This window comes from Melanaphis sacchari, unplaced genomic scaffold (genome assembly GCF_002803265.2).
Source record: "Melanaphis sacchari strain LSU unplaced genomic scaffold, SCAv2.0 Contig160_pilon_pilon, whole genome shotgun sequence".
Lineage (NCBI taxonomy): Eukaryota > Metazoa > Arthropoda > Insecta > Hemiptera > Aphididae > Melanaphis > Melanaphis sacchari.
The window spans coordinates 1-70,197 of NW_020270728.1; the positions used below are offsets into that span (position 1 = coordinate 1).

The 70,197-nt window shown below is 29.7% G+C and overlaps 5 protein-coding genes and 1 pseudogene across 5 annotated transcripts; 1 reads left to right on the plus strand and 5 right to left on the minus strand.

Annotated features, from left to right (window-relative positions):
• Positions 1–13,457: 13,457 nt before the first annotated feature.
• LOC112592214 lies at positions 13,458–15,797 on the minus strand (annotated as a pseudogene).
• A 6,217-nt stretch (positions 15,798–22,014) lies between these two features.
• Positions 22,015–23,703, plus strand: LOC112592213. The gene is made up of 5 exons (XM_025336227.1): positions 22,015–22,216; positions 22,386–22,619; positions 22,687–22,788; positions 22,946–23,005; positions 23,597–23,703. Exons 1-5 carry the CDS (start codon positions 22,015–22,017, stop codon positions 23,701–23,703), a joined length of 705 nt encoding a protein of 234 aa, XP_025192012.1.
• Positions 23,704–29,842: 6,139 nt separating this feature from the next.
• Positions 29,843–32,485, minus strand: LOC112592215. The gene has a single exon (XM_025336228.1). It carries the CDS (start codon positions 32,483–32,485, stop codon positions 29,843–29,845), a length of 2,643 nt encoding a protein of 880 aa, XP_025192013.1.
• A 12,493-nt stretch (positions 32,486–44,978) lies between these two features.
• LOC112592217 (uncharacterized protein K02A2.6-like) lies at positions 44,979–46,019 on the minus strand. The gene is made up of 2 exons (XM_025336229.1): positions 45,344–46,019; positions 44,979–45,262 (listed from the first exon to the last, which is right to left on the minus strand). Exons 1-2 carry the CDS (start codon positions 46,017–46,019, stop codon positions 44,979–44,981), a joined length of 960 nt encoding a protein of 319 aa, XP_025192014.1.
• A 763-nt stretch (positions 46,020–46,782) lies between these two features.
• On the minus strand, positions 46,783–48,914 carry LOC112592218 (uncharacterized protein K02A2.6-like). Its single transcript, XM_025336230.1, has 2 exons — positions 48,842–48,914; positions 46,783–48,770 (listed from the first exon to the last, which is right to left on the minus strand). The coding sequence occupies exons 1-2, from the start codon at positions 48,912–48,914 to the stop codon at positions 46,783–46,785; spliced, it is 2,061 nt and encodes a 686-aa protein (XP_025192015.1).
• Positions 48,915–60,485: 11,571 nt separating this feature from the next.
• LOC112592219 (zinc finger MYM-type protein 6-like) lies at positions 60,486–61,121 on the minus strand. Its single transcript, XM_025336231.1, has one exon. The coding sequence runs from the start codon at positions 61,119–61,121 to the stop codon at positions 60,486–60,488; it is 636 nt and encodes a 211-aa protein (XP_025192016.1).
• Between the last annotated feature and the right edge of the window lie 9,076 nt (positions 61,122–70,197).

Here is a 70,197-nt window from a genome sequence, read left to right on the forward strand (position 1 = left end):
AAAAATTAAAATATTAGAACACGTGCCACCATTTTTTGTATCAAATATTGTACACATATTTCAAATTTGGTGTTTGTAATCTGTATAATTATATAATGTCTATAATACATGCATTTAATTTATTTCAGTTATTATAATAATATTCAAAAAAACTAAAATCCATGATCATTAATATTATACTTAACATATTTATTCATAATATACATATCAGTTTGTTGTTTTGTTAAACTCTGTTTAATTTTTATACCTATATTTACTACATATCAGATTATTTTTAGTCTTTATCCACAGCTAAAAATATTCCAATAAAATATTAACAATAATATACCTACAAATAGCCAAATGGGACTCTGATTTCTATACACTCGCGTGTATTTACTGGTAATATGTTTTGAATAAGCGTGATAAAAATAAAACGAATGTACGAAAATAATTTACCGCCAATTTGATTATTTTTGAGACATAAACACATACATTTAAGAACATAATTTGTGATATTATTGTGCAGTGACAGCAAATCCATGGCACGCTAAAAATGTTGTTCTAATAATTAATATAATTTATTCTATATAATAAAAATAAAAGTCAATGCTTTAGCTAAATTGAATACAAATAAAATTTTTAATATTGTACTTGAAATAACTATGGTTTAATCACTTTTAGGCCTGTTTTAAAATATTTAATTTAAGATTATTTTAATTATAATAGAAATAAATATATAATTAATGTATTTTTGCTTATCAGTTTTTTTAAAACGTCTGATATTTACTGCCAAACATTTTCTTTAACGAGTATGTTTTTACAAAATTTGATTTCCATATCAAACAAACAAGAATGATTGCTCACAAGTTCAGCCAGTTTTGAATCCTCTTCAGGTTTAAACGTCACATTTAATTTTGGTGTCATTTTCCTTCAAGGATGATTTTTCAAAAATTGAAATTTGAATTACTGAATAGTCATCAGACACGTGCGCGATCGCGTATGGAAACCTCTCGGAGCGGTCGCACGCTGTAGCGACTGTCACAGGAATCGGTTCCATTTACTAACAAGTAAACTAGCGCGACGCGGCTGAAATTTGAATCGCACCGCGCCGCGGCGCGTCTACAGTCCCGTGCATAGGAATTGCACCTTAAGCACAACTGCTCCATATAGAGCATAGTCTAGTGCTATATATGGCCCGGTCTAGTCCGGCCCTAACATACAAGAACTATTGAATCGTCGGTATGGTTTGGTTCAATAATTTTTAGGAATAATTCAGTCTACTTCTCAGATAAAAAGCATTATTATCAGTCCGGTTCGGTTTCAAAAAAGAAAAAGAAAATAATGAACATTATTTCAGTCTGGTCTAGTTTCAAACACGGTACTTAAAATCTAAAGTGAATATTATTTTTATGTAATACAAATAAAACGAAAAACCTAAAATAAAAACTTAAAATACAAATAAAATTTATTTATGAATAAATATGTGGGTATATAATATTTATTTATAAATTGATTGTACTGATTACAAAATGTCAGTTTTCCATAAATATTATTGGCTACCACTCGTCATAGACGATCAAAAGTAACGAATAGAGAATCATTATTAATCACATATAACCACTCGTTTTTAAGTTTTGATTTATAAAATACTATTGCAATGTTGCCATTTCGATGTGTCGTATCTCACATGTATGTGGTACCTCTCTCGACTCCTGCATCAGGAGTATTACACATATAGGTCTCATATTCCTTGAATGTAATGGGTGTGTTTCGGGACATCCCGAAAATTCGTGTATAGACTGACAAATGGTAGAATTAAAATTATCGTAAGTCGAATAGAGCTTCTTAGATATTGTACTAGCCTAAAAATCACGCTTAGGTCTAATATACATACATTTCTTTTTTGTTCTCTGTTATAGAAAACGAAAGAGGAATTAATTTATACAAATTTAATTCATGTTCATATAAAAATGGAACATTTAAAATTAAAAAAAGTCATAATTGTTATATTATAGCGTCAAATCTGCTAGCTTAACTAAATCGTAAACATTAATCTATAATACCTCAAGTGGCATATTCGTCCCCCTAGATAAAATCAATTTAATATTTTTAAATTTCTCTAACAGATCTTTCGTATTTATTAGATTCGGGTGTATTTGTTCCGACCTATTATGTTAGAAGTACAGTAAGAAACGTTATATGCAGGAGTAATGGAACTAAGAAACACAAAAAACAACAAGTAAAACAATTTTTTTTAAGAGAAGAAGTGTCACGGTATACTGGTAATCTCTTTACCCCTGAAATCAATTTATAAAATCCATGTGTTATAAATGTTTACCAAATAACTAAATTTTTTTATATTTTTTTACCTAGTTACTACTAAATGTTTTTAATAATAATAAATATAACATAATTCAATAAATAAAAATTGAACGATTTTCAAAATATGAAAAAACTAAAAAAAACAACATTTTTGAGAAACTTGTCAACCAACCTCCTCGTGGTGTTTCTTGTGTAATGCTAATAGGCTGAATATTTTACTAAATATTGAATGAAATATATGATGACCTGGGAATCAACTGATACGTACCTCTTAATGACCCGAGAATCAACTAATACATGAGAAAGGTCTCGGGAGTCAACTCACCTATTGCGGGAAAACCTCTTCCATTATGTAGCGTAATATTATATAGGTAGCCCCCTCGCAAGGTAACCATCCTGCCACCAATACTCACCCACCATAAACTACCAACCAGAGTTATATCTATATTTGCAATGAATGTATACACTCGTGTGTGTGTGTGCGCGTGTGTATAATGTAAATAAATTAAGCCAATTTTTCCAAAGTACGTCATCATTTATAACAAAGCATTCCATGTTTTAATGTTTATCAGCGGTGGAGTGAAGTGCAAGTGGTTCATGGGACTCGATGTCCCAAGATTCCGCTTATATGTCATATAATATATAATGTATAATATATGCGATTTACGATATCCTACCCTCCTTACAGAACCGTTCACTTTTTCCAAATCACTTATCCGTACATTGTTTATTTATGAATTCCTTGGACTCATGCATTTACACAAAGACAGGTATAGTACATATGTATAATAATCATAATGTATTACACACACACACTCATCATGTAGACACACTTGTACTGTACACGAATACAAATTCTGTAATACGTTTGTATGATACATACTTCTAATCTAAAAGTGAATCGTCAATGTTCTTATTGTTTAGTATATCAGTGAAATAATAATTAATGGTAAAAATATAATAACGTAAGTATACACAGTTGCAACTTGCAGTATTGTAATGAGTGTGCTCGAATAATACATTGATATAATAATAATCGTATATTTGATAATAATGGTTGCATACGTATGTGTACATTGTACGCACCACGGTTAAAGAATAAAGATATACAGTTAAGCTATCGCCCGCCAACCAAGCGGTCCGGAAGTGTTACGGTTGACTGATACACATTTCTACCACTAGCATGGGGTGCTAGTAGTACGTAGGGTTACTTTATTTTGTTTTCCCATTGAACTATATATATTATATAATTATAATAATAGTTCAATGGTTTTACCGGATAAATAGCAATATGCAAATAAAATATAATCAATAACAATTATAATTAGAGCTACGTGCTTTATAATAAATTGCAATATGCAATTATTATTTTTTATTCTTAATAATTATAATGTAGGTTAATTATAATATCATAATATATTGTATATGTGTCTGTGTTATGTGTACCTATACAAATATTTTAACAAAATATTATAATTAATTTATGTATATTAATTAATATTTTATAAATTCTAATAAGAAGGTAAATGAACTTTTACTGCAATCTTGGGTAGTCTTTTAGGAACCTTAAAATATTCTAAATATTATTTGAAATGTAAATATACTAATAGTAGAAATAGTACCTATACCAAATTGTGTGTAAAGTCTATAACATTTTCTTGCATGGCTGGGCTTGATAAGTTACAACTTTACTCTTTATAGTGATGTATATAATTACCTACCCTTACCTTTTTTTCAAAATACAAAATTAACTGGACAGTGAACCAACTTATGAGTTCTTAAACATTAGGTACGTACTATGTACATTATATTTTGTTGTTAACAAGTAATTTGTCTTATACATTTAGATTGATTAGTTTTTTGTAAAATGTATTTTATGTATGCAATTTATACTTTATATTTCTATAGAAGCGATGTCTAGTTTTAATAAACATTTTACTATTGAGTAGGTACTAGGTAGTATTTATAATTAATGATTTTAGTATAAGAAATAAAACTAATAATAAAAGCTTTAAACCTACAATTTTGTGGTCATAAAATTATTGCTTTGATCCATTTATTCTGCATCTCTTCATTTTTTGGGAACGAAAAATTTGACACTTTTTTATCGTTGGATTTATACCCAGTTTGACACCCAACCACACAACACGTACGAGGCATTATTTAACTGTTACACTCGTTACATACTAAAATTTTACAGTATAAAACTTCGAGGCATTAAATAAAAAAATTGAACATAAATTATTATACCTATTATATACTTATTACAGATACCTGTATAAATCTAAATATTATAAATACAATAATAGCCCTACCTACTACTAGCGCTTTATAGATGTGGTTAAAATATGTACTAATGAACCGTAATACTTTCGGACCGCGAACGGGCGTAAAATTGAGTGCGGCGTTATCTAACCTGTATATCTTTAATCTTTAATACGCACTACGAAAATTCTGATAATTAATATTTTAAAATTCAATAAGAGTCCCGTAATAATATAATATATAGTATAAAAATGTTTTTTTTTCAAACATTTATCCTTTATTACTGTTTGGGCACTGCCTAATTATATAATATTAATATAATTTAAGGTAACTCCAATAATAAAATAATACAGGTAATTGTAATTGAGTGGACTGTATAATTAAATAATCAAAAAATCACACAAGTAATAGAATAATAAATTAGTATCAGCCTGTCTAACAATATAATTATAACAAATAAGTAATAATGAAAAAAAAAATATAAAATTCAAAAACAATATGATGACTTAAAGGTCCAGTAAATATAAAAAGTGTAATATTAGTAACAATATAATATAAAAATGAATAGGTAATAAAGTGTGGCAATAAGTATAATAATAATAAATGTATACCTTAAATGCTCTTTTAACACATATAATAATAATAAATAACATTTTATGCCTCAGACGGCCATTATAACAAAACCATGTGGTTCACCACGTATCTTAGGTATGAGTATGTTGCTATTTAGTGCCCAGATCGGCCAGATCTGTATAATAAATTTAATAAGTTAAAAAAAAAAATAATAGGTTGATCTGGCACACTTAATAGCCACCGCTAAACATATAAAGAAGAATAAAAGTTTGGACCTGCAGCCAACAATGTAATACAAAATGGACAAAACCACACAACTGAGACAACGAGTATTTCACCAACGACGATAAAATATAAAAGAACTTCCTGCAAATATAATATTAATAATTAACAGCCCAGCAGAAAGCAACCGAACGATATATACCAAAAAACCAATCGACGTTCACCGAATAACAATCAACACGTGGAAAAATGAATACAAGATGGCTATAATGGCTGCAGACAAAACTAACAAAAACCGAAAAACGTTTTTGAACGCGCGCCGAAAAAAGAATGCATAAATTGGCAAGACCGAGCACCAACTAACAAATTTTAAATAAAATGTGAACGTAGGAACAAAACCCCAGTTCCACACACACAATCCGACAAATATAAGAAAACACTGTACAAATCTGGCAGCATTGACACGATGAGCGCAAACAGATTCATAATAATAACAACATCAATTTAATAATATTAATAATATAAACAATAACCAAACTGGTTATAAGTTATTACTATCCTGCTTGTGTGAGCGGGAACAATTACCGTTTTTTGATTCGTACTTACCACACAATATCCGTGAATTGAACGGATATCCGTTCAATCATTATTGTCTTTGCACATATACACATAAATCATTCACATTGCAAGGGCTTGTTTTTTTATAACAATATTAATACATCACATTAGCTACGAAGGCGGTTTAGAGGATAATTGTTATTATATAATTTATATAAATGCATAATACATAATATTATATATAATGAGTACTACCTACCGTCAAATGAGAAACAAACTCCATCTCCGTACAATGTTTTTTGGATCGTATAGTCGTATTTATAGTATATTATCATAATATCGTGTGCGCGTTTTAGACGTTATCTAAACTAGGCCTGAGCATTAAAAACAATTTTGGTAACCTTACATTTTACAACGCAGATAATCCAATCATCTAAGCATTGAACCCTTGATAAATGTTTTTTTTTATTATTATTATTCATACCAAAACATACTTTGTAATAGATATTAATTGATTTTAAATTTTTTACTTTGTACTTTAGAAAAGTTGTTTTTTATGTTTCAGTACGAATTAAAATCAATTTGGGATAATGACCGAGAACTTGCAATTATTTTAATACATCGGGTTATTAGCTTTTAATGTTTATAGTTTTGTACAGAAGTGTTTGGTCGTAGTCTATGTATTAACTCAATAACAACGTTATTCATAGTGGTGTTTTATTAAAGTTATTGTTTTTTTTTAAGTAATCATTTACTTCATGTTGTCGTTATTATTATACAATTATATTATATTTTAGAATTATTATATTATTTTATTATTTTATTTATGGTTATTTGAATTTGATATTAAAAATAGAAATATTATTATTAACACGGTCGGATATTATTTTAGTGCATTGATATGTGTAAAAAATGATTTTCATTAATGTGTGTGAGTGCTTGGACTTAAAAACACTATGAAGATTCACTTACAGTGATTCAAGGAAAAAAAAAATTAAGATTCACATAAAGTACAATACAACGCAATATTTGTTGATTTTTTTGTTCTTCCATTTTCTCCTTTTAAAAAATGCATGCCGCGTTTTGTTTCCATTCAGCTAAAATACGATATACTTGTAATAATTACGAATTATATTAATGTCTTATTCTCATCTTTGTGTTTTGGTACAGAAGACTAATAAAATATAACTAACAATGGAGCACTTCTTATTATTAAAATGTAATAAAATATCTATATAGTTACACTATAATTTTCGGAAAATTTTAAATTAAAATAAAAATTTTCATGACAACATATTTGAAATAAAAGAGCCATAGTTCAATATTGTATTTAGTAAAATTTAATTTTGAATGTATGTCAAACATATTAAAAATTTAAAAATATATCTTGCAAACAACGATAGTATTAAAATATTACAATGCCAATTATCAATAGTTATTAATTATGAAACACGAGTATATTAAAACACAGAATAAACAGAACGGAATCATTTTTATTTAACATGGGCTCTTATGGGAGATGATAAAATCGTGTCCAACATTTTGTAAAATAATTAAACGCGCTGCCACGTACAGGGAAATTACCATTTATCTTTATTCCGTGTAACACTGTTAATTCATTCAAATTTACATTCAAAGTTCAAACCAAATGTTTTTTAAGAAATTAAGTTTTTAGTTTCTACCATCTATTAAAGTATTTGGGTTATGTTCAACGTTGTGGGTAAACGAACAAAATAACACATACATAGCAAATTATTGCTGTGACGTTACATAATCTGTAAAAACTCCTCAAGTTTACATTTACTAGATTGTAGTAAGATTAGATTGTGAGTTGTGAAAATCCAAACTATTACTACAGTATAATTAAATTTATTTTGTTCATATATTTGTAATTATAAAAAACAATTTATATTTAACAATTATTACAAATAATAATACAAAATATAATAATCAATACAGTCTTAACAAAATCATCACATAATTTAATAGGAAAATTCAGACTTGATAGTTATAATGGAATATTAGTAATTGTATTTATATAAAAAGTTACAATATAATAATACAAAATATTTCAAAAGTTCTGTTTGTTTATATTTGTGCTTATAATTATTCAAATATTGAAACATGTTCAATAAAATAAATTTTTTAAATTATTGTATGATACTACTACTTCTTAAAACATGCTCTGCTTTAACCTCTACAACCCTTTTAATTTAATAGTATAATAAAATATTCATATTTTATTCATATAAATATGTTATAAATATTTATCGTATCATCGAACCTAATATTAATTTAAGTTATTTGAATAAGATGAAATATTATTAGGCCTAAATTACCTAAATTAGGTATAAATATTTTTATTGCAAAGGTTTCAAGTAGTACAAAAAAATAACAAATTATTAAAACAAATAACAAACAAGTTTTAAAAAGATCATTAGAAACAATAAGTGAAAAATTAAATCCAGAAGATCTAAGTATATAATAATATAACATATTTCAAAATTGCAAATTAACAGTGTACCTACTTACAAACCACATAAAACTTAAAAAAAGGGAAATATCTGTTTCCTGGCGCACTTTTAATTTCTTAAAATGACGAACCGTTTTTGGCCAAGCCTTAAGATACCGTTCTGTTTATTTTGTGATTAAAATACATTGATATTGAAGAAAATAGTGAATTTATACTAGTGCGTTTAATCAATAAATTTCATTAAAAAATAATTGACATAATTATTGGTAATTATTTCTGTCATTCTTGTTAAAGTATAAAAATCGTTTTAATGTATAAAACAAAGATTTTTACTGGTGTTTTCATAACTATACAAAAGTGATACAACTAAAATAATAGAAGGTTGGGAATTATGTCTCAAATAAAATGTTTTCTTTTAACTATAAGTATTTTCAAGTTCTGTTATTTATTTTTATTGTTATCATTTGAAACAATGAAGATTTAATAATGAAAGAAATATCCTACAAATAATATTTGACCACCCACTACGCAGAAATTTTACTGCAAGTACTCTAAATAGATTATCAATTGACAGTCGCTGTCCATATTTAAAATAAATAAATTATACATACCATAGAATTAATAAAAATGTCTGATTGTGAAGAAAATGTTTTAACAAATATATTACTCATTTTATCAATATTTCTTATATTAATCATAAATTATAGTATTACATTATTTTAATATAAAACGAAATTACTATGCTACAGTTTGGCTATTGAATCTAAATTCTAACCTTATCACTCATTTTCCATGTAGTCTACGTTTTGTCATTATTATTAATATTATTTTTTCTTTTTTTTAACAAGTTTCGACAACTGCCCATTAGCTGAAGTATAAAAATATACAATATGAATGGTATGATAATCGAATACGAAATAAAGTTTAAATTCAACATTTATTAGCAGAAAGCTAGAAATTGTTTTTATAGAAAGTATAGGTTATCCAATAATTAGACGAATTTTATTTTTTCTTATCTACAAGATAACGAAATTGTATCACACACACTAAAAAAATAGAGAAATAATACGATATTATGCAATCCATATTAAACATATTTAACATTTTTAGATATTATTTAGAAGTTGTTAGCATAATAACACAAATGCAATAAAATATGCTGTCAATTTTGTTTATCGTAATCCGTAAAAAGGTTTTAAAAATTATTTTAATAAATAAAAATGGGGTTTATTATACAAGATTATCAAACTATGGGTAGAAAATTATTAAAACACATTACAAAAAGTGTGAATTAATCTAACTTCCACTAAAAATAGTTTATTAAAAGTAATAATTGAAAATCGTTCTTGTGTTTTAAAAACATATATTCCATTATTTTCTGTCGATTTAAGCAAAATGAGATGAGTAAAGATAACCAATGTTTACTATAATATAAGTTTTATATAAATAAAAAAAATATATCACGTCATTGAAAAATCAATATATTCATCGTTCAGAATCTGAAATACTTTGTTTTATTTCAAGCTACAGAAAGAAAATAATAATTATATATTTTTTATTGTGATTCTTATTTTAATTTTAAATTGTATAATATATTATTTATTTATTTATTTATTTTTTTTTTTTATAGAGAATTAACATATTGTTAAATATCTCAGTTAGATAACGTTGTAATCTTTTTCAGTGTTTTATTTTTTTTAATTTTAAATATAGAAAAAGGATATTACAATATTTTAAAAAAGCTTATAATTTTGAAAATAATCAACGTGACGTAAGATAGCTTAAATAATGTAATCGTATTTAAACTTGATAATAGATAAATTTATTATAATCTAAAAATTCAAATTTAAAATTTAATTATCTTTTGTAAGAGAGTAGAAAAGGAATAAACAGCTATGTTGCGTAGGGTTGCCAGACGTCCCGTATAATACGGGAATGTCCCTTTTTTTAACCAAGTGTCCCGTTGTCCCAACAACTCTTGTCGGGACACTGAAATGTCCCGTTTTGTAAAAATGTACCTACAATATTAATTATATTGCGTAATAATTTCAGTTGATTGTATTACAATTTACAACTATTACTTGTTATTCGTAATCACCACTTGTCAGCCGTCCTACCGATACCGGTTTAGTTTCTATTCATAGATTGTTATAATTTTATATGTTTACCAGTTTATAAATATAGATTAATCAACAGAAAAAGATATTATTGTTATCTGGTCATTTATAATTTTTAGTCTATCGAGTATAGACCACGGTAATATACATTGGTCTATAATCGTTTTTATAACATAATAGGTATCAGCTTGTTAAAATATTTTAAACATTTTAAATTACGATAATTGATTGTGTTGTATTGTTGTTTTGACTTTCGTATCAAATAACAATAATTTATTGAAATAAGTTTGTAACGTGTGACAACTTTTAATTTTTAAAATGCCTAAAAGAAAGTGTACATTTAATGAAAAGTTACAAAGTGAGTACACGTTCTTAAAAAAAATGTCAAAAACCGGGACAAGAATACAAAATTGAATGTACTGTATGTGGAGCAGCATTCAGCATTGAACATGGTGGTAAGTCGGATATTACACAACATTTAAAATCCGAACGTCATAATATAGCTGCTAGAGCGTCTAAATCTCAAAAAGTGTCAAATTTTTTTTCTCCAAAAACACAATTTGCAGATAAAGAACAAAAATTAGCTGCAGATGAAGGAATTTTTGCTTATCATACTTGTAAACACAATCAAAGTCTCAATTCTATGGAATGTACTTCTCAGTTAGTTCGTAAATTATATGAGAAAAAATTCACTTGTGGTAGGACTAAAACAAAATGTATTATCACTAATGTATTTTTACCTTATGCTGTTAATATTTTGAAAAAAGATTTATTGAAGTACAATTTTGTATCAATTATGACTGATGCATCTAACCATAATTCTCAAAAAATAATACCTATTCTTGTTCGCTATTTTCTACCTGACAAAGGAGTTAAAAATAATATTTTGGAATTCAATGAGCTTCCGAGAGAAACTGCATCACTACTAACACAATATATATCATCAATACTCCATGAATGGGGAATCGAAAGTAAAGTTATTGCTTTTTCTGCAGATAATACTAATTGTAACTTTGGTGGTGTAGCTCGAAATGGAAAAAATAACGTATTTTACAAACTAAAAGAGATTTTAAATAAAGATTTAATCGGAGTTGGCTGTGCTGCACATATACTTAACAATGCAGTGCAAACAGCTGCAGACACATTACCAATTGATGTACAGGTTATTATTGGAAAAATTTTTCAACATTTTTTATATTTACACAGTTCGAGTCCATGCCCTTAAAGAATTTTGCGAATTTATAAATATTGAATACAAAACCGTGTTAGGACATTCTAAAACTCGCTGGTTGTCTTTATTTCCTGCTCTAACTCGACTCATAGATATGTTTGATGGTTTAAAATCATATTTTATTTCAATTGACAAATGTCCAATTTTAATAAAAGATTTTTTTAATAATCCATTGTCATATTTAATTCTAATTTTTTTACAAATTCAATGTGAGTTATTTTTTACATGTATAAAAAGTGTAGAGGCCAAAGACATTTCAATAATTGAAGTTAAATATTATGTTGAGTCTATCACTAAAAAAATTGAATCTCGTAAAAATGAAAATTTTTTTACTTCTAAAGAACAAGAAGTATTAAATTCATTAAGAGATGAAGCAGTATTATCTGAAAACACATATATCAAATACCGTAATACATTTTATGACACCTGCTTAGAATATATAAAAGAATGGTCGAATCCCACTCTAAGTAAATTTGATGGTATAACGTGGATTACGCTTAAAAACATTGATGATGATTTTAACTGGGTTAATATTCAAGCTACTATTGAATTAATAAAAAATATAATTCCAAATAAAAATTTAATTAATGAGGCTCACTTATTTGATGAATTTACTATGATTAAAGAATCTGTAAAACACAATGAACATATTCAATCTTTAAAAACCTTATCAGAAAAGTGGACATATATTTTTAAATCAATGAATAATAATAGTATAGATGGTTTTTTTCCAAATTTTAAAATAATAGTCGAGTTTATAATATGCATACCAGGTTCAAATGTAAATGTTGAACGAATTTTCTCAAATATGAATAACTTATGGACGGATGAAAAAAATAGAATGGAAATAAAAACAGTAAAAGCAATGTTGATAGTGAAGACATTTTTTAAGGAAACCTGTACAGAGTTCCATGACTTTTTAGGCTGGTGTCACACGAGCGTACAAAATGCGTTGGTACGCACGTACTTTTTGACGTGCGTCGTAGAATTACATTATCGCTTACAGGAGTGGTCATACGAGCAACGTGCGCTAAAAATAACGCGCGTTCGCGCGGACGTCAATTTCTTATCGACGTATTTTTTCTGGAACGCACGTCAAGAATTATCAACGCGCGTTTAGAATTATACGCATTCAAATATACGTTGACACACGTTTTCACAAAGTACGAACGTATTGAAGTAAATATTACCAACTGAAATTCCTTACTTTATATTCGTACTGAAATTATTCATATTATTTCGTAATTAAATTATTTTTTTTTAAATGTTAAGTATCGACAACGAATTGTTAATTAGTGAGGTCCAAAAATATGAAGTCTTGTGGAATACAGCTGATGAAGACTATAAAGATAAACTTAAAAAGAATGGGGCATGGATAAAAGTAGCGTCGTCTTTAATTAATTCATTCACAGATGAAAACGAAGCACAACAAAAAATGATATGTAAGTGTTTTTTATTATATATAATGTTATGATAATGTACATTTTAAGTAAACAAATATTTTCTATCAACTTTTTGGAATGATGCACAATTAAATTAAAAATTAAATGTTTATTTTTGTTTCTTATAAATTACACGGTACAAATTTTTTAAATATTTTTATTATTTATAAGATTTTATTTACTAATATTTAATTAATATGATAAGCTTTTACACTAAAATAATAAAAAAATAATAATAATAATAATAATAACTAAAACAATAATTAAAATTATTAGATTTTTTCAAACTGCCATGGCAATTTTCCTTCGTCACTCATAAAATAATGAGATAGAGTATCACGAATCAAATTTGTATTTCGATTTATTCCTGAATTATCTAAAACATCAAATTCTTCAAAGCCATTTATAGTTAGTGTATCATCAAAACTAAATCCGTCTCGATCGCGAACAAAGTTGTGTAATACACAACAACATTTTACGATATCGACAGCAAAATCTACTTTTACATTAATAGGCCTGTGGAATATACGCCATTTATTTGAAAGTATACCGAATGTACACTCCACATATCGTCTAGCACGTGTCAAGCGATAGTTAAAAATTTTTTTTCGAGTTGGCAAATGAGTACCGGAGTATGGCCGAAGCAAATGCGTGCTTAAACCAAAAGCTTCATCACCAATAAAAGCATAAGGTATAGGAATATTTATTCCAGGTACTTGTGACGATGTAGGAATATTTAAATTATTTCTCTCCAAATTCTTCCAAAGCACCGAATTTCTAAAAATAGTGGAATCAGAATCTTTCCCATATGACCCGACGTCAACATAAATGAATTTATAATTTGCATCAGCGACAGACATAAGCCCGATTGAAAAAAAGTGTTTATAGTTCATAAACAAAGAGCCACTTCTCTCCGGTTTTACAACACGGATGTGTTTACCGTCCACAGCGCCCAAGCAATTGGGAAAATTTGATCTGATTTTAAACTCCTCTGAAATTTTGAGCCACATATTTTCATCTGGTATAGGAATGCATACTTCTTTCAAATTTTTCCAAATACTTAGGCAAACTGTTCTTACAACTTGACTTGCAGTGGATCTTCCTATCCGAAAATTGAAATGCAGTTATGAAAACTGCAGCCGGAAGCTAGGTATCTGTTAAAATTAAAAAACTATAAAACTAAATATTACAAACGTAACTTTTATATAGAATTGTAAAATTTACACTTTTTTGTACACTAAAAAGATTTGATGAGAATCGTTTAATTAAAGCAATAATTTATCATTTCTTTAAAATTATTCATTTAAAATAAAAACAAATATTTGAAATTTTAAATACATTTTTTCCAGTATTAGATGTAATGGGTAGATGGCGTACAATTCGTGACAACTATGTGCGAAGTTTAAAAAAACAAACCAATAACTCAAGATCTGGTTCAGCTGCCAAAAAAAACAAAGTTGTATGTTTATGGGGAACAATTGTCTTTCCTGGGAAAAAACAGAGAGTTAAGAAACACTGATTCAAATTTCGAAGACCAGCCTCTATCTGAACCAACATCGCCTAATATCAATGAAAGTGAGCTTAATTCATCGGTTAATATTGAGGATGGAAGTTATCATCATCTGAATCATCAAATGGCCGAGAGTTCTTCCTCTTCTCTAAACGAAAAATCAACAAATAAGCGAAAGAAGCCTAATGTGGAGCAAGCTCTAGTTGACTTTATGGAGTCACATAATAATAAAGTGACAAAAAACCCCATGGAACAAGATGAAGACATGGCATTCTTTTATTCACTACTTCCAACAGTTAAATCGTTAACTGCAGACCAGAAATTTAGTTTTAGAATGCAAACAATGCAACTCCTTAATAACATTAAAAATAAAACTCATATTAATCGAACATTCAACAGTCATTCAAACATTCAATCACTATTGAACACTACACCTGCCGCCTCATTTCGACCACTTTCTCATACTCCTGAGTATGATTTTGTTCGTCCAACGTCTGTAACATCATCAGCTGCGTCATACTACTCAGAATTTTCTCGTGATGAAATTTCAAACGACAATTTCAATTTGCAAGAAAATTATAACCAAACAAACTTTTAAAAATTAAACTTAAAATTTATACATTTCATTTAAAAATAAAATACAATTTATAATAATTTAATGTAATAACTACAATGTATAATTAATATTATCTTCGTAATAAAAATATTTCTAAAAGTTTACTAACAGATATTTTAATAATACGGAAATTATAATATAAATGTAATAAATAAAATCTATTCTTCACCTATAAAGTAAGTATTATTACCTCAACGTTATGACAAGCATTTCTTCAGGTCCTATGGCTGACCTCATGTTAGTGTTCTGACGTTGTATGTCACATTCAATATACGATAATAATTCGTCAAATGAACTTATGGTCATGCGGAAATAATTGAAAAATTTTACAGGATCTTGCCGTAGTTTCTTGTAAAGTTGCACGTAATGTCCTGAAGTATGCCTTTCACTGTTGATTGGATGAACCCAATGTTTTCTATTTTTTGGTTTTGTTTTAAGGTATAAATACACTAACGAACCAAAAGTAAAAACATCATGTGTATCCATCGTTAGAAGTAAAAATTATTCTAATAACACTACTTTTTACCACAAGTATTATATGGTGAATGTACTATTTTAGTAGCAATTCCAATTATTTTATTTTTAACGGACGTCATACCAACGCTCGTGTGCCCACTCTAGTACGCGCGTTAAAAATTACGTCCGCCATAACGTGCGCATTTTGTACGCTCGTGTGACACCAGCCTTAATTGGAAATCAAAAAAAGAAATTCATTCTTCAAATAAATATAATAATATACTATGATTATTAACAACCAGTTAGTTTTTTTTTTAAGTTTAAATTAGGTAGTTTAAGTATAGTGTATTCATATTTTATAAAGTTGAATGTGATAATTTTTAAGATTTTGTTCCTATTGGCTAGGTAATGCCAAAAAAAAAAATAATCTTAAACAGGGTTGTTATTTTTTTATTTTATTAAAAAAGGTTAAAAATGTATTTTTATTTTTATTTTTATTTTATACTCTAATAAATACTTATGTCTACACTGTTGAAATATTGTTCAAATAAAATATGTTAACATTTTTAATATTATTTATTTTTATTTTTATTATCTATTATTATAGAAATATACGGAAAACTGATATCATTTTTAAATACGATTAATGATTAATTTGTTGAAAGAGTTAAGGGAGGTTTTATTGTGTTTGAAATAGACATTTTTTTAGTCCCGTATTTTGAGATTTGAAATCTGGCAACCCTAATGTTGCGTCCATTCATTAGGATTCTTATGGTCTTATGTATGAGTATGAGTAAATTTTATACATCAAAGCTTACTTGTATTTTTCTAATAAAATACATATGAAAGTGTCTGACGTCCGTTATTGGAAGGTAGTCCACGAACAGAGTTAATGGATTGTCCAACATATATATGTTACGGTAAATGATGTTATATCAGAAATTAACGTTATTCGCCGGTTATTAACGTTATTTACCTATGAATGTGGGAATTATCGTTATTTTCTAGTGAATAACGTTAATAACCGTATGATTTGGGAAATTTTGATCTGATTATAAAATAAAAGAGGTTATTGCGGAAGATTTAAAAAAATAACCAAAGAACCAATCATCAAAGAAGACAAAATCGGAAATTAAATCATAGAAATCGCAGAAAAAAATTCGGAACTTGGTACTTAAATATTTTTTAATTATTTAACGATAAATTTCCGAATTTTAAATATAACAAAAATAAAACTAAAATATAAATATTTGAAAATTATTTTAAATATTATTTTGATGATTGTCAAGAAAATATTTGTATTGCATGTAAAAATTCAAAAAAAAAATTTAGAAAAACAAGGAGAGGAAATGATGAAATTTTCTAAAGTAAAGTTTCCTCAGCTTGAAATAGGCTTAACTGTATGTGTATTTATACCAAACGTTGATAGAGCTCGTGGTTCTATGCATAATATACTATCAGTTGTCACTCAAGTTGAACATGATTTATACAAACTCTGTAAGTTAATTCTTAATGAAAAAATATACTATTAAAATTAAAATTTGTTTTATTATTTTATAAATACGGAATATAGTTTTCTAAAAATATTATTTCACATTCCAAAAATAGCTGTTTGCAAATAAAATCTATTAGACATGGACAATGTGATAAAATTAGCAGATGGTAGACAGTTGACACTGAGGGAAGTAGCTAGTAATAATTCGGTTGCGAGCCCTCGAAGGTACCAGCGTTGTCATTGCAAGACTAGCTGTAATAACAATAAGTAGGGCTGGGATTTTAATGTCCTAAAAAACTTCAAAAAATGCCCTTAAAAAAATGCAAAAATGACTAAAAAAACTAAAAAAGTGCATTTAAATTATATTGATTAATGTTAAAAATATGTTAAATTAGAAAAAAAAAATTTTAATTACACTACAGTATTTTTTTTTTTGTTTATTGTACGTTGTTACTTGTTTTTTTATGCTTCTGTTTTCTTATTCAATAATTATTCATTCTAAAATAATAATTTAAAAAAAAATTTTAATATTTTAACTTGTTTTTGCTAGTTGTTATTAATACTAACCTGAACAAAATCGCTATTGCACTGTATAATGATATGCTGTCTTATGTTTTCAAATAAAAATGATCGTCTTTGGTCGGATAATATACTTTTATAAGTGGAAAAACTTCTTTCGACTTCGACTGATGATACTGGAGCATATTTAAAGTGTGAAATATCGTCTGTCGTTATATCTTCTGGTATATTGTTTTCATCAGGTTTTTCACCATTTATAATTTTTGAAATATTTTGTAGTATTTTCAACCCTTTATTTTTATTTAAAACATTTTCCATTTTTTTATTTATTGCAGCACCAATTTCATTTGGTGCTTTATTTATTAAAACTCTTATATCTCCTAATATTCTTAAAGATTCTGATAAAGTCTGTCCACGAGTTTCTAATTTAGTAATTGATTCAGGCAATGTACCGAAATGCGCTTTTATATAAATTAAATTCCTGTGTAAGCTAGAACTTTTAATTACTGTTTGCACTTTTTTAATAGAAATAGCGTCTTCACTGTCAAGTGCATTGACAACTTCTTTGATAGATTCAAAATGTTCGCAGTAATAAATTGAAGCGTTTAACCACGTTCCCCAACGAGTTATAACTGGTTGCGGCGGTAAAGGTATACCTTTTGCTATTTCTCTAAATTTATCTACGCGGGAAGGTGCTTTCAAAAATATTTTTTTCCCATTTGAAACTAATTTATCTACTTTCGAAAAATTCTCTCTTATTTCTTCAGCGACTCGATGAAGTGCATGTGCAATACAAGTCACATGTATCATTTTTGAATAAAATGACTGGATTGACTTTCCAGCTTTCACCATGTAAGGTGCTGCATCACTTACAAATAGTAATACGTAGTCATATTGAATACCTCCTGGCCACAATAAAGATAGAGAATTATTGAACATTTTAGCAACAGTAGAATGGTTCGCTTTTTCTAATACCTCACAGTTTAAAAGAAATGTTTTTCCAGGACAACCGACTTCTAACGTACCTACGATGAAGTTTGCAACAAAACGTCCTTCTGCGTCTGTTGTTTCGTCCAAAGAAACCCAAATTTTTTTATCTCCTACATATTGAATTATTTTATTCATGGTATTATTGTAACATTTACTCACATAATTTTTTCTAATTGACGATCTATCAGGAATTGATTTATTGGTATACTTCACTTCTCTAAAAAACCTTTTCATATTGGATTTTCAAGTTTATTAAGTGATATATTGGCCGAAAGAAAGGCATTAGTCAACTCATAAGAAAACGGAGATAGCTGATTTTCATTTATAAATTGCATTGTGGATACCTGTTGGTCCGATTTAAGTTCTCGACGACGTAATCCTGAAACGTGTTTATCTCGGGAAATGTGTTGTACCGTAAAATGGGGCGAATAGGAACGGTTTTTGCAATAAAACCTTCAGTTTAAAAGATTTTTTTTTTTTGGAAGTATTTTTGAAAGGGATGAACAATGGGGCAGTTTTGAGATAAAAAATAATTACTCTATGTCCAAAAGTTATTTTTTAAAAAATGTTATAAAACGTGTTCCTATTTACCCATCGATGCACAGTGGGCCAGATATCATACTTTTGTGGCCAAAACTACATATTTTATAAAACAATTTAACTTTTAATTTTTTATATTAATTAATTACACAAATATGAATTTAAAGTGGTTTTTATATTTAATATACATTTTTATTCATTTTAACGATATTTTTACTACATATAGTTATTTTTCTGAAATAGATTATTTTGTAATAATTATTTTTAAATCTGATTTTTGAAAATATATAATTTATTAAAGAGTGAAACTTACATATTATTAACTAAACAAATGATAACTTTGTAAATTGTTTATAACTCATATAAAAAATAAAAATAAAAAAAATATTAAATACAGTAACAAACATATTTTGTATTAATTTCCGTCACTTGAACTATTTTCCACGAAATCGTTTGTTGGTTCAACTGCAGTCAGTAGTTGTAATACTTCTTTTGAAAATGATGACATTTTTTTGGGAGGTAATTTTCTGAGACTTGAAATAAGCGGATCAGATGACACTAATAGTCCATGTAACAGGTCCTCATTTGTTTCGATTCTAGAACATTTTCTAGCATTATTTTCACGAATAGTTTTAAGGTCTTTATTGCGTGCTTCTTGTGCTTCTTCGGACATTTGACCAATAGGAAGTAAAGCAGCAGAAATTACAGATGACCCGTGTAATAATATTTTGTGTACAGAAGCTGGCATATAGTACCAAGGATATTCCTTTACTAACAATTTAGCAGTTTCAATTGCGTATTCACTGAATGCTTTTACATTTATTTCATAACCACATGACATAGCTTTAAGAATTGTTGCACAACGTATAATAAGGGTTTCTTTTTTTTCCCGTTATTTCAGCTGCCCTTGAAGGTTCATCAAAAAATCGACGAGAAGTATTTCCATCATTGGATGTTCCTTCACCACCTGATCTAACATAATCTACTTTTAACCCCATAATGTTTTTAAATTTTTCTTGGATTATTTTTTTTCTTGATAAAACTTTGGATCTGTCTTCACCTCTTACTTGCCATTTTTTTATATCTAGACGATAAGAAACGTGTAAAAAATATTCAAAAAACCTAATCCACGCATGCAAAGTTGAAAGGCCAAAACGAAGTGTCGTTGGGTCTATCTCCTTATTCATAACTTTTTCGATTTTGTTCATTTCGATTGGTGTAGCATTACAAATATAACATCTTTGTGCTGAAGTGGTGGATGTAATCGCATTACAAACTTTCCCATCGATCATTGTAAGCTGCATATCATGTAAAATATCTATATTATAGTTATTTATCGATAATTTTGTTGGTTTTAATTCTTTAATTTGATTTTCGACATATTCTTTTTCATTTAAATTTACTTCTGTTGTTTCTTTTTTAAACTGAAAACGAATCGGTCGACAATACCTTGTAGAGGACGGCCGAGGATTTTTCCATATAATTTGTTTGTTTGAATAAGATGTATTTATAAATAATTGAATAGGTACTAATGATGTTAAGAGTATTTTTGAGTCATCAAAATCTTCGGTACATATTTGCTTATATTCACTATGACCTGTACTGCCATCGAAACCCCATTTCGTAATCAAAATCATAGAAGTAATATTTTCGACTGAAAAACTATCAACTACACTCCACTGACATTGTATTATACGAAAAACCGTGTGATCAAGAAGTTCTTGAAGATTGATTTCAGCTAGAGTCTCTGTAATTTTAAACGCTTCTTTTGGGGGATAGCACCGTGTTTTTGCTTCTCTTATTAAATTATAAGGTGGGTATATATCAGAATCGTTTTCTATGGTATTTGACCTAATAAGTTGATACTGATGTTTACTTAATTTAGCATTAACTAGTAAGGACAATGCTTTGTCTTCGTTCATGCGAGTGACATTAATTTTTTTATTTTTATTTTCCCAACATTTTCGGATTTTAGATGCCCTAGTAGGAGTAGTGCTAGTAGATTCTTTTAATAGTTTTGCAGCATCCTCTTCTCCCAATGATCGTAAAGTCATAGTCGCAGCATATGTCAATTCAGATTTAGAAATTTGTGTTCGAAATGTTTCCGTTTTTCTACGCTTTGATCTTTCACTGCACAATTCAAAAGGTATTTCTGGGCGACCCCCTTTAGATGTAGAAGGTAATTCATCAGTGGTTTTAGTGGAATTCTTGGATACTTCGTAAATTGTTTTTTTTAACCATTCAGAATTATTTTTATAAAAAATGACTTTGGTCCTATTACTTTTTTTCCATCGTTTAAAAATTTCGCTGCAAACACGATATATGGCTTGTTTAATAGAATCCAAGATTTCATCAGAATATTGGTCACATTTAAACACCTTATTTATGTTATTTTGCACATATTGAATTTTTGTACTACTGTCACCCTCAATTGTTTGCATAAATTCAAAAAGATCGCGACGAGTTTCCATAATTCAGTTATACCTACTAAACATCGAGTACAAGTTAAATTTGTGCTATACATGCTATTATATAATGTGTATACAACTACATACCTAATATGAAAATTAATTAAACTGTAAATACATTATATTATATCATATCCAAAAGGAATATTTTAAAAATTGTAAATATTTAATATATTATTTTAATTGTGTTCATTAATATATAATTATAGGTATTAATACGATACAATAATTAATTATGGAGTACAGTGTTGTTGAATTTACTGATGGCATCAATCTAGTTCCTACAATTTGGTTAGCTGCAGATCGCAAAAAATGTCATTGGCCTTTAATTGAAAACAAAATGATATATTCTAAAATGGTATCAAGTCAAGTTGTGCCTAGGTCTAATGATCCATCTTGGGGAATATATCCTATCAAAAAAGTTTTGTGCAGAACAAGTATAATTATTGCATTTATATAAATAATATAGAATAGGTATCTATATCAACTAAATTTCTTTATATTCTTAACAATTAGTTAGTGCACTTAGTATATTCTTAATTATAAGACTTCGTGTGCTGTATATTGTACACTAAACTTTTGCTTATAACTTAATTTATTACACAGACACATACCAAGAAGGAATGCATAAATTAAAAATAGCTGAAAAGTATTCAGAAGTAGAAAGTGCTAGTGATGCAGATCCTAAGGCTAAACGAGCTAAAAGGCAACTAAGAGCAAAAAAAAACTTATTTAATAAATTATCCGAATCTGATTCTGATAGTACTACAAGCGACCAAAAAGATGATGATATTGAAAATACAAATTTGTTAAAAACTCAATCAACTTCTGAAGACCAAAGTAATACAAATGGAAATTATCAATATATTAATTAAAAATATATAGTTTTTTGTGTTTTATTTTGTAGCTCAACATAATGTACATGAAGATATTATAATTTCTCAGTTTCCACTGTTTCCAGATCCAATCGTTGAAACAATTAATTTCACTCCTAAATCGATGACAAAAAGTATGTACAACACTAATAACTAATACTATTATACCTAATATACCACCAGCTAGCTATAACTGCAGAGTACTTTTTTAAATCTAAATTAAATATTGAATTTATGTAACTTAATTATTGTACAATTGTATCTAATTAGTACATTTGAAACTGTTAACAGAAGTTCAAAGTTCAAATATATGCCAAACTGAAATAAATAAACAAAAGTCATCTGAAAAAGGTAATTATTAAATAATATTGATCGATATAACTGCTTCATTTTTAACAAATTTATATGACTATTAGTTGGCTTGGTTAGAATATAAAACTAATAATTTGTAATTATATGTATATAATTATTGTACTAGCACTACTGGTATTATACTACCTTTCATATTTAATTAATGCAGGTTGACATTTATGCTCTTTTTTCTGTTTTAAGTCATGTCATTATTTAAATGAAATATTGGAATTTTTTATACATTATTTAGGTGAATGATCTCAAAAGATTAGGAGGAACTGATTATGAAGATATAATTAACAACGCACTATCATATGTAATTTCTAACCAGTTAGCTTGTCAGTACAGTTGGAAAGGAAAAGGATCAAAAAGTTCATTCAGCAATGAATTTAGACAATTTAATAAAGCCGTTTTAAGTTAGTTAACTGTACTCAAATAAATTATAAAATAAATATATGCATGCTTATTTGTACTTTTAGTTCATACAAGTAATAATATAATAATTATATATCTATAATATATATATTTATGTAAACATAAAAGTTTATATATAGTGTTATTTTTTCTTTAGTTACAATTTTTTGTTCTCAGTACTTGTTCGTTTTACTAAGGCTGATCTAACCAACAAAATGTATGGAGATATTGTTGCAAAGTGGTTGGTTCAAGCTCCACAGAGATTTAAAAGAGAAGAAGCATAAGAATACATTTATTAATATTAATTGTAATTAATCAATAAAACTATTATGTCATAATTATTTGATTATCAGGAAAAAAGAAAAGGCCAGAAGAATACTGCTAGATGAAGATGCTGTTGGTGACAGTGACAAAAATTGAAGAATTTCTGAATAATATTTAATTATTATTTATCTCATTATTTATACATATTTATTTGCAAGATTGCAATATTTTTTTTTTTTTTTTAATAATAATAAACATTAATATTTTTACCAATAATATCTATATTATTTATTTATATAGTAAATTATCCTGTTCACTTGTTGGATTCAATGTATACTGCAGTCAATATGTCATAAATCTAGTTAATATACATACTTTTATTTTAAATGCATTCTGTATGATAAATAATATGCAATTGAATAAATTACATGGGTTTTCAGCTACATTTTAACGTAATATTCAGAGTTAAGTAATATTAATTTTTACTAGTATTATGACATTTTTACTGCATTATATTTACAGATTGGCGACAAAAAAATTCATAATACATATAATATAGATATCAACTTCTATTATAATATTTTATGTTATAATTTTAAATTCCATTATAGTATGGTATATATTATATAAAACTGTTATATATCTGTACATAACTTTTTAATAATTTCATACCTATAATAGTTATGCATAGGTAATCAACAATAGCATTTTGTACTTACGGATCAACGTTTCAAAACATCAGAAAAAAAGATGCCTTTGCATCAAAATTCCAGCTCTAACAATAAGCATTGTGCCTACCTTGGGGCTGAAAAATTATGTTATATTAAATGTCATGGGAGTAAAACTTGTAAAAATAAATAAAAAATAATAATGCATTTATTCTATTTTTAAAAATATCTGGGTACTTACATAATTTTTCAAATTGTTGTATTTGAGATTCATGCGCTTATCTGATTTATAACATCAATTACCTGTGTATTTGGTCATTAACGTGATTATCCAGTTTATAACGATAATTACCTGTATATTTGGTAAATAACGTTAATAACCGGTGAATAACGTTAATTTCCATTTAACATCATTTACCGTAACATATACATTCTACGTTTATTGATTGATAAATAATAAAAGCGATTAACTCCAAAAAATTTCCGGGCACATTATTATTACATCGTCGTTTGTTAAAAATGTTTGCGTGCGTGACGTATATACGATTCTTGTACAACAATAATTGCATTACTTTTCACTCAAAAACTTTTTTTGTTTTTTACCCTTATTTGTTCAGTTTCTCGTTTTTTTTTTTTATTTATGATATTATTTCCACTTAAATAAATTATTTTCTTCCTATTCTCAGAAAATTTTTATTTGTTGTTAAAATTAATTTCGTATATCTATAAATATAAATGTGAAAATGAAAATCTTTGTCACACATGTTCTCTGAAACTATACGTCGGATTGTCTTGATTTTTTTGTTATGAAAGAGTAAATTACTAAGTAAGTTCAATCATGATTCTAAAAGTTAATTGAAAATTGAGTTATAATTTTTTTAAATAATCGGCAAATATGCTCAAAAAGATATTTTTGATCATCCGTGTTATCAATTATTGTTAGTTATAACTAATAAATACTAATTTTTAATAATATTATATTATTAAAAATTAGTATATTAGTGAATAATTGATGTAGTATACAATACAAAACATTTTTGTTATTTTTGATTCACACTAATGAAACTTTATGAGTATTGGTTTTTGGTTTAAAATGTAAAGAAATTACGGGAATTTGGGTCTTTCAACAAAAAAAAAAAAATGTTGCAGTTAAATGGTCTGAAAAAATCAATGCTTGGCGGAACAGCTATTAAGTTGATATGTCGAAAATATCATCTTACATCTATTCCTTCGCCAAATTAGAAAACGAAAAATATATTTAACTTCATATGTTACGCTAAATGTTAAAATGTTGACAACAAATTTAACTGGGATGCATTTTTTACGGAGAAAATGTACACGGAAACAGCTAGTTTATTATACGAGTAGACTTAAGCATAATATAAAACCATACAATCATAGAAGCGTGTATAATGTGCACCATGTTATTCTTTATATAAGATATTCGTATTTCGTATATCATGATTGTAATTCAATTTTATTATTATACAAATAATAATAATAATAATTATTGTATAATAATTTCTTATGCAATGGTTTTTTTTTATTTTCGTGTATACTAAAAACGCGTGTTTTTTAAAATATTGAACGTATCGCAGTATGGCAGTGTTGTTAAAAAAAAATTCAAATTTTATTCGAATCGTTTCATGTTAATTGTAGTCATTTAATAAGAATCAAAAATATGTATAAGTATAAGCTAGTATATAAATTATTCACAAATCTTTTATAGTTTTATACTATGTATGGGGTACATGGAAAAAACCTCTACGTGGTGTACCCCAGGCAACGTTTCTAACGGCTAATTTTTTCAAACCCAGGTGCATATGATCTCTACAAAACTAGATAAAAAACGGCCCTTATCAGGGCCAGCACTGACGATCGCCTCATGTAACATTGAGGGTATAAACTCAAATAAGGAAGAACTGCTTGCTGAATTATGTAAAGAAAATTCATGTGACGTGCTATGTGTGCAAGAAACACATAGGAATGAAGGTATGAATAATCCAAGAATCAATGGGATGAAGCTCGTTGCAATACGCCCACACAGGAAGTATGGAAGCGCTATATTTGTCCGCTCCTCAATTGATGTAACGACAAGCCAAATAACAGAGATAGATGACATTGAGATTCTCACTATAGAAGTTGGAAAATGCACTGTGACCTCTATTTACAAACCTCCTAACTCAACATTTGCATTCGACAAACCAGCTAACTTCGAAACTAAAAATATTCACATTATTATAGGAGATTTTAATAGCCACCATACCAACTGGGGGTACGACGAAACAGATAATAATGGCGATAAAGTTGAAGTTTTGGCAGAGTCCAACAGGTTAACACTATTCCATGACCCAAAACTACCACCATCATTCAACAGTGGTAGATGGAAAAAAGGTTATAACCCCGATATAATATTTGTAAGCGATATGATAGCTCCCCAATGTACAAAGGAAATCGGAAGACCGATACCACACACGCAACATCGACCCATATTGTGCAAAATTACAGCAGTGATTAAACCATGTGACACTCCATTTTTGAGGAGATATAACTTTCAAAAAGCAGACTGGGACACCTTTACTAAAGCCCTAGATGATGCGGTAACCACACTGGAACCAGTAAATGAGAACTATGAACCCTTTACAAAGTTAGTAAAAACCATCTCCAGAAAATATATACCAAGAGGCTGCCGAATAAAGCACATCCCAGGGTTAACACCTGATTTAGTAGAAACTCTAGAATAATACACCGATAAATATGAGGCCGACCCATTCGATGAGGATACGATAGAAAAGGGAGAAGAACTAATGAACTTATTAACTGAGGTGAAAAGGAAACGCTGGTGTGACCTACTAACAGAAGTAGATATGAAAAGGAGTAGTAAGAAAGCATGGAACCTCATTAAGCGCTTAGACAGTTATCCAAGAGAAAAACCAAAGGTTCCATTAATGACACTAAACCAAATTGCACACCATCTTCTAATGAACGGTAAAAATAAAATGACAAAACCCAGACCTTATAAACCGAGGATTATACGAACGGAAAACAATGAAACGCATGAACTTGGAAATCCGATCCTACTTACGGAACTTGACGATGCTATGGAGACACTAAAGAATGGGAAAGCGGCCGGGTTAGATAACATGTTCTCAGAACAGATAAAACACTTTGGAAAAACCACAAGACTATGGCTGCTAAGTCTTTTTAATAATATCAGGAGTACTTTAAAGATCCCGAAGATCTGGAGGAAGGCGAAAGTAATAGCTCTGCTGAAGCCAGGTAAGGAACCTGATATTCCATCTAGCTACCGGCCAGTCTCTCTATTATGTCACACATACAAACTACTCGAAAGAATTCTTCTAAACAGACTATGCCCTGCCATTGATGACCAACTCATAAAGGAACAAGCTGGTTTCCGTCCGGGGAAATCATGTACGGGGCAGGTATTAAACCTAACCCAATATATTGAAAATGGGTTCGAAGAGAAGAAAGTTACCGGGGTATCCTTTATCGATCTGTCGTCCGCGTACGACACGGTTAACCATGGCTTATTGCTTTCTAAAGTATACCAGATAACCAGAGACTACAAATTTACGCAAATCATTCAAACATTACTGAGTAACCGAAGATTTTTTGTAACACTAGCCGGGAAAAAACAGCAGATGGAGAAATATAAGAAATGGGCTACCACAGGGAAGCGTTTTGGCCCCCACGCTTTTTAATATCTATACCAATGACCAGCCCATATCTACGGATAACAACATAAAACACTATGTATATGCAGATGATTCGGCAATTGCTGTACAAGAAGATAGTTTTGAAGTAGTGGAAACAAAACTTTCTAAAACACTGGACCGTTTAGGAAACTACTATAGGGCAAATTATCTGAAGCCAAATCCTAGTAAAACCAATGTAAGTGCTTTCCACTTGAAAAACAAGCAGGCCAACAGAAAATTGATAGTGAAATGGGAAGATGTAGAACTAACTCACTGTAGCACACCCACATATTTAGGCGTGACATTGGATAGAACACTAACATACAAGACCCATTGCGAAAAAACGAGTAAGAAAATCAATACCCGGAACGGTCTTATACGGAAATTAACGGGATCAGCATGGGGCGCACAACCACATGCGTTACGGGTTTCAGCGATGGCACTATGCTACTCAGTAGGGGAGTATGCATGCCCGGTCTGGAGAAGCTCTACTCACGCGAAGAAAATAGATATCGCCTTAAATACAACACGTCGACTAATCACAGGATGCCTAAGAAATACACCAATGGACAAAGTTTATCTACTAGCAGGTATCTCACCACCATCAGTTCGACGTCTGATATCCTCTAAAATTGAACGCGGTAAACAAAAGAGAGACACGAGGCACCCCATGTACGGCCAAAATGACCCCACTTCTCGTCTGAAATCAAGAAAGTCCTTCCTAAAGATAACTGAAGAGCTAACGGAAACACCTTTACTAAGCAGGCTAAATGAGTGGAAAAAACTGATCACGGACACCAATGGTAAAAGATGGTTGGAACCAGCAGAAAGATTACCTCATGGTAACAACCTAGACTGGCCGGTATGGAAGACACTGAACAGACTGCGTGTTGGTGTAGGACGGACAAAAGAAAATATGAGAAAATGGGGATATGGAGAACAAGACATAACTTGTATATGTGGGCAAGATCAGACAACGTCACACCTACTTGTCTGCCCAAGAGGGCCAAGTCCATGTACACAAGAGGACCTTATGATAGGCAACAAGAAGGCGGTAAATACAGCCATATACTGGACCAAAGAAAATATATAATTAGCGCGCAATACTTGTTACCATTATATTAGTGTGTTATTATTATTCATATTTTACTTATTTGATATTATTTATTTAGTTTTGTTTCTTAAATTACAAGTTTGTTTTAAATTTAATTATATGATGCCTGACACGAGAAAAAAAATCATTTAGCGATTTTCTTATGTTGTAATTAAAAAATAACTGTAGATACTTTAATAATTTATACTATATCTTTGTATCAATTATACTTGATTCATTTTCAAAAATTTTCACTTTTGAGCTGTTTACGAACATTTTCAATTTTTCTATAGTTTGATAAATTAGTAATTATAAAATTTGTTGGCAAGCGCGAAAATTTAATTCAAGGCTCGCACATATTATTGTTACAATAAGGCTGAAAAATATTAAAAATCAACGCAAGTTTTTATAAGTTTTATGTTTGATTTTGAAAAATTGTCAAATTTAATTATTTTCTAGTTACAAATATATATTAATAATATACTATGACCTGACAGACTTCGTCCTGTCAAAAAGATTTGTAATGTGGCAGTTTTGTGCCTACGTATTTTAAAAATTCTCCTGAACAGAACGTCACCCTGTGATAGGGCGTTGTGAATAAAATATTAAATAAAACATATATAAGGATTTAAAGTAAGTAATCGCTTTATTGTTAATCATGTGAATCATAATATTATTATTATCATTGTAGTGCTTTGTGGTATACGATGTTTTGTTTGATTACCTGGCGCATAGATAACAAATCTGATGGTTTCCAACACGGAACAGAACATACAATTGACCATGTGGAGAAACATGGGTTTTCTAGATTAATACCACAAACACTTAATGATTGCCCCTGGGACTTGTTTATAGTCATAGCAAAAGCAAGACGCACTGGAAACTGTAGTCGTTTAAACTCAAATGGCACATTAGTCGGAATCATTGGGATGCGCGGTATGAGAACATCTTCTCCTTTATACTTTCCTTTGAGTATAGTTGCTTCTATCACATTGTTTAGTAATTTTTTTATCGCTAACCGTGTACCGTTGCAAAGACGCGGTTGGTTGATATTTCGCAACATTATAACCACCGATCCAACCTTTAATTGAAGATTGTGAGGTGGCAATTCTGGCAAATCCAGCGAGTTTAAAAATTCCGGTGGATAGTTGACTACATCATCTTGATTAGTAGCCGAATCAACTGATTTATATATCCTCAATTCGCCTGTAATTTGTTCTTGAATTTTGAAATTTAATTCATTTACATCTATGTTTTTTGCAGCCAGTATAGCTCGTTCGCTCAACCAATCATGGTTTCTGTAATTTTGAGAAACATCTGGAAACACCTTCTGAATAAGTTCATCTTTTGATCGAGTTAACTGACAAAAACTTTGAGGAAAGTTAATGCAGCCAGTCAACATGTCTATAGGAAATTTGCCATTACCAATGTCAATGAGTTGTTTAGAGAATATGTTTCCAGATTGGTCATTTTGCAACTCGACACGCATATTCTTGCTTAAATGAAGTACTTTGACATGTTTCCACAAACTGGAGGACTTTAGACATGCATTGAGTTCATCAGCTGGCGTTGATCGTGGAATCACCGGCAATGTTTGACGAAAATCTCCTGCTAATAAAATCATTGCACCACCAAATCGGTTATTATTGCTCCGTAGATCTTTTAAGGTTCTGTCTAAAGCCTCCAAAGATTTTTTATGTGCCATCGTGCATTCATCCCAAACAATCAATTTACATTGCTGCAAAACCTTTGCCATTGCAGAGTTCTTCGAAACGTTGCAGGTTGGAGTTTCATTGCTTTGTATATTTAATGGCAATTTAAGTGCTGAATGGGCTGTTCGACCACCTTCAAGCAAAGTTGCTGCGATTCCCGACGAAGCGAGTGCAAGTGCAATTTTATTTTGTGAGCGAATTGTTGGTAATATTAATGAAATCAAAAAAGTTTTTCCTGTACCACCAGGTGCATCTAAGAAGTAAATCCCTCCAGTTTCATCATTTGTTACTTTCATAAGAGTTTCAAATACATACTTCTGTTGTTCATTTAACAGTGGAAGATTTGTTTGAATTAATTCTTTCAAAGCGTTGAGATCATACAGTCTTTCTCGATGCAACTCTTGGTTAAAAGCGTCATGCATTGGACGATTGGGCGCGGTCAGGCCTAATTGAATTAATAGTTTGTTTGACATTATCAAGCACATGTCCTCAATTGAAATCAATGCTTCATTGTAAATTTCTTCACTGATTTGTATATTTGGATTTCCCATTCTATTCTGTATTTGATACAAAATATCATCACACATATAATCTTTGTACTTGATCCACAAATCAATTGGGTTTGATGGGAAGCATGTAGATATGATTATAGAAAACAATGTTCGTATTTGATGAGCGTGTGATGATATTACAGCATCATTGAGAATTTGATCCCAATGAGTGTCATTTTCAAGCAATTGCAAACGTTGACAGGCTTCTCTGTAGGATCCACACAATTCACCATCAACAGTTCGTAACTGTTGGAAAGATGTTGGGCCACGTACATTGACTAATAGCAGTCGTAAATAAAAACATTCATCATTGCTTGGATGTACTGAATAAATCCGGCCAATCGCATCGGTGGAATATACATCTGTATATCCTGGAACTGGTTTTCCTTGTTTCCGTCGTATAAATCTCCTTGAGGATTGATTCCAGGTATAATATTTTGGCATTTCAGAATATAGCAATGTTTGTGCGAAATCATCGTTTTGGCATGTCTCAAAAAAACTGGTTAATGTAGTAGATGGTGGCTGAGCAGCTCTTTGTACTGCGTTCTGTGCTGTAAAATACACTCTTTGTCCATTTTCTAAATGCACAGCTAAGTAAACAACAGAAGGGTGTCTCTCATGAATAGGAAAAGAAAATATTCGCCAAACTGCTTCATTACTACTGACATAGCGGCCCATTTGGTATTGGGTAACTTCATCATTGGAATTCTCTGCACCAATTCCAATCACAGCCATATCACTCCCTTTGGTTACATATTTGCAAATGTATTTAATAGATTTCACTGAATGGCAAGATTCAACGTTGATGTGTGATTTGAATGTCTTTGATAAAATGGGTGAATATGGAACAATCCAACGATTATCTATTTCAATATCTTGTTGATTTAATTTGACAATTGTTGATTTTCCATTGTCTGCTGTCGATCTGCGACGATACAATGGATAACCGTCATTACCAGTAATTGTTTCCGATATTAATGTCCGTGGATATCGTTTTGAACATTTACCATCCATCATACACGGTGAATTTTGATTAAGAGTTCCGCAGGGACCATGTATCATGTTTTTGATAACTACCTCATGCAATCCAGGATCTACTTGTACATTAGGGATTTCAGCTGATATCACTGCATCAACTTAATTTGGCCTTATCTTTTCAACCAACCAAATCAAAATGTGTGCATGTGGCAATCCTCGTTTCTGCCATTCCACAGAATACATCCAGCAGCGTGTCTCACCAAACACATTATGTTTTACGATGAAATCCATTAAAGATTTCAACTTTTGTCTAAAGACTCTGGCTGTAATATCATGACGATCAATGGGTGATTGCCCAGAGAATAACTCCTGCTTGATTTCTATCCATTGCGGATTGCATGTAAATGTGATGAACAAATCTGCTGTACCATAATGACGAACATACGACATGGCATCTTGAGCATATTCGTGCATATGCCGAGGGCTTCCGATGTATGTTGCTGGAAGAATAGTCATCCGACCGACATTCTGTGCATTTCCATCAGTATTAATCGCATCTCGAAGGTGAATATACTCTTCAGATCGGAGTTTGGTTTGATTCAACCTGATGAATGTTAATCTCTCCGTTTCAATTTTAACATACATGTCAACAACATATTTGTGATATAATCGCCGACATTTTAATATGTGATTATCTTCATTTTCCCGAATCATTAGGCGGTATGAATAATAGTTCATTGAACTGACTTTTTTGTTGGTTTCAGAACCTGTAAATAGATTTTGTTTTAATAACATTCAAATATAAAATTAAAATACATAATATAATGACTGAGATATTATCGCCATAGCTAAACTAATATTTTAGTTACCTGTAATGGGATTTATCATTTTTATTGAAAATCGTAGCCATCTTCACCTTGCCAAAATATAATGGGATATTGCAGTGCATCCTATGAGCGGTGTGTTTCCTTTATACGTTGTAATTGATCATTCCGATGATGTAAAACAATATCACGGGATTCCAAGTTTTCTCCAACTACAACGATAGCAACTTCATCAATAGTTGGTGCATTAAAACGTCTTGTATGTTGACCTGCAGGTGTTTTATCAGCTCTGATTACAATTTTGTGATTATCGGATGGCATCAGATCCAGTGCAGTTTTAAACAATATAATCAATTGATTGTGTTGATGAAATAAAGTTTGTAATTGTTCTACAATAGACCTCTTTACTAAATTGTTATGTGCACAACGCAGATCAATTTCTTGTGGTGAATTGCCCATAAAATAAATTTGCAGGAATTTGTTGTCGCTATCTGACACTGGTAACAGTGAACCTGCTCTGTGATATATTTGCCCTTGTATCTGTAAATAAAAAAAATGGTGTGGTATAAATTAATGGATTGTCAGTGATCAAACTTAAATAATATTTGATCTTAAAAAGTATATATTTAGTTTTAACTAATACATATCTATCAAATATAAAATATAATAAAAGTGTCACTGAAACTGAATCACCATATAATATGATGACTAAGTGATATATTTCGTAATGATTAAGAAATTGAAGATTAGTCACACATCTTAACTTTGGTGACAGAAAATTTTGTTCGCTAAAATAATTATGAGTAACTGCTATAATACATACCTTGAAAGTTGGCATAAAATTTTCCCGAATTACATTTGTTGCCCCAAATGAAGTCATTTGAAAGCAATTGTTATATTGTTGGATATGTGTCAAAAAGTGTATAGAATCTGTTCCTATTCCTGAAACCAATGAGTACAATGGTTCTGGTGGTGGATCCAATGGTATCAATTTCACTTTACCATTTGCGCAACACAATCCATTGGCTTCGTTTTTGTATTTTAATGCCTTACAGTGTGAGCAAACCGAGTTCATAGAACCAATAACAACACATTGGTAGTTACTGTAGTCAATTGACACATCGTAACTGAAAGCAGCTCGATTCAAACTTGCGCGATTATTAGTTGAATGTCGCGCTCGCGCTTCACGCGTTTGTGATATCCGAATTCTTTCACGTTCATTTCCGTCGTCACGTTCTTGTGCAGTACGATTAGATCGGTAATTAGCTTGGTTTGTAGCATTTCTGGTTCTTCTACCTAAATTGCTTCGTCTTATAGGAGGCATATCAAATATAAATTATTTTTTCACTAATCACGAACTAAACAAACACTAACTAACTAAACACTCTGCACAAAACACGATATACGAATTTGTTTCGTGTATCAGTTGACAAAAGCAAACCCAGTAGATTAGGTAACAGACAACTTTTTTTTTTTTAAATTTGATATGACTTGAAGTCAAATCCTTTTAAGCCGTACGAATTGTTTTATTTATTTAAAAATAATAAAACACTGTTGGTAACGCGATTTTTGTTTGACTGATGTAATGACGTGGAAACTGATGCATTTTATCTCGCGTGCCGAAACTAATACAAAAGAAACGCGAGGTTCGGAACGCGACATTAAACTGCCAATACGTATTGTGCGGCACGGCGGCCCGCGGGTTTCCAGCTACCTGCAACCTATCCTTTTTGTTCGTCGTCGTCGTCGTGTAGATAAGAATAAATCGAAACTATATTTATAACTTTATACACAAGTCCAAATTAATTCTACAAATAGAATTTGTATGTGTATTGGTTTATGTTATCGGTGTGCATTTTATCGTTCATTATAATAAAATAGGAGTATTGGTGTACGCGCGATGCATGAGATTATTTTTATCGATAAACTTACGTTGAGTAGTTAATAATTTTTGAGATACAGCGATCAGTGAGTCAGTGGTATTTGGATTATATGTATAGATAACTTATTATTGACTAACATTATCGGACTTTATTTATGCCTAAAACCGTGATATCCTCTTTCATTTAAAAAAAACTGTATGAGAATTGGATAAGAAGTTGCGAAGCCAATATATATATAGATAAATAAAAAAGGTATAATATAAGAAAATTGTATTTTTTTCATTCTCATTTTTTTTATATATAATAGTTGAATACCTCCTGGGTGAAGCCGGGTAAACCAGCTAGTTTAATATGAACTTTATACCATAGCAATAAAGCTCAAATTGACTACGTTTTAGTTACAAATCATTTGTATGGGAAAAAGAAAAGGGTTATTTTTAGGGTTTTTCCAGCAATAATTCTAATTTTTCTCGCCGTAAAAACCATCATTGAACTTCAACGAACATTTGAAAAAAAGATTTGGCCAAATTGGTCCAGGCGTTGTTGAGTTATGCGCTTACCAACACATTTTGCGATTCATTTTTATATTATAGATTAAATATGTTTTCTATTTAAACAGTATATTTTAATTAGGTGTTATTTGTATACTGAAGTTACATTATAATTTACCATCACAACGGGCAGATTGCTTAAAATTATTAATTTTATTTTGGAAGAATTCTGGTCCTTTATCTACACAAAATTGTAGGAATTTATTATGAACTTCACTTGGCCAGTAATATGGACAATATATGAAGATGAATTTACATTATAATCATTTGTATTCAATTCAACACTTTCAGGAGTAGTATCACATTTTTCAGACATTTGTAATTCTGCCTCATTTGCAACAGCTGAATCAATTTTATCATTATTAACTGAAAATTGTTTAAGCAATGAATAGTACACTTATATATATAATATATATATATATATATATATTAAATAGGTAAAAAAATGGACTAGAAAATCAACACTGTACTATATTATACATATATAATTAGTATAATTAATATTATATTATATGTTGCTTAAAAATTTAAATTATAACTTACTTGGTAATAAATCGCAATTATTATTATTAAAATATCCAGTAATCTTTGGCAATGCAGCAGTCAATTCATTTTTTTTTCTTTTAGTTTCCTTTTTTGATATTCACTCATGTATTTTTTTTTTCATTCATTGTAAAATAGGTAATACAAATTAAAAGAAATGAAATAAATAATTACTCGACGAGTACTATCGTTTGAAAGAACAGCTAATAAATACACAACAAAAATACAACAGTCAACCTAACCAATAATCACGATTTAAAATAATAACACAATAAGTATTATTAGTTATCAATTTATCATGCATTATTCTGTCAGAGATAGAGTAATCACTATAGGGGCATTTACCATACACGCTATAAATAAGGCTCAACAGTCTATAAATAGATTATATACAATAATAACTCGTATTCATAATAAATTAATAATAAAACTATTGATATTTCTTATCAAACTCAACTATCGAGAATAGAAATACACACTATAATATCTGTAATTTCTTTATTCTGTAGTAATAGTGAAATGCTGTACATACTACAAAAACATACTTAATTATTTAATTTTATAAGATATAATTTTTTTTAATAACTTAATTTTTTGTGACAATGATAATAAGAATTCTTAATTTTTTCCTTGGGTTCCCATAACGTTGTGGGCCCTGGGGACGCGCCCCCTCTGCCCCCCCCCCCCTTAGTCCGTGCCTGCACCCACTCGGACTCAGTACAATCATCGGAAGCAATTGACTGTAACACGCGCAATGCGAGGTACGGTGCACAATTAACGTCGTATGTGACCGTATTTAATTCATAATCGAGCAATTTATCATGTGGTGACGCTCTCCACAAAATATGTTGGAATTTACGATATTTTGGCAAAATCAGTACTTGCCGATACATTTTACAAATGTCGGTTGTGAAAACATATTTATGTACGCGGAACCGTGTTAGGATGTCTACGATATCTTGCTGCAGCTTAGGCCCGGGAAACAAACAGTCATTTAATGATGGCCCGCGACCACATTTTGCGGAAGCGTCGAAAACCATATATAGAATACATATCATTTTTGAACTCTGATATTTTTTAGATTATTTAAATAATATAATATAATATGTATTGGTAGCTACATTTTAAACACCCCCACTGCTACAGTTAAATGCATTATATTATATCGTCGTATATATTAAATAGTTTATTGTTGTATGTAATTTGAGATTCGATATTCAAATTATTAATTAATTATAGGAAACAGCATAGAAAAGAAATGGAGGAATCTTAGAGATGCATTCACTAGAAGCTTAAAAGAGGAAAAGCCCAAATCAGGAGATGGTGCAAAAAAAAATTATAAAAAACAATATTTATACCATGAACAAATGAGATTCCTGATAAACACAATTACTCCGAGAAAAACTTCAAGTTCTATTAATTTAGATAACACCGAAGTTAATGTGCAAGAAACTGAAATTCAACTTTCAGAAATTGAAACTGAACCAAGTTCTACGTCACAAAATATCCAATCAAATAAAACAAAACAAAATAAACAAAAAGAAACAAATCTTGAAAAGAAATTTATGCAATATTTAGATGCACAAACTCAAAAAGAAATTGAAAAACCAGATGAACATCAACATTTTTTTCATTCTTTGTTACCCATTATACGAAAATTTAATGACGACGAAACACTTATATTCAGAACAGAAGTACTTAGAATTGCACAAACAATAAAACAAAATCAAATTTCATCAGAAACACTCCAGCTACAACACACAGCGTCAGTACTTCCCACACATCATCCACAATATTTATACCAAGCAAGCCCTTCGTATAGAATGTACCCAAATAACAATCAATTTGTATCTTTACATAGTCTAAGTATTCAATATCAAACTGTATTACAACATATGAATTTTCAACACAACACATCTGCACAGGTGACCCCTAACTATCCAATCCGCTCAACTCATCAAAATTATGCATCTAGTCATCAACCAATTGTGTCCAATCAGAACGATAAATCAAAATATTTTAGTGCCATACAACCTATATCTACACAAAAACGAGTGTTGTTTCCCCTTCGTCATCAAACTACACAAACATCGAATCTCCTGAAGATTCGCAGCCTCGTTCACGTTCCGAGTCACAGTCTTCCTTTATAAACGAGTTTCTTATATAGCTATTAATTCTCAGCACTCGCGTATCGACTTAATTTAAGGAAAAGTTCATGAAATATTGAATTAAAAAAAGTTAAAATGTTGTTTTTGTTTACTTAAAAGTTGTGTTTTTCAGTTTAGTTATATACAGTTTTACAAAGATTAAAATTTTTTTATTTAACTTTATTTTTACTTGTTTTCATTTGTTAATAAAATGGTTAAATTTGTTGCTAAAAAAAGATTAAAAATATTATATTTACCTCAGAGTGACTGCTAATTTTTCAGCGGGAGTGATAGATTTTCGCATATTTGTGTCCATTTTTGTCAGTTTTTTTCCAACGAATGTTGTAAGTAGTTCATCATATGCAGAAACTGTCATACGGAAATAATTAAAAAAATTTCGTGGATCTCTCCTGAGACCGTGAAAATTTATTGTAAATGCGCCTTCTGATAGACAAGTACTTAATATGGGGTGAACCCAAAATTTTCGATTTTGCTGTTTATTTTCTTTTTTTTTTTTACTAGTAAATTATAACCCATATAGAGAGTTACAATGTTATCCATTGCAGTATTTAGAGATATATTAAATTATTAAAAAATTAAAAAAGACTGTATCACAACACTGTATGTGCAGATGTGTGTCTCGTGTAACTATAGAATTACAAATGTCAAAACTACATAGTATCGTCCGATAAATATCGGTCATATGTTTTGCCAACTATAGTATCGTACGATAATATTTCTGTACGATAAACAAATCGTACGATGAAATATCGCTCGTGTGTAGCGGCCCTAAGATAGTACATTAATGAGTGAAAAAAAGATAATATTCCTGGAACATTATCTTTTTTCCACTTAGCGTAAACTCAAGGCTAAATTTATAAACGTAGTTTCAATGGAATATTATTCATTATACGCTCATTAAACGAATTCGACATTTAACTATAAAATAGCTATCTCAGTTTTTTTTTCGTATTTTTGGAATATTATCCCTTTTTCTACTCAGCCGTTCAATTATTGTGTAAACTGTAAACACTTCGTCGTTGGTGATACGTTAATTTGCATATTTTACTATTATATTTTATAATCCATACTTTAAATACGGCTCGGATGTTTATATTTTGTATGGTCACCTCTCTTTAGGCAATTCTCCACATTTATTCCCAGTTCTTCTTTCGGTGATGTAGTCATCGAGGTCGACCACAGATTTGTAGGAGCCTCGTGACTAAACATTACTTATAAAAAACAAATTCTCTAAACAAACATATTCTAAATAAACGAAAGTGGTGTGTATTGAGTAATTATAGGCATTCAATACATATTTAATTTATTCTGTGATTAGATGCTTGAGTAAAGAACAGTTATTGTTTTCTATCACGGGTACTGTACCGGTGATAGTAAGCTTCTTTTTAGAAGGAGTAGCTGAAGTGCCATAAAAAACCAATAGCATTCCAAATATTATATATAAGCAGTACGCCGTGAATATCATTAAGGGGGGAGGGAAATGGCAACCATTGCCTCTGGCGCACCAAAATACTGTGTGGAAAATTTTTTCACTCGTAATTATTAAAACTTTTAAAGTTAAAAATATATTAATAACATTTGGTTGGTATGATAAAAAAAATTTAGTTTTATAATTTTATTAAAAAATATAAATGTATGTATAACATATTATTCTGTTTGAAATTTAAATAACAACCTAATCATTAAGTAATAATGTATCTATTTTTAGTGCTTTTCTTAACGTTCTAAAGTACCACCAAGAACAGCACGAGAAAACCAAATTAAGTTAACGATTAAAAAGTTTTGTTGTTCAAAGTTTTAACGGTAATACATTTTGTATTCAAGATTTTGACGGAAACAATTTTTATGTTCAAGATTTTAACATTCAAATTTTGGACGTTCAAGGTTTAGAATGTTCAAGATATTGATATGATATTATATTCAAGATTTTATTGTTCAATATATTGATGTTTAAGACTTTGACGTTCAACTGTTCAAAGGGCGTCCGGATACAATACAAAATATAATATTATAGTTAAGATAGCGCCCGATAATACTCTTTGATCGCTAACACTTAGTTAATGCTACATATTTAAATGTAGGTACGATAACGCTCTTCATCATAATCTGTATGGTACATTGGTATAGGTATAATAACGAATAGTGTTAGTTCTGTATCTATAACTAATGGTATTTTTGTGATAAAAACTAATTTATCGTTTGCAGTGTAATTGTGCGAACGAACGATTTGTGACAATACATAAACTAATTAGTAGGTCAAATGATCAGTTGTATTTGAGCTCATTGCAATATATCATTGAAGTCACTCGTGCGATTAAATTATTGCACAAGTATTGCACGATGAAAATTGCTCGTTAGCAACTAGCCTTACCATATTTTTATACCAAATACATTTACTTGTCGATATATAAATTAATTCTTTCTTATTATATTTAAAAATAAACGTAATAATTCACTGGCTACTTAAAAAGGGATACATGTATAAAAAATAACTTGTAATACATAAATCTAATAAATAATTTCTATTAAGTTGTCAAGGTCACAATACCAACTTTAATACAGTTAAAATTTCTAAGAATTAAATAATTGTCAAATGTATAGTTAAAATTTATTCAATTCAATATAATTTTCAAAGTAAATATTTTACAATATATAACTTAATCTATTTAAATACTTAATACTAAGCTTGGACATCAGAATGAGCATTTTGGTATTACTATACAAAATCATGTGGATGGTATGACCAATTTTAATTTTACATCAGAAATATTTTTAATCTAATACAGTATTTTTATACGCTCTTTTATAAAAGGTATTGAATGGATTAATGTTGTCTACGCACTTTCTTGTATAATTTTTACTAGTCGGTGTTTTGAGTAATCAATCATAATCTCCCCAACTGTTTTTAAACTGTTTAATTAATAGCATTCGGCGTACTCAGTAGCGCTCTTACATTCTCTGTTTTGCCGATTCCATAGTTTTATATTTAAGTTCGCACTATAGATAATTATTATCGCTTTAAGCTGACTTGGGTAAATTAGTTGATTGGTTGACTGCTTTAGGTCTTTCTCTAACCTAACCTATCCAAGTACAAAGCCTTTATGTTTACTAGAAGTCAATATCCATCAAATTTCTCTTACCATCGGGGTTTAAACATTATTCCACATGTATACAATTATGTCTCGGACCTTAGATTCAGATTAAGCCATTATCTCAACTCCAATATACATTTTGAATATTTCGCTGAAAAGCGCATAAAACTCTCAAATTCGTTATGAGATTAGTTAAAGATTATAATTGGTATGCTAATAAAAATTATATACTGTATTACTGTGCCCTATATTATAGTCCGTTCTATATTTGAGTATCATTGTTGTGTAGGATTCTCATACGGCTGATGATTCAAGACTTTTTGAGCGAGTCCGAAATATATTATTTTGTTTTGCCAGTTTCATACTTAATTCTTTAGCTGTTTCATAATTACACTAATATTGCAATTAAATACAGCCTTCCTACTTTGGCCGAACGTAGGTAGTTTGCAGATATTAGATTTATTAAGGGAATACCAAATGGTCAGGTTTTTCAAGCTTTTCTCGTTAATATTTTTAAGGTACCCCAAAGATTAATAATTCTATCCACTGTACATGTTTATATCCCACATTTCGCCACTAGTTACCATGAAAATGAATCGTTAAGAAGACTAATATAGAACGCCAATGTAAGCACTAATTTTCATTTTTAAATTTAATTTTGTATTCCTTAGATTAATTCACTTAAATTTTTATTCTGTGAGTAATGAATTTTATTTTTTAAATGTTAAGAGTACCTTAAATTATATACAAGATATTTTATTTATTGTATGTTAATAATTATACTCCGGCCCACTAGAGGAGTAAACCGCTTAGATCATGCAAACTGACAGCAGCAGCTGTACCGTGGCAACGTTATCTGCTCTACGTGACAATCATAGTCACGTCATCATAGTCGTAGACTACGGCGGCGGACTTGGGATTCGACGTCTCACGGCACAAAAAGGGCAAAATGGGGTTACGATTGAGTTTTATACAAAACTCGTTGGTCTCTGGTGAAGCCTTTTTTTTTTTACATTTAAAAAACAGGATGGTGGTGGGACCGACGTTAATCATTTCACCCCCCCCCCCCCATTCGCATCGTTTATTTGGCATAACAAATACAAAATTATTTAGTATTTACTGGGACAGTCCCCTGTTAAGTACCTCACATCATCTTTTACAGTTTTGAGAGGCTCTATCTCCTCTAAGTTTGCCTTCGACATACATTTATAGGTTCTTAATTAACGATTTGTCGTTATCTTTCTTCTTCCTCTTTGGTTTTCAGGACATATATGATAAAGTTTATATAAAATATAAAGTTGTATCGTAATAATTAAAATAAAGTAATCATGTTAAATCTAATGAGTTATTGCTAATAATAATTTCTAACGTCGTTATCACCGGTTTCACCAACTAGACTTTTCTAACTATGGTATTTTTAAGTCTTTTCTCCAATCTAGGGTATTTACTTTTCTTATTACGGTTTTATTTAAGTGCTTTCTCCGACCCAGGGTATTCACTTACAACGAGTTTCACTGGTTCTAGATAAAATAATAAAATTATAAGATATCCAAATACAATAAAGCGCCGTAAAATGTGTCATTTAAAATGGGCCAATGAGATTTGGTTATTTTATATTTAGTGCCGAGACCAAGTACACTTTGTAACGTTATTGTTAGAGGTGGGTCGAACTGTTCGAAGTTCGAAAAATCGAACCGAACGTTAGATGTTCGGTTCGAGTTTGAAAGTCGAACCCAGTTTTAAAAAACCGAACCGAACCGAACTCGATGTATACAATATTCTATATTATATACTATGTATTTCAATTTTAAATATTACAAAAATACAAATGTAAAATTAAAACCATGATATTGTCCGGGCATTGATTATTATACTATAATAAAAATAACATAATATAGATTTCTTGTGCTATTGAAATGTTGAATTATTTATAGACTTGGATATAATAATATTTTGGTTTTGTTGTTTTGTACTATTTATAATTTATATAATCGAAGTTCGTAACACGCTGAACAATATAAATATCTTTATCATTATTATTTATATTATATAATCATTATTCATTTGACATTTATATTTTTATAACATTGGTCCCGAGTCCTACATTCCTACTAATTACTCATTAATCGTTAATTTCTAATAATAGTTATCACTGTTATCAGTGTTATTGATATTTGATTAGTGGTTACTTATTTAATATTTATTAGTGACTTGAGTTTTGAGTACTTGACAGTGTACGAGTTGTACGGCATACAGTAAGTGCATACGAAATACGTTTAATGTTTATTAATTATTATTATTATTTATTAGGTCTTAAACTCTTAACTCTTAATTCTTAATAGTGTTAATTGAGTTAATTCTGTAATAGTTAATACTTAATATCAAAACTATAGAGTGTAGATAGAAACATTAACTAATCATTGTTTATTCAAGTAAGTTGTCAATAATAATTATTAATTATTAAATAATACATTTTTATTTTGTATTATTATATTTTTTTCATAAAATATAACTTATTTTTTATTTGTTTTGCCAAAATCATTATTACATACTTATTATTCACTTGTTATTTATTATACTTCTTGATATTGGTTATTAATTATTTATTTTTAATTTTTATGGATTAATTCTAAGTTTATATAATATAAGAACTGCTCCCCAGCACAAGCTTCGCTTTTAGGGGGTGCTGCAATTAATTATTGCATGTATTTATATTTTATATAATGTATCTCTTGTTGTTTTGCAAAATAATTATTATTATAATTTAGTGTTAGAAAAAAAAACAATAAAATATAATTTAATTAAAAATGTAAATATTTTTTTTCTAATACTTAATAATAATAAATATTACATAAGTATACAAAAAAGATTTTGGTTCGGTGGTTAATAGTTATTAGGTATTTAATTATATTATGATTTGTATTTTACTATTTGGTATGAATTATTATTATTATTAATTAATTACATTTTTATTTATATGGTTTTATCAATTAATAACTTTTTTTGTATTTGCTTATTTGAAGTTGTATTATAAGTATACAAATACACAATAATTAATCATTATAATACATGTATAAATAATAAATAGATATCTGGGGACTGGGATAATATTTTGAAAAAATTTTGTTTAATATTAAATTACTCTCACTCACAAGTCAAAATAGTTTTTTGAATTCAATTGTTAAGTATTATTATTATAAATAACAATATAAACATGTTTTATAAACCTTTATTGTTGACAGCATAAATCGTAGTGATCGTACATTGTAATTTTACATAATAATAATCGATGGACAGTCCCCACCGATCGTAATATGATACTGCTGATTATATATAAATATTAAATGTAATATAAATGCTGAATATGCAACACCTCTTTCCTTAAAAAAAATTATATAAAAAAAAAAAATATACATATATAATATTTTGACATTTTGTATGTTACTTAATACTTACTAGCTATGTTAGTATTTGTTTTTTTTTTTTATATATATATATCCAACTGATTTAATTACATTAGTCATAATCACTTGGAGAGTATCGCTGAGGCGGTTTTCTGGATCTAATTGGTCTGGGTGTTTTATTTATTATTGTAGGATTCGGATTTTGATTTACAACTCCTACTATTTCGGTATTTTCAGTACTTTCATTTATGTTTCTATCGGGTGTACGTGAAATAGAAATACTCGCTGGTGTCATTAATTTATCAATGAGTAATTGATCGTTATGTCTTTTCCAAATAGTTCCATCATCGAGTTTTACATCATGCGTATTGCAACTAATGGATTTAATAATTTTACCTTTTTGCCATTTATTGTTATTATTCTTATAATCTCTAGCTAAAACATAATCGCCTATATTAAATGATACTGTCCTATTACCACCATTGTTTATTTGTGATATTTGTCGTTCGATAACCACTTCACTTGTATTCGGCATTAATGCGTCAAATTGTAAACGTGTTGATCGACCTAACATTAGCTGAGCTGGCGTTTCTCGTGTTGTAGAGTGCGGTGTGTTACGATACATTAAAAGAAATTTATTTAATTGGGATTGTGCAGTCGAACATTTTTTAAAGAAATTTTTTATTGTTTTGACTGCTGATTCCGCACAACCGTTTGATTCTGGGTGAAATGGTGCGCCTGTTATGTGTCTTATGCCTAGATTTTTGCAAAATACTTGAAATTCAAACCCTGCGAAACATTTTGCGCCGTCTGATGTAATTGTTTTTGGAATGCCAAATCGTGCTATAGTTTCTGAACATTTTTGAATAACAATGTGCGCTGTCATAGAATTTACTTGAAATACTTCCAACCATTTTGTGGTTGCGTCAACAATGATAAAAAAATATTTATTTTGAAATGGTCCAAGAAAATCACAATGTACTCTAGTCCACGGTTTTTCTGGCCATTTCCACGGTGATATAATAGATTTTGGTGGATTTTGTCTAACATTAAGACAGTTGTCGCAATTTTGCGTGATATTTTCGATTTCTTTATCCATTCCTGGCCACCAAAAGTATGATCTCGCTAAACTTTTCATACTGGAAGAACCCATATGACATGAATGAAGTTCGCTAAGTATATTATTTCGAAATTTAGCTGGTATAATAACACGGTAACCCCACAATAGGCATCCCTGTTTCACTGAAATTTGAGTTTTTCGTAAATTATACGACTTAAGTTCTAAAATGTTAGAAAAATCACTATTCCATTCCCCTGTTTTGACTGCATTTAATACTTTGGCGAGAATCGTGTTTCAATTTTTATTTTAGACCAGTCTAATGTGAAAGGTGATTTTTCGTGAATAAAATTGAGACTAATACATTCTTCATTATGATTTTCGATTTTTGATTTTGAACTTTTCATTCGTGATAAGAAATCGGCTGTATTATCTTCGGATTTCACATATTTTATTTCGAAATCAAATGATGATAAAACATAGGCCCACCGTTGTAACCGATTAGCTGCGTAAATTGGGATACCTTTCTTATCACCAAAAATATGTATTAACGGTTTATGGTCGGTTTCTAATAGAAAATGTCTACCATATAAATAGTCATAAAATTTCGTAACCCCGTATATAATTGCCAAGGCTTCTTTTTCAATTTGTGGAAATTTACACTCAGAATTAGATAGAACCCTTGATGCGTAGGCTATAGGTTTTTCTGTACGATCTGGGTGTACATGTGAAGTGCTGCACCTAGTGCATAGGATGATGAGTCTACTACGAGTTTAACTGGAATATTATGATCATAATGTGCTAATACGGGTTTCGAGATTAAAATTTGTTTAACTTTGTTGAATGCTAGGTCACATTCTTATGTCCAATTCCATTCAGTGCCGTTACGTGAAAGCATGTACAATGGTTTTAAAATATTAGCAGCGTTTGGAATAAATTTTATATAGTACGTAACTAAACCTAAAAATGATTTTAGCAATGTTTTATTTTCTGGGACCATGGCGTTTTTAATAACATCTGTGTGTTTTGTTAGTGTGTGTAAACCATTTTCATCTAACCTGTGACCTAAATATTCAATTGACTTTTGTATAAATTTGCATTTATTCAACTTCACTCTTAAACCAACATTTGACAATACATTTAGTAATTTTTCTAAACGAGAGTTGTGTTCTGTGATAGTGGAACCTGCAACAATAATGTCATCTTGGAATATACCAATGCCCTCAAGACCCGCTGTGGAAGTTTCCATAGCTTTTTGGAACTCCCCTGCCGACGATTTTATTCCAAAAGGGTTACGGGTATAGTTAAATAAACCTTTATGTGTATTAATAGTGGTATATTTGCGATCAGATTCTTTAATAACCATTTGTTGATATGCGTCTTTTAAGTCTTTTTTCGAAAAATATCTTGAACCACTAATATTTGCATATAAATGTTCTATTTTTGGAAGAGGGTATTCAGTCCCTTCTAATACCGGATTTATTGTTATTTTAAAATCACCACAAATTCTAACCGTGCCATCTGGTTTCAATATTGGTACTATTGGAGTTGCCCATTCACTATAGTCGATAGGAACTAAAATATTGCTTTTAATTAAACGATCAATTTCGGTTTCAACTTTTTCTTTTAATGCTAAAGGGATAGACCTAGGTTTGCAAAATTTAGGTACCGCCCCAGCTTTGATATTTAATGAAATTTCGTATTTGTTAAAAGTATCTATTTCATCTTTAAAAACGTTGTTATATTTTTTTATAATATTATCTACACTTACGTAATTTTCCATATTGAACAAGGTAAAACATTTTATGTTTTTTATATCGTTTCGGCCTATTAATGGAGGACCACCATTGTCGATTACATAAAGACACATCGTAAATTTTTTGTTTTGATATACCGAGTCGACAAATATTTTTCCTATTGGTTTAATGTCGTTGCCGACGTAATCAGATAGCGAAATGTCATTATCTTTTAATTCGATATGACTAAACAGTTGACTATATAATCTTTTTGAAATTACGCTGTGTTGTGAGCCGGTATCAATTTCGAAGCTTACATTGTTTTTTTCTACAATTACATTTACTGTAAACGGTTTCACAGCTTTGTTTTGAGAGTTTTGATCAATTATAGAAAAAAAAGTATTTGAAAGATCATAATTAACTGTTTCGTCATCATCATCGTTATCATATAAAAATTTATTTTGTGTTTTGTTATTTTTCATTTCCTTCTTACCTTTTTTACATACAGTAGACAAATGACCCTTTTCACCGCAATTGTTGCATTTGTAATCCTTGTATCTGCAGTCTTTTTGAATATGATTGGAACGGCCACAAATCTCACATTTGATTTTTGATTCTTTGTGTGTGTTGAAACCCTGTTTGACTTGATTATGTCCATTATTTTTCTTTTGGTACTTCAAGTCTGCGTATTCTTCTTTTTTCCAGCCACTTTTGTCATTTATTACAGCTTCTTTGGCTGTCGCAATTTCAATTAGATTTGAATATGTAACTCCAACTTTTGAGGCATCTTCTTCTAACAGACGATCTTGAATTGGTCCTGAACCCATACCGACAACGAATATGTCTCGAATAACCGTTGATAGTTCTGACGAAAAACCACATTTTGAAGCAAGATTTTTGTCACGTGCACCCCATTGGCACACTGATTCATCCTGTCTTTGTTTAGCTTGATAAAATGTATACCTAGCCGCAAAGTACGATTTTATTGGTTTGAAATATTTGTTCAAACTTTTTATTAGAGTGTCATACTCAACATCGTTAGGCGTGCTAGGAACACATAGACTAAAAAGTACTTTGTGAATTTCTTCACTAACGGATGATAATAATATTGCTCTTTTTTGAATATTGCATTTGCCAAAAAAAAATTTGTCAATTTTGATTCAAAAATTGTAATATCCATACCTGTTTCAAAGGTTCCAGGTGACCCTATAATTTGATTGAAGTTCACTATGGATTCTGTCTTAGGAGTCGCCATTTTGTATTAGTATGAATACAACACTTGAAACTTTTAATACACTAGTGATTACGATTAAACTAATATTTTCCTCGTCGCCAATTTGTTAAGTATTATTATTATAAATAACAATATAAACATGTTTTATAAACCTTTATTGTTGACAGCATAAATCGTAGTGATCGTACATTGTAATTTTACATAATAATAATCGATGGATAGTCCCCACCGATCGTAATATGATACTGCTGATTATATATAAATATTAAATGTAATATAAATGCTGAATAAGCAACATCAATGATTTATAATTTTATATTGTTGCTTTCAAATTTAAATGTATCTCTAATTATAAATTATTAATTTATTATAATTTTTATCTTATTTCTCATATAATAATAATATTATTAACTGGTTTGGATGTTCCTAACCTTGCAGTTGTCTGGTAAATTTTCTTTCTGGGAATCTTTGTAGTTTGTATCTATTATTTATTGATTAGTAATTACTAATTACCAATTACCAATTACTTATATATTTGCTTTATGTATTAGAATGGCAAGTGGGTCAATGTTGAAATATTTTCAAACAAATAATTCTGAATTAAACAGTATTGTGGAAGATGAAGATAAACCAAGAGAAATATCTGAACAGCAAACTAAACAAACTATTGAAAAAAAAAGAAAAAAAATTGTAAATAAAAAAAAAAAATAACTGTAAATTTTTTAAATTTACAGTTGTTTTAAGAAAATATCTGAAGATCAATCCAAATGTAATTTTTGTAACAAAAATTTAAAAACACCAAACTCAACTACAACTACAATGACAAGGCATTTAAAAACTCAAAATCCTAAAAAATTTCAAGATTATCAGAATGAAATTACATACTAATGAAATAAATAACAAAAAAAGAAAGAATAAAGATACATCTCAACAACAAGATATCATGAAATCAATGTCAAAATCTGAAAAATTTTCAGCTAATAATAAAAAAGCAAAGTTGATTACAGAAAGAATTGTGGAAATGATTGCTTTGGATTACCAACCTATTTAAATTGTAGAAGATTATGGATTTAAAACGGTGATAGCTGCTGCTGAGGATAGATATGTTTTACCAAGTCGTAAGTTACTATCTCAAAAACTAATACCAGAGTTGTATGCGAACAAAAAAAATTGTTAATGACTGAAATTAAAATGGATTTAAAAAATATAAAATCAATTTCTTTTACATTTGATCTTTGGTCAAATCAAGCACAGCAGTCTTACATTTCTCTAACTTGCCATTACCTAACGAACACATTTAAACTCAAAAATAAAACTGTTGGTTGTTCCTACTTTCCATGAGAGCATACAGGTAATGCCATATATAATAAAATTAAAACTATGATTGCAGAATGGAATATTTTTTACTATTGAAAATAGTAACTCCAATATATCCATTTTTTTTGTTACTGATAATGCTTGAAATATATCCAGTACCCTTAGTCACAGTGGAAGTAACTTTGAACACATTTCATGTACAGCACATACTCTTCAGTTGGCAATTGATGATGCTGTAAAAGCAATTAACATGACTGACCTGTTGAAACTATGTAAAGCAATTGTAACGTATTACAATCATAGCAATATCGCATCTGAACGATTAGCAGAAACACAAAAAAGGTTAAATTTAGCACCACATAAACTTATTCAAATGGTCAACACTCGATGGAATAGTATATATTTGATGCTACAAAGAATGTTAGAGCAGAAAGATGCCATTTTAATTGACTTACCTAAAATTAAAAAAAGACAGTTATTGTTTGCTAGAGATTGGAATATGATCGAAAGTTATGTTATTCTTCTCAAGTCGGTATTTGAAGCAACGAAAGAACTCAGTCGAGAAGATACACCTACATTATCTATGGTACTACCAATCATTTATACAATTGAGGCTAAATTAAATTTATTTTTGACAAGTATGACATAAAATCCTGGAACATGCTTCGCAGAAAATTTATTAAGATCCATGTGTAAACGATTTGATGTATATAAAGAAAATAAAATCTATATTATAGCTATGTTGGTAGATCCAAGATTTAAAGGAATTATGTTAAATGAGTATGAGCTATTACAAGCAAAGTCATACGTTACATCAGAAGCAGAAAAATATAGATACAATGATGAGATATTTTCACAACCAAGCACTTCAGATGAACTTTAAAATTCAAACTATTCACTTTGGGACATACTTCATGAGCGTTCAGTATCAAAAGAATCTACTACAGCAACTTCAATAAATGAAGTAACAATTGAAGTATGATATTTAAATTTCCATTAATAATAGTATAATTATTAATTATAATAAAATACATTAAAAAATATTAATAAATATTAAATAATTATAATTGTTTATTAATTGTTGTTAGTTCTTACTCTAATATTTTTACTATTTTTTTAATTTGTTAGATAGAAAATTACTTAAAGCTAAAGAACATTGATCCAACAGCAGATCCATTAAAGTGGTGGAAAGAAAATTATCATACATTTCCTCACTTGCTACCAGTGATTTTCAAATTTTTGGGTTTACCAGGTACATCGGTTTGTAGTGAAAGACTGTTTTCTGGAAGTGGATTAACAGTATCCTCAAGAAGAACACGACTGTCTCCATTTTTAGTGAATATCTTGTATTTTTACACAATAATTTATAATATTGTTTAATAATTATTAATTTTATAATTAATATCTTATTATTTATTATTAATTAAACACTGTGAAATAAAAATGTATGTTTGGTATTATATTATACTACTATATACTATATAGAATAAATAAGTAGTAAGCTACAGCCTAAAAGGCTGACACCAGAAAACATGAATAATTTAGTTTTGAACATTAAACTATAAATAACTATTATAATTTATAAAGTATCAATAAAAATCAAGTATTTACTTATAATATATTACAATTGTCATATTGATATTTTATAATAAGGGTTAATAATTATAATACTAAGGTTCGGTTCGATATACGATTAAAAAGTTCGGTTCGATACACAATTAAAAAGTTCGGTTCGAGACCATATTTTTGAGTTCGACCCACCTCTAGTTATTGTACATACGACATTAGGTAACATCATTATCAGCCATCATTCTTTATGTGCTCAATTTTTTTTGTTTGGCTCAAAAATAAGTTAAGTACCTTATTCTCGTCACGATAAAAGGTTCGCTCATGGAAGTGCATGTTCTCTAGTGTAACGTGATCATTTAAAATTTTAGTTCAATAGCTCCGCGACAATAAATTAACATTTGTGCAATACAAAATGTCGTTATTATCTTATGATAAATTTTAAATAAATAATGCAATACATTTGTATTATTCAAAAATAAATATATGATATATTGAATATATATTTAATAAAAGTTGTTTTTTAAATTAAATCATATTAGCTATTAATTAGTGGACCAATCAGAACATGGAAAATGTTTATATACAGCCCACGAGCGAAAACATTTGTGGAATTAATGCTCGATGTTAGTATGGACATGATTATTTATATCATCATTGCTTTTATCGTTGTTGTATTAGACGTCTTAAGTATAATGGATGGAAAAAACTTCTCTTTTCTTTAGTTGAACAAACAACCAAGTATTCAATTATAACAAATTACATGCTAATTTTTAATCCATAAAATAACATTTCTTTTACTTTTTAATAGATTGAAAAATAATAAAAAATTTCTTTCAATTAGTAATTATTATATATGTGTAACAAAAATGAATATAAATATCACGAAGAAAATAACTCGTTGGTTTTCAGAAGTCAGAAGCAGACAGCATTGTATATAGCATTGATAACTTACCGAAAGAGTAAACATTAATATTTTATTTTTGTTTTAACGGTCTTTATTTATTTATTTATTTTTATTTCTAAAATTTGTTTTGCAGCATATCAGCATTAAAAAATAAAATAAATAAATTATATAATATATATATTTAATATATAATAATAAATTTATAAAAAAAGGTATAAATATAATAATTTATAATTTTAATCATACAAAAACTTTTATAATTATATTAAATAAGAAAGGACATTTGAACTCTAAATTTTTGCAATTTTGGAACGAATATTTAACGGAACAATTATTTATAGAAATAAAAATAATGTAAAATTACAATTAAACAAGATAAATTAAAATCCTTGATAACAAGCACAAGTATATGATTCAAATATACTGGAACAAAATGGACCAAAATCAATTTTAATGAAATTGATTTGAACAGACTTGCTATAGTTCTATTTACTATCTACTAAGGGAGTAATAAGTAATACACAAGCTGTTCACCGTTTCACCGCAAGACTATTTGTCGCGGATAGAATCACCTCACGAAATATCAATAATACCAATATTATTTTATATCATTTATCATTGAATATTGATATACAATAATTATTCTTAGGTAATAACTTTTTTTCAAACTTCATCACTTGCAATTTTACATGCGTTCCTTTGAATGACACGCTATAAGTTGTGAAACATTAATTTTGATGTATTTCTCATTTTAAATTAAAAATATTTTATCCCCCCTCCCCCACTGTTAGAAATTGCAAATTTAATCTTTGTTTGTGTATAAATGTACAGCTAATTCATTGGCGTGCGCATGGGGTAAGAAGTTATGCGCTTGTATACTGTAACCCGGTAGCATATTAACATACTATACATTGCTACACGACCGTTGTTCTCTGATTGGCCGATTAAAATTTGCCGCGGTTTTATTCTATGATATGTTAAAATTTATAAATTTCCTATTATGATTTTAAATAATAAGTGTTATACGTAAATGGGTTATTGTTTTTACGGATTTTAATTATACAAATTAGGTACTATTATAATTAGCAAAATGAATTTGTATTTGCCTAAGTTGTTCATTAACAAAGTAATTACTGAACTAGAATATTATGAATGTGTTATTCAATCAAATATTAAAACTAAAGAAGATTGTAATTTGTGGATTTCTAAATTTGGGAAATTAAATAATATTAAATGGAATGCTAGATCTTCTCGACCATGAGAGAAAAAAATTAATTATTCGTAAGTATAATATTATTATCTTAAATAATAATAGAATATATTACATTTATGTAAAATGTGGTTAATACTCACAAATATTAATAAAATATGTAACTGGGACATTAAGTATAATAATATTGTATAATTCACATAAGTCAGCATTTTATTATTATTCTATGATAAGTTAAAATCTCCTATAAAATTACTATACCCTATTATACATATCTTCCTTTGTACACATTTTCTAGACTTTTATAATTTTATTTAGGTAAAAGTATTTTGACAAAACAAAATATTAAGGATACAATAAGTCAATAAATGTAAGTGTTTATAATAAATAAATATATATATATTTATATTTTGTTTACTTTTATATACCTCATTTTGGAATACATGACTAGTTTATGCCAACTAACCAATTTTTTACCTTGTTAAGTTAATATAAGGAAATAAAAGTTAAGTTTCATGTCAAACATTTTAACTTGAAGAAATTGCAAGTTTAATAGAAAATAAGTTACTTAATTTAGTTAAAAATTAGTTACATTTAAGTATTTTAAACCTAACATAGATCTTAAAATATTTTTGTATTTGTATTTATTAAGTAATATTGATTAGCTGTACATTATATATTATTGTAACAAACTATTATTTTACCTACAACGTATGTCTCATCTACACTCGATGGTAAAAACAATATTTTGAATCAATGTTTAAAGAACATGATTTATGGGGTTTATTAAAAAAAATGTAACTTAACATGCTTAAAAAATGAAGTAATTGAATATTGAAAAGTAACTATGTCTTGAAAAATAACTTAACTCATGATTTGGTTTATGGACAACTTTAGGTACATAGCAGGTACTTTAGCAGTATGTAAAAATGATTGCCATTGTCCTTCTGTTGTTATTTTCTTCAAACGAGAATCTAAAATATTCAACCCTGCAGTGGATGAGCCAAATGTTGAGTCTTTAGATTTGATTAAATCTATAATGCAACCTATTGTTTTATTTTTTGTCTCTGGAGGGAAACTTTTTGAAATCGCATCAAAACAAATGTAAACAGCACACTGATGTTTACAAAATTTACCAGAAACGCATGAACAACAACCTCCTAAAATATTTACATCATAAATACATGATGAATCTTTTTCACTCTGTACACAATACTCATATTCTGATTTAGATTCTATGTGAGCTTTTTGTATTGTACTTGCTTTTTTTATTAATGAATCTAAAAAAATTCTAGCATTTCTATTTTAAGCGTGTCTATAATGAAATAAATTCCTTAAAATCTTTTTCCAGTTCACTAAATATTGTACAAACAATATTTAAATTAAGTTTATCTCCTTGTACTAATTTTAAATAATGTGCAAGTGGTTTTAATAATTTATAAAAGGTTTCAATTCTTTCCCAAAATACATCCATTAAAATACAATTTTTAGTTTGTTGAGTTACAGTTAGTTCAACTCGTTCATCGATACACATGGCCTTTAAACAAGACTTATTGTCGATTAAACTCTGCATAGATCTTACAATTGAACCCCAACGTATAGCTCCAGGCAATTTTAAGCTAGGCAGATTCCCAGACAATAAACTTTGTTTTTCTTTTAAAACTGATAACAGAATATGTTTGTTTTTTATTTCTTTAATTACATGTTTCAATTCTACAACTTCTTTTAGTGACTCTAATTCAGTAGTAATATCCTGAACTAACAAATTAAGTCCATGAGCTACACAACCATAACAAATGATATGTGGATAATAACTTTGAATTAGATTCCATGCTGCTTTCATATTACTAGCATTATCCGTTAGTACTGATGTAAACTTCATTTCACCAAATTCTTTTAACACATTTATTATAATATCCTTCATATAAACTCCTTAATGTTTATTTGATTTTGTATCAATAGATTTTAAAAATATTGGTTCGGGTGTTGTAATTATAAAGTTTATTATACTATCACTTTTAACATTTGTCCACCCATCACAAGTCAGTCCCAAATTATATGACTTATTAATTTCTTCTTTTAAGTTAAGAAGCAGTTTATCATAGTGTGTATTAAGTAATTTGTTGGATAATTTATGACGACTTGGCAAAAGAAACCCTGGCTGAATACTTTTGTAATGGTCTATTATACTGCGATTCTCAGTGATATTTAATGGAAGACAATTTCCAAAGACAATCATAGCGAATGACAGCTCAAATTTTTCTTGATCTTCTTTGGTAACAATATCAATAAAATTAAGCAAAGATGAATTACGTTTAAATGTTTTATTAGCTGAACAATTATTTTTTAAATCAGACAATGTTTGTGATGCAGAAATATGTTGTGGTTGTGACTGTAATGATACCAAGTTGTCCGTGTCAGTACACTTAGAATTGTCTTGGACTTTGAATAGTTGGGAATGTTAGGATGCATCAAAACATTCAAAACCATTACTTGGATCATCAATCTCTTCATCTGGATTGTGTAGAATTGTACAAATATTGTTATTTTGCCTAGTGAAAAAAAAAAATCAGAAATATTTATATTCCTCCTTTTTTCAGGATTTATTAATTTAAATGCATAAAAATACTGAAACATTTAAATTTTTTTAAGTGCCATATTATGTAGGTAGTAGATACCATTAATTTAATATTTAAATTAATTTATTACATTTATAAGTTGCCATATTATAGGTAGGTAGGTACCTATTAGAGTAGGTATTTAACAAGTTTTTTACATCACTTAAATCTTTAAAGTAAAATCAATTTTATTGTAAATAGCACTTACTTTTTTGTTTGTTTTTAGTGTCAAAATAAACTTGTCGAATTTCTTTTGGACACTTCCAACATTTTTTAATAATGTGATCCGACATTCTTGTTGCATTTTTTGAGGTAGACCAATTGCAAAATGTAAACTGATATTTACTGTTTTTTTCATTAAAATATTTAAAAATATCGGTTTGTCTCGAATTCGTGATGATTACAGAATAACAAAGGCAGTAAATCATAAAAAAAAAAATTAAATATTTAAATATTACAAGTCAGTAAACAAACTATAAAAAATTATTATTATTTATAACTAAATACTAGATAATAGATTTATCGTACTATCATAGTTGTAGAACTACCAAATAACAATTAACAGCAGATACCAGTGGTACCATAATATCTACTACAATTACAATCATAGATATTAAAACTATTGTTCTATTACCTATCTATTGGTTTATTCTGTATGCGAACGATTATGAAATTAAATTTTTGATATTGAAAAGTTTCAATACTTTTCAATTCAATAGCCTTGAAACTTTTCAAATTTCATGAAAAGTTTCACTTGAAAATTTCAGAAACTTTACAGTCTCACATCTCTGCTTGTATGCCAATGTTCATTTAGATATCTTGTCCATTTTGGAAATTTATTTTTTAATACTTTCATTAAAAAATCAGCATATAAAATAGATTGAAAACTATTTATAAGCATTGGTTGCTTATCTTTCGGTATGCTATTCTTTGAGTCCCAGATCCAACGCCAAACATAGAAAATGCATAGTAAATTGATACTATTTGGCCAGTTGTTTTTTATTGCGTTTATTTCAGCGGCAGCATTATCAGTTATAAATATTTTTGGCCAACCAACACCACCAAAAATGTATGCCACATTCTTTTAGTAACTGAAATCCAGTGTTATATGCCGAATATGTCTGACCTATTAATATATTAAATAAGGATCTATGTTAAATGAAATAATTTTTAGATAGATAAAATTATTTTTTATATACTTTTTGTAATAATTATTACTAATGGAACTGCACCTGCTGTACACGGAGTAATCATAAATATAATAGAATAATTGTCTGCATCACAGGCATATGTACTGTTTACAAATATAATGTTACTAGATGACTTTAATGAATGAGCTCGTTGCATAAGTGGGGTAACAATAACTAATGCAAATAGATCTTCCTTAAATTTAATTATTACATTTCTCGCTTTGTAAAATCAATTTTTTGCATTAGTTTCTAGAAAAAAATAGATACTAACATCACAACTTATTATATCTTTAGATGTTTAATTAAGTAGAAACTGTATAAATTTAAAAAAAAAAAATTAAATTACTTAAAATAAAGATTAAATTTTATATTTAATTTAATAAGATACTGTAAAACCAAATTTTTTGATACAGAATCAAAGTAAAATATTTTATATATTCACAACACTCAGATATACTCTGAAGATAGAGCATGGATAAATCTAAAATCGTTACCTATAAGTTATAAGTTATAACTAATAATAAATTGTCTATGAAATCTTCAACTACTTCTTTAAACTGTTAAATATTAATGAAATATATGTAAAATTATAAAAAAATTACCTCAATCAAACCTCTTCCAGTCCGTGGACCTAAATTTTCCAACCTCCATTCATTGTGCCAATTTTGAACAATTCTATAAGTTGGATTAATGGATCCATTACCTAATATTTCCAGTGAAAATTTTTCTTTTCATTCTAAAATGCGTTCATGACAATTAATTGCATCAGTTATACCCATATTGTCGTTAAAATACTTAAAAAAAGTATTTTTAAGTATTTTATCTGCTGGTAAAATGCGTAAAGTTTTAGCAGTGTCAATACTATGGTTATGTTTATTTTTAATTGTTATAACGCCATATAACCCATCCTGAAAAATAATTTTACCAAATATATTTAATTAAATAATACCTATGTAGGTAAGTATCTTAATAATGTATTTAAATAAGCAATAAGAGAAATGTACAAATTACTTTAATATAAGGATCTACATTTCGTCTTGAATGAGTATCTAATTTTACCACACATGTTACAGAAGCTAAACAGTTAGCATTTTTTGAATTTCCTTTTTTATTTTCTTCTCTAGAAACTTTACGAAAAGAGCTATGCTGACATACAAACTTTTTCCTGGAAACCAATAATAAAAACATTCTAAACTATTAACAAATTTAACTCATTTAAAATCAGCATGGAATTGATGAATATTCTTGATTTTTACACCATTGTAATTTTTGATTAAAAAAAATACAAATAGTTAAAAGTATTATACAGATTTATCATACATTCCTAATACCTAATCAAAATATACTTATCAGTTACCTTTCTACTACAAGCAGCGCCGGATTGAGAGTTTTCGGCCCACCGAGATTTTATATTTCTATCGCCCCCCCCCCCCCCCCCCCGAAATCACCTATGGTCCAAAAAAATAATAAGTATACTAGAATTAAATAACATAATAGTAAAAATGAACACATATAATATACATAATATATATATATATAAACTTTATAATTTACTTTTTATTACAATTTCAACAACTTCATCAAATCCTGGCTTTTATTAGATATTAAGTCAATAACATCTTCATTATTAATAGTTTGAAGTAAGTCTTTTTCAACAGACATTAAAAGAAATGTCTCTAATTTTGGTTGAGAAAGACAATTTCTTAAGCGCTTAAGAATATATTTAAGTTTTGAAAAAGTAGTTTCGCACCTAACTTGTGTACAAGAAAGTGTCAATACAAATTTATAAACTATATAAAGAAGATAATAAGCTGAAGAATGTAAGTTGTATTTGTGTAATACAGCATATACACACCTAATACAATTTTGACAAGCATTTCCTTTGCCTTTTTCTGTACATATAGTATTTTTATCACTTTCAATTAAAATTTCATTTTCTTCATCACTCAGTTCTTCCATTAAATTTGAACCAGAAGCAATTTTTTTCAGTCTTGGCCATTTTAAAATAAAATCTTTAAGTTCAGTTTGAATACTGCCAGCTGTTATTTCAGGTTTGAATTTCTGAATTTTTTTACTTAAAAATTCAAATGCTATAGTGGGTAAATTAGTATTAATGAAATATTGTGGATTTAAGTAGGATATATCTTCATATAATTTGCCATGAGTATTAAATCGTTTTTCCAAACTGCTAATTATTTTATCATAAATTACATTGTAAACATTTATTTCATATTTTAATTTTGGATCTGTTTGAGGTTGGTCATTTGTATTTTCTCCGGACATCTTTTTCAATTTCAGAATTCTTTTAACTGGAAATGTAGTTGCAACTTCTAAGTCTAAATCTTCTAGTTTTGAATTAGCCCATGTGATAAATTTATTTGTTCCTTCAAGTATAGTATCAAATTTTCGTGACTGGGAATTAAGAGTATTTAAAGTACATTTAATCATATTATAAGCTTGAATAACATTCATACCTTTACTCTGGAGGTATAACGAAACTGGTGTTGTAGATGAAAATATTTGAAGATAAATATTTGCAGTTAATACAGTTTCATACTTAAGAAGTGAATCTCTATACATTTGAGCTTTAAATCTTATCTCTTGATTAAATTTATCACTCAAATAAATGTCATTAAGAGTCTGTATAATATCTACAAACAAAGCCTCTTTAGGAAATGAATATAATCCAAAAACTTTTGTCAAACACCTATCTTTAGACCACCAACGTGTATCACCAATATTTGAAATAAACTTATATTTACTATTCTCCTCCCACTTATTCATTCAAAGGTACGATTCTCTAACGAATACTGCAATAGAGTTTAATAAACCGAATAAAGAAGTACTTTCACGAGTAACGTTAGATGTATCAATTATTACCAGATTGAGCACATGAGCATAGCACCATACATGGATTTGGTCTGGACTTACTTTATTTAGCCATGCTGAAAAACCATTATACTGTCCACGCATGTTACTCGCACCATCAGTCGAACTTCCAACACATTTTGTAACATCCAAGTTCATATCTTCCAATACTTTACATAATAGATCATATAGATTTTTACCAGTACCACATTTACAGTTCACTAATGCTATTAAACGTTCTTGTACGTCATCTGTAACAAATCTAACAACAATAGCTAATTGGTCATGAACGTTTATATCCTGTGTTGAATCAATTTGAACACTAAAAAATTCAGATTTCTTAATAATTTCTGAAAGGTTTTTCTTTAATAAAACACTAATTGCATCTATAACATAATCTGCAGTAGTTTTTGATAAAAAGGTAACAAATTTACCAGGACGTCCAGCATGTACAGCTTCTTTTCTGGATTCATACAACTTCTGACTTTGCATAACTGCCTTGTCTACATGTTCTTTTAACAATGGGTCATATTTTGCTAATAATAATATCATTTCTAAGAAATTTCCATGGTCTAGTGATTAATCATTTAAAGTATAAGCAGCTTCTGTATTTTTGCGCCCCTGTAACTGAGTCCACGTTTTCCAATTAATTTGATTGTATCAATAAGTCTTTGCAAAACTGATCTTCTTCTTTCATTTTCAAATCGTCTGACAGTATCAAGTCTTGATCGGATATTATTGGAGTTTATAAAAAGTAAAAATGCTTCACTACTATTTTCATGACTAACGGATTTTTCATGTTCTTTAATTCGAGTATATGGGTTAGTACTTGAAAGTGCGGAACATCCTACTGTGAAGCGGTTGTCTTCTTTTCCAAAAGCCAAACAGAAAGAACAAAACAATGTATTATTTTCTTTACAGTAACTTAACCACTCTCTCTTAAATGCAACATTGTTGTGTACACGGTAGTATACTTTATTTGGGTTGAATAAAATGTTTTCAAACGGTTGTATAGGATGAGATTTAAAAAAGTTGTATAGGTTTTTATCTTCAGGTTTCTTAAAAATATTAATATCAATTATTTCTGTTGAAACAATTATTGAAGTTAAACTTCTTTACGCAGGGTAGTGAGGAAAAAAAAGCGAACGGGCGGCCATACGAACGCAAACGCGTACATGTCGTTGTGCGCAGCCGCGGATTGTCGTAGCTGTATTTTGTAAACGGCTATGGATTGTGTCATTAAGAGACAGTATTTTTAGTTGGGTTATTAAACAAAGAATACTCAACAATAATATTAATGAGATAAATATTTAGATAAAAACGGAATGATCGTCCGAGATGATTTCATACGGTCGTCGGGGCGGCGGTGCGAAGCGTATCAGTACGTCATATACATAATATCACATAATAATGATAATATTACGTATTATAAATTATAATGTTGGACGGTGACAGCTGATGCGGTTTCGACGACGACGACGACGATGATAATAATAATACCATACACGCGCAGTTGCGACTTGCGATTAAAGGTCCAGGTCGTGCGGCGAGCCGGTTTTTCGATTATTGGGTGGGTTGAAGTGGCGGTGGCGGCGGCGGCTAGGGTTCCCGTGGTGGCTAAGTTGTACACGTATCCAGTCAGTGTGCTTTTAGCCATTGTTATTAATATATTAATATAATAATATTGTTATTATTTATTAAGTAATAAGTAGTTACGTACGACTGGATTTAGTAAAAATAGTAGGTATTTTTATTTTACCTAATGATTATAATTTACAATATAATTAATATTACCGAAAAAATAATAATCTCGAGTTCGAACTAGGTGTGCCAATTCGCCGTCGTCGTTGTTCGCCAATCCGTTCGGTCGTTCGGTTACGTCATATCGTAGTACACACACACATGCACACACGTCCGCGGGTCGACGACGTCAGTGCCTTTTACCCGCCGGCCGCCGTGTTGGTTAATTCGCAGTTCGGTTATTATTAATTAATCCAAAAGAGAAACAAGCGTTGCGAGGTAAGTGGTGGTCGTTAATATTATATAAGCGTTGCAAAATAAAAAATAGATTCATCTATCTTAGCCCATACTAATTAATAGGAATAATTAATGATCGACTCTTATAGCATCTATACTCAGAGCCCAATATCAGTAGATATAGTATATTTAATTAATTGTTATTAATTGATTAATTCACTCAAAAATCTATTTTCTGGAATAAAAATATTAAAAAAATAATAAAACTATCAATAATTAATAATTCCGGATACTTCTTCTCATTTTTTAAATTAATTAATATTTTTTTCGTAGTTTCTCCCCTGAATTCGTCTGCTGTATTTACATAAATGTAAATGAACATTCATTATTTTTATCATTATTACTATCGTTATTTTATAATTATTATAAATAGCACATAATCGGATGAAAAACAGAAATGGCAGAACGAATTCCAAACATTGAGAATATTGAAAATTCAGGCGAACCAAATTCTTCAGATGAAAAAAAAAAAAAAGAAAATTAACTGAACACGTAGTAGCTGAAAATCAACGCAAACTAATCGTGGTTCAAGCTGAAGTTTATCAGCCGTGTTCTCTCGCACCATCAACGAGTACACATGCACGTGTAACGGAGGCTGAACGTTTACGAAATTATCGTGCTAAAAAAAAAGAGCAGCAACTTCAAAATAATCCCGATGCGATATTAACACCCTCCCCGGTACCGTTAACAAATGCTGAACGTGCAAGAAATTACCGTGAAAGACAAAAACTAAACTTGGAGACTGAATCTAATACTTTCAATATTGCTGATTGTTTAGCAGCAAATCTCGTAAATAATTTAGATACAACCGATGACAACGACTCTCAACTGTCTTCGGAGAATAATTTTTTCAACCGAATTTCATCTACTAATGATTATGATGACGATGACGTAGAATCTTGGCCATACCCTGATTATGGTCGTCTCAAACGAACTCACCAACGGGTAAAAATTACATTTTTTGATAACTCTTGGACATGCTTGTTCAGTGTGCGACAGATTGTGGTTCCAGCGAGATCTAAAATCTCCCTCTTCAAAATATCAAACGATTTTAAATTCAATTATACCAAATATCCCAACAATAAATATATTGTTATGTGGTACATGCAGGTCATCATTGTCTCGAAATAACATACCAACTATGGCTACATATAATGGCTTTAAATATCCAGACATGCCTAATCATCTGCCACCACTGGACTTGATTTCAGAAAGACTAATTTCTCCTCGTATTCCATTCATGGCAATTCGAAGATTAAGACACTGTAATGGCCAATATGGAATTTATGGACAAATCATTAATGTACCTGTTTCTGTAGACACGATGGCCCATCATCTACCAAGAGATATTGATGACGACCATTCTATAAACGTATATATCAAACGTCGAACAACACACAAGTCTAGTTATTTACATGGCTTGGTCAAAAAAAGAACCATCAAGGTTTGGTTGGATTATTTGATTCCATCTCCACTTTATAGAACTTATAATATTACAGTTAATCGTTCTTTTTTCGATGGTCAACAACAGAGTGATAGTGACATTAATCTCGATGATATTAGTGAACACATTCCAATTGAAGAGAGTCTTATTGCACAACAGCAGACATTGATGTGGAATGAAGATGAGTATCTCTGTTTGGCACCAGGACAAGCTCAGCTTCCTCAAAGTTTGATATTTGATGAACATGCTGAGGAGCTTTCTTTTCCAGCAATTTATCTTGGTGAATTTCGGAATTTTAGAGAATGAGTCCAGGTAAAGCTTTTTACAATGGCTTCAAGTGAGTTACGACGTTCTGATCGACGAGGCGTTAAACCACAGCATTTGTTGTATATGGCGATGAAAATTATGAGGTTAAGGATTCGTGATAGCCTTACGATTGCTTTCAAACACGTTGGCAAAGATACCAATATTACAAAAAAACAAATAGAAGAGGACGAATATATCAATAATTGTATTGATACAAATCTTGCTTTTTTACGATCGATCCCCAACTCAGCTTGGTACTGGGCTCACCGCAAAAAGGACTTGTTTGCAATGATTCGACAGTTGGGCAAATCAACAATATTTCTTACTGTCAGCGCCAATGAAATTGGATAGACTAATTTACTTCATACAATATATAAATTGAAGAATAATGGTGTCTCAATTTCGGAAGAATTTACATTATAATGAAAAAGCAATGCTCATTAACGAAGATCCGGTTACTAGTGCTCTTTATTTTAACAAACTAGTTGATACATTGATGAATATCTTGTCATCACCAAAATTTAGCCCTTTTGGTCGACATTATGTTATTCATTATTTTAAAAGGATCGAATTCCAACACAGAGGCAGTCCTCATGCACATACTTTACTATGGTTAGCAGAGGCTCCTGATTATGTCATTGGTACAGAGTCTTCAAGTCTCATCGAATTAATTAATCGAGTTATTTCTGTATCAGCTAGTTATGCATCGGGTCATATAAATCTACAAAAACATCATCATACGTTCACATGTTACAAAAACATTATTGGTAACAGGAAAGAATGTCGATTCGAAGCTCCATTCATGCCAAGTCGATCAACAATTATATTATCTCCCATGCAAAAAGAAGAAAACGGATTTTCTGGTTATTTTAAACATTACAAAAACATCAAAAGTAATCTTGAAAACACGGATTACCCTGATATAGACACATTCTACTTTCAAATTAATGTTTTATCCGACGATCACTATCATCACATACTTCGAGCAGGTATTAAAAGGCCTAGAGTTTTTTTGAGGCGCCAACCATCTGAAAAATGGCATAACCCATTTAATCCGTTTATTTTAAATATTATGAAATCAAATATGGATATACAATTTATTACGGACATATACTCTTGCGCTAATTATGTATCTGAATATGTCAATAAAAGCAACCGAGGTATCAGTAACCTCCAAAGATAAATTATAAAAACAATAGATGAACATCCAGAATTTGACATAGTCGAAATTACACGAAACCTTGGTATAAAAATGCTTAATAGTGTTGAAATGCCAAGTCAAGAAGCTGCCTGGTATCTTTTAAGAGCTCCAATGTCAAAAAGTTCTGCCGTCATTGTATCTATTCCAACAGTATGGCCATCAGAGCGAGAAAGAATAAAAAAAACAAACAAAGAATTGGAAAAAATGCAAATTGGTGACGATTCAACTGATATTTGGAAACAAAATTGGTTCGACAAGTATGAACAAAGACATTAAGATTTGGAAAATAAAAATTTATGCCGGGAAGACGAGGGATCATCTTTTGGAGATGATGAATCACATGAAGTTGGCAACGTATTGGAGGAGCCCAATCCATTCGAGGCGTTATATAACAATCCTGGTGCTGATATGAATAATGACTTGCGTCTGGCTGTTCTCAATAAACTTGGTCCAATTGCAAAGAAACGAGAAAACCTGATGGACCGTAATCAGTTCTATGAATTAATAGTCCACAGCAGTTAGAGTTTCTATTCGGAATAAATCAAACAAAAGCTTTTGATTGGTTTTTCGCTATAGGTTATGGTTCTGATTATTCTCCTAAAAGTCCCCGGTGATAACACATGTGCTTAACCTTTTAAGGGTGGTTTTTAGGAGTGAAAATTGCTCAAAATCAGTTTTCACAACTATATCCAAAATATCAACTGACAAATAAAATACCATATACTAAATTAAAGCTGAGTAAATATTATAAGTATGCTGTTCTAGTTACAATCAAAAGGTTCCAAGAAAATTTAAGTAAAAATTAATATTTTAATAAGAATTTTTTTTCCCAGAGAGATATTTATGAAAATCGTCGTTGTACGGTTTAAGCTAACACACTTTCACATTTATTGATATTTATACTATTATTTTTACTCTATTCCACACCACCTACGGAGGTTGAGTACTAGGTGCGTTTTTACGTGGTATCCCTAGTAGCCTATTCCACAAACTAAAAACTCTATCACAAATAAAATAAAAATTATCAATACATTTGAGTTAGATTTTCTCCTCCATCTCATCCATCACATAATAGACATTTTCTGATTTCATTCTTCAGTTACCTCCATAACATCGTTATAATAGAAGTGCTTTAATTATCATTCTCTTCACGTACCTCGTGGGAATGTAGCATGAAGTTCGCAGTTAGAGCAAACTGCTCGAGACAGTCTAACTGCTTTTGACAGCCGCATAGTGCTCCACAACCTTTCACGCATTCAGAAAATCATATTAAGAAGGCAATCTCGGTGCAGGAGTTGCAACATTCTCCTAGGCATTAAGACACTCTTCCTTAAAACCAACCCCACCTGTTGATTCTAAATCATTACCAACCATTTCTGACCTGGTAAACACGTACAGGTGCATCTCTGCAGATCAGCAGTCGGTGGAAGTAGATTTAATTTACTCTGATTTATTTTACTCCACAGTTTAATAAACTCGAGTATCTATACTCGTTAAGAGAGGTTTCGTCGATGGGTGCTCCATACCAAGCATAAATTTGATACCATTTTCAATCAACTTTTCCCTCAAAGCATGTTGTGAATTAAATATCTGAGTTCAAGTCGTAGGTCTTCGTTTTGTCATTAGTTTTAAAGCTGATGATGCCTTTGTGGAAAGAGCAGATGTCGCCAGCCCGAGAAGCATGGAGAAATAAAATTTGACTCTCGAAGGCTAAGAGATGTTGATTGAAGCCGAGATCAATATAGTTTCATTTACCTTTGTCCTGTAAGGGAAGAAATTTCTTGTCGCAGTGCTGAGCAGTTAAAATCACAGGATCTTACGTCTTCCCTAACTACACCAGCCTATATTATTCACATCTCATTTATCGCTGTGTCATATAATAAACATCAGCATCATCTGTAGCTTGTTTAGACAAAATTGATCCAATCTGAAATTTTGCAACAGCATCGAAATCAGCCTGATTTTATTATTTATCTTGAGCAAATTCTGGTTATCATGCAACACGTGTCTTCGAAATTAATGAGACTGTATTTAAAGTTTTTGTTGCTCGGCGAGTACTGTTCCCATTGTTTTTACGCTGTTTCTGCATCGTAGCCATCAAAACTATCAGGCTCGATCCAAAAGTACATCATCCTGATGATATGCTGTCAAATAGCACTCAAAGTTTCATTTTGATACCACACCACGAGATAACAAAATCTCCATCAATCATCATGTGCTATTTTCGAAATGTAACCGGTTTTGTTCAGGAGTGAGTGATTTGAAACTGCCGTCACAATTGTTTACTTGTTTCGCCACTTTTCATCAAAGAGCGATACTGGAAATCGCAACTATAAGCCATAATACTTCGAGTTCTCTATTTGATCTTTTCATAACGCAAATTCTTTTGAAACATATAATAAAGATCGATCGGCACTGTTTTTGAACTTTAACATTACGTATCACAGCACTTTGGAAGACGCTCGATCTGCTCAGGTAAAATTTAATATCGAAAATGTTAGCCTATTTTTGCATGAATATTGCCAACTTCTAGCATCTGACAATTAATTTTCACTCCAGTGACCCTGATGTAATGGACTATTATTTTTCGATAAAATAAAGCGGTAGTGAATCAACCACGTAAAAGCTTTGAAACATCTAAATTATTTTTTAATGCGAGACTCTTATGTTATCGTGTTCTCCAGAATGAAAAGAAATTTACAAAATTTCAAGTGATTCAGAAAGTACGCAGGTCAGAAGCCTCATAACCCATTTATTTAATACACTGTTCTTGACTTTCCCATGTGATATCCTTTTATTTTTGATGACTTCATCAGAGCTAGCTTCAATATCTGGTCACCCATGTCCACAAAAAAATGCTGACTTTTAACCGTGAAAACTATTTGTAAACTTCTAAAAGTTCACTATCCATTGATTTTAAATTCTTCATATCTGAAATATACAAAGTAGCTGACTTTGCAACAGAAAGTGCCCTGTCGTTGCGTCAAAATATGAATCATTTTTATAGACGTAAGTGTCCTCCTAGTTGCCCATTCTTTTCGATCTAATATTATTCCAGAATTGTACCATCTCGGAAGTATTAAATTCAATAACTGTGCCGTGACCCTATTTTTAATTTCATTTAATTTTCATCAAATATTTTACTTTTGATCGTTCGAGTCTTGACACTTTGAACCTGACTAAATTTGATAAGCATGGGATCAGGGAGTTTCTTTTATTCATAGTTTAATCGGATAACTGTTCAATATTAGTGTGCTAATGTTAAGAAGTAAGTGTGCACTCTAATTGCGCGTAGAGGTAAGCGTGACCGAATATATGGTCACAGAGTTTTATAAAATAACTATAGTACTTTAACCACATTCACCATTATATGCGATGCTTAATTGATCCCAAAATGACTACAAAAGATGAAACCAATTGTCCACATCTCGATAGGTATCTTATCGCTGCTGGGACTATTTTTGCTTTAAAATAAAGTGGTTGTCAAATGTAAGATAAACGAATGACCGTGATGCCCGTCATCGATAAGAAGTACTGGCAAAGGTATTATAATCATCGCTGTTGATTTAGAACGGCAAAAGTATCCAGATGGAATACGGTTCGTCGACAGCTAAATTTTCCATGTAGCCACTCCACCGGAATATTTTCGCCGTTGTTCCATTTAGCGTAAGACCATGTTATCATCAGCATTTCTGAACATCAGATGATGTTTGATATTTCATCGCAATCAATATTTTTACAGTAACTTTTTCAATCCCTTTATTCCTATATTTTCATAAAATTTGATTGGAATGCGTGCCACCTTTTGCCATCTCTTCCTCCGTTGGTAATCTCTTTAGACGAATCATTTTGTTTCACTTTCATTTTGTCACGTGGAGCAGGATTCTAATCATGCCCTGCTAGAATGGAAATGTATTAAATCCACGATTGTTGCTACATTACATCCCATTATCAGCGACGTACTGCGAAACATCCTTCATCTGGTGAAGAAATTCGTGTTGGGGGTGAACAACGCTGATGCTCATACAGAGAAGTTTCATGGCAGCACACAAACCCAAGCATGATAAAATATCACTAACCTGCAACTGAATTGCCGATGCAATAAACCGAGAAAGTCCAACTTGTAGATTGAAGCAATGCTCTAGGCGGGTGCAGTCATGATTTCAGCCGGCAAAGCGTTGTACATTTTTACGTAGTGGCTCTATTTTCTTTTTATTTTCTTAAAATTAATCATCGACAAAAATTTATCGGATTCAGGAATATACCGTTTAGATTACTGAATAAACAGTGCTCGAGAGTATAATATTTTGTTTCACAAATTTGAGTGCACGCGCGTCTTGACGTAAAATGCTGTGCTGCAACTAGAACTTCAATGACGTTCTTGCCTCAGATCAATATTGCTTTGAAAATTGTTTCATTTTGAGTTAAACAGGCTGTAATGAGTGTTCTGGAAAGAAATAATAGTAGTCCTGTATTTTAGCGGTGATAACGATTCGATCAGAATAATTTTCTTTCGAGTTTTTAATAGTTTTATCGTCTGTTTGAACAGCACGCTTGTTTTATTCAGATAGTGTAAACTAATAAAGTCCTCATGATTTTCAATGTAAGCAATACGTAACCGGAACGAAGTACATACCGTA

Coding starts and splice junctions, on each gene's coding strand:
- LOC112592218 (XM_025336230.1), bottom strand. CDS start 48,914: ATGGCGACTCCTAAGACAGAATCCATAGTGAACTTCAATCAAATTATA. Junction 48,771..48,841: donor ACCTGGAACCTTTGAAACAG/GTATGGATATTA, acceptor TTCAAAAAAGAG/CAATATTATTATCATCCGTT.
- LOC112592215 (XM_025336228.1), bottom strand. CDS start 32,485: ATGATACATGGTCCCTGCGGAACTCTTAATCAAAATTCACCGTGTATG.
- LOC112592217 (XM_025336229.1), bottom strand. CDS start 46,019: ATGGGTTCTTCCAGTATGAAAAGTTTAGCGAGATCATACTTTTGGTGG. Junction 45,263..45,343: donor ATCACAAATAAACAATGGTG/GTAATAGGACAG, acceptor AATGGCAAAAAG/GTAAAATTATTAAATCCATT.
- LOC112592219 (XM_025336231.1), bottom strand. CDS start 61,121: ATGATATTATTATTAGCAAAATATGACCCATTGTTAAAAGAACATGTA.
- LOC112592213 (XM_025336227.1), top strand. CDS start 22,015: ATGGAGTACAGTGTTGTTGAATTTACTGATGGCATCAATCTAGTTCCT. Junction 22,620..22,686: donor ATCAACTTCTGAAGACCAAA/GTAATACAAATG, acceptor TTTATTTTGTAG/CTCAACATAATGTACATGAA. Junction 22,789..22,945: donor TCCTAAATCGATGACAAAAA/GTATGTACAACA, acceptor AACTGTTAACAG/AAGTTCAAAGTTCAAATATA.